The sequence below is a fragment of the Panicum virgatum genome, chromosome 9K (genome assembly GCF_016808335.1).
Source record: "Panicum virgatum strain AP13 chromosome 9K, P.virgatum_v5, whole genome shotgun sequence".
NCBI lineage: Eukaryota > Viridiplantae > Streptophyta > Magnoliopsida > Poales > Poaceae > Panicum > Panicum virgatum.
In genome coordinates this window covers 9544939-9605886 of record NC_053144.1, presented here as the reverse complement: position 1 = coordinate 9605886, position 60948 = coordinate 9544939, and the positions used below count along the sequence as shown (strand labels likewise).

General features: G+C 50.1%; 3 protein-coding genes and 3 long non-coding RNA genes across 7 annotated transcripts; 2 read left to right on the top strand and 4 right to left on the bottom strand.

Annotated features, from left to right (window-relative positions):
- Nucleotides 1-4735: 4735 nt before the first annotated feature.
- On the bottom strand, nt 4736-9853 carry LOC120649969. The gene is made up of 3 exons (XR_005665428.1): nt 9071-9853; nt 5237-5348; nt 4736-5107 (listed from the first exon to the last, which is right to left on the bottom strand). It is a non-coding gene; the product is annotated as an uncharacterized LOC120649969 (long non-coding RNA).
- Nucleotides 9854-11419: 1566 nt separating this feature from the next.
- Nucleotides 11420-15699, bottom strand: LOC120649968 (receptor protein kinase TMK1-like). The gene is made up of 2 exons (XM_039926918.1): nt 13026-15699; nt 11420-12250 (listed from the first exon to the last, which is right to left on the bottom strand). Exons 1-2 carry the CDS (start codon nt 15394-15396, stop codon nt 11721-11723), a joined length of 2901 nt encoding a protein of 966 aa, XP_039782852.1. The 5' UTR covers nt 15397-15699; the 3' UTR covers nt 11420-11720.
- A 3014-nt stretch (nt 15700-18713) lies between these two features.
- LOC120649966 lies at nt 18714-21154 on the bottom strand. 2 transcript variants are annotated; one of them, XM_039926917.1, is made up of 4 exons: nt 21053-21154; nt 20393-20970; nt 19096-20299; nt 18714-19021 (listed from the first exon to the last, which is right to left on the bottom strand). In XM_039926917.1, exons 1-4 carry the CDS (start codon nt 21116-21118, stop codon nt 18926-18928), a joined length of 1944 nt encoding a protein of 647 aa, XP_039782851.1. In that variant the 5' UTR covers nt 21119-21154; the 3' UTR covers nt 18714-18925. The 2 variants fall into 2 exon arrangements, with proteins under 2 accessions (XP_039782851.1, XP_039782850.1); XM_039926916.1 differs by having other exon boundaries at nt 19096-20970.
- Nucleotides 21155-21824: 670 nt separating this feature from the next.
- Nucleotides 21825-22811, bottom strand: LOC120649967. The gene is made up of 2 exons (XR_005665427.1): nt 22293-22811; nt 21825-22019 (listed from the first exon to the last, which is right to left on the bottom strand). It is a non-coding gene; the product is annotated as an uncharacterized LOC120649967 (long non-coding RNA).
- A 1019-nt stretch (nt 22812-23830) lies between these two features.
- LOC120649965 (probable transmembrane ascorbate ferrireductase 3) lies at nt 23831-25945 on the top strand. The gene is made up of 3 exons (XM_039926915.1): nt 23831-24296; nt 24522-24570; nt 25182-25945. Exons 1-3 carry the CDS (start codon nt 23955-23957, stop codon nt 25640-25642), a joined length of 852 nt encoding a protein of 283 aa, XP_039782849.1. The 5' UTR covers nt 23831-23954; the 3' UTR covers nt 25643-25945.
- An 18235-nt stretch (nt 25946-44180) lies between these two features.
- On the top strand, nt 44181-45264 carry LOC120649964. The gene is made up of 2 exons (XR_005665426.1): nt 44181-44292; nt 44913-45264. It is a non-coding gene; the product is annotated as an uncharacterized LOC120649964 (long non-coding RNA).
- Nucleotides 45265-60948: the final 15684 nt, after the last annotated feature.

The following is a 60948-nucleotide window of genomic DNA, read 5'->3' as shown; positions in this document are numbered from 1 at the left end:
CTTCCATGCCCTGCTGGCGCTCTGCCTCAGGGAGGTCTTCTCTTGTCCTGTCAGCTAGGTGCCCGTTGGGGAAACGTAGCTTGCGGCGTGGCCTGTTGAGGTTATTATGTAGGCGTCATAATGGGTGAAGCCGAGCCGTCGTGTCCATCTGTCATGGCAGACTGACAGGCGCGGAGTGGACGGCGCCAGCGGCTCCACTACACGTCTTGGTAATACGCGATCAATAGTGTCCCCTGGTCAAAGACTCGCCTCGGCCTCTGCTATATCAATGCAGACGTTCACCTACCACAATGAATGTAGTGGTAGGTGATCCTTAGTATGGAGACCAAGCGGCCTTACATACGTGTCTTGTGCTTGGAGACACGTGGCAGCTCCGGACCCCCCCCCCCCCCCCGAGGCGGGGTGTCAACCCCTTCCCTTAGTGAGCGGTCCGGGCCTCCACGAGAGGTCCGGAGCCCCCAGCTGTTCGGGCTGAGCGCATGCTTCTTCCGGAACACGTGGTGCTCCCAGACCTTTCCCAGCCGGGGGACGGGCCCGGGGCCGTTGTCGGGTGAACAGGGTTCCAGACCGCAGGGGTCCGGCTGTTTGGTCGTAGTCAAGGATAACCACAAGGCTCTTGCCTAGACACCGTAAGAGGGGGTACCCCAGTTCTGGGGTACTGACAGTGGCCCCCGGGCCCACCTCGGGAGAGGTACGAACCTGCGGGTGGGGCCTACTATCGTGATGTATTTCCACACAAACTTGATTGCGTCGGTGTGCTCATGCAGAGAGCGGGCGCTCCGGACCCCTGAGGCCGGTACACCGGTTGCCAGGTTCAGGTACTAGAGTTCTCTCCACAGGGCGACGAAGGTGTAGGCTTAGAGTGCAGAACCAAGCTAAGCAGCTACACAGACTTCGGATCGCTCAGGGAGCAAGCACCATTTCCCGGACCCCGCTCTTGGCGACCGTGGCGAGCGGTCTCCGCCGGAGCGGGCCACCGGAGTGGACTTGAGACGACCGTGGTGAGCGGTCTCCGCCGGAGCGGGCCACCGGAGTGGACTTGAGACGACCGTGGCGAGCGGTCTCCGCCGGAGCGGGCCACCGGAGTGGACTTGAGACGACCGTGGCGAGCGGTCTCCGCCGGAGCGGGCCACCGGAGTGGACTTTGAGACGACCGTGGCGAGCGGTCTCCGCCGGAGCGGGCCACCGGAGTGGACTTTGAGACGACCGTGGCGAGCGGTCTCCGCCGGAGCGGGCCACCGGAGTGGACTTGAGACGGCCGTGGCGAGCGGTCTCCGCCGGAGCGGGCCACCGGAGTGGACTTGAGACGACTGTGGCGAGCGGTCTCCGCCGGAGCGGGCCACCGGAGTGGACTTTGAGACGACCGTGGCGAGCGGTCTCCGCCGGAGCCGGCCACCGGAGTGGACTTGAGACGACCGTGACGAGCGGTCTCCGCCGGAGCGGGCCACCGGAGTGGACTTGAGACGACCGTGGCGAGCGGTCTCCGCCGGAGCGGGCCATCGGAGTGGACTTGATACGACTGTGGCGAGCGGTCTCCGCCGGAGCGGGCCACCGGAGTGGACTTTGAGACGACCGTGGCGAGCGGTCTCCGCCGGAGCGGGCCACCGGAGTGGACTTGAGACGACCGTGGCGAGCGGTCTCCGCCGGAGCGGGCCACCGGAGTGGACTTTGAGACGACCGTGGCGAGCGGTCTCCGCCAGAGCGGGCCACCGGAGTGGACTTGAGACGACCGTGGCGAGCGGTCTCCGCCGGAGCGGGCCACCGGAGTGGACTTGAGACGTTGCTGACGATCCCATGAATTACGTCACCGGACCACATAGTAAGGTGCGAGAAGCCAAGCCTTATACTAGAAGAGAGCCCGGGACCTCTAAAGACAGCAGTCTCGGATACTAGAGTACTTGTAGCAGGGTAGTGAAGTATGTAAACTTAGGGTATATTACCAGGCTAAGTTACGCGGAGCTTCTCTACCCCAGGATACGAGTACTACTTCTCCGAAGCAGGTCCTTAGGGGTCCGAACTGCCTTCCAGCTAGAAGGGGTGTCCCCACCTGACCACAAGCCAGCAACTCAATTTGGATTGTTAGCAGCTAAAAGAGAAAAACTCCGTGCGGGAGAAGGAATCATGCAGGTTGAGCGAACAAGTGCTATTAGGTTTAAAGTAAAGATAGGACTGAAGAAGCAAATCTCCTTTATTGGTTGACTCGTGGTGTACATCAGAGGCCGGGATTACGAGGGCGGACCTCTACCGCTCTGGACCACTTGCTGGTGTCGCCTGTTTGTGCGATGAAGCCAGAGGTCGGGTTTACAAGGGCGGACCTTTACCGCTCTGGACCACACGTAGGCACCAAATCATTACAAAGGAGAAACACACTCAATCCTATCTTAGTGATAACCTACAGCCGTCGCCCCGTAAGGCGAGCACGTTGCTGGCCGTAGTGGAGCTGCCATCTTGGGGGCTCTTCTGAGTCGTTGGGGCGATGGCACCCTGGACGTGCTTGTACAACATCATCCAGCATCACCTCGGGAGCTCGGGGGACCACTCCTTGCCTAAGAGCTGTCATATGCTTAGGTAGCATGAGACAAACTCTTTGGCTTTGAAGGGGTGAAGCCCCCTGCCGTCGCCAGCTGCCGACGGAAGCCGGCCTGATGGCCGCTCATAGTGAGCTGAAGCCAGTTCGACGCCCTTGCGCAGCAGAAGGACCGGTACGAAGCGCGGAGAGGTGCTGTCGTTCGCCGGCTTGTCCTTGGTGCTAGCGCCAGGGGCCCCTGCGCCTGGTGGCGGGGCCCTGTCTGCAGCAGCACCAAGCACCTCGGGTGGTGCTGGCGACGACGCGACGACACGGCCAACTTCCTCCGGGATGGCCGTTGACTCCAGGCTCCATGTTGAGAGAAAGTCTTGAGCCGACGCCATGCCACCGCAGAGGAAGCGTGGCCGTTGCTTGAGAGAAAACCTTGAGTCGATGGAGGGGCGGCAGTGCCCAGCGGTGCCTCCGCTGTGCGCCGCCGCGCCGGCTCTGGGGTGTCGCAGTGGCGACGCACAGCAGGCGCCGCTGCCGTGCACCACCACACCGAGGGCACTGGTGCCTCAGCATTGTGAAATGCGGCGTAGGTGCCACCATGCCTCTCTTCATCTTCTCGCTGCTGTCGCAGAGGATGAGCACAGCCTCAAAAGCTTGGAGATCTAGCCAACGCTTGCATCATCCCCACGGACGGCGCCAAATGTCGTGGGATTTTTAGGGTACCCACGGCCGGGTGGCGGAGCACACCCGCCTATTCCCGGTGAGGGAGGACTCGGGGAAGTGCCAGGCGGTTAGGCTAATCTAGGACGGAGGCAAGCACACATGAACTCACGATCTAGAGTGGTTCAGGCCGCCGGAGCGTAATACTCTACATCCACTGGGAGAAATATTGTTCTTGGTTGTGTATCAACCTATCCTCTGCCGGGGCTTGGCCTTTGCTCAGCCTGAGCCCCCTTCTAGCGGGCGCCCTCCCTTTTATAGATCAAGGGGTGCGGATACATTGGTCGTTGAAGCCCCGACAAGTGGGCCCAACGTGACTATGTAGCATACTGCGCAGAGTACTTAAATGTCTACAGTAGTTGTGAATCTTTTCTCTGATATCCTTCCATGCCCTGCTGGCGCTCTGCCTCAGGGAGGTCTTCTCTTGTCCTGTCAGCTAGGTGCCCGTTGGGGAAACGTAGCTTGCGGCGTGGCCTGTTGGGGTTATTATGTAGGCGTCATAATGGGTGAAGCCGAGCCGTCGTGTCCATCTGTCATGGCAGACTGACAGGCGCGGCGTGGGCGGCGCCAGCGGCTCCACTACACGTCTTGGTAATACGCGATCAATAGTGTCCCCTGGTCAAAGACTCGCCTCGGCCTCTGCTGTATCAATGCAGACGTTCACCTACCACAATGAATGCAGTGGTAGGTGATCCTTAGTATGGAGACCAAGCGGCCTTACATACGTGTCTTGTGCTTGGAGACACGTGGCAGCTCCGGACCCCCCCCCCCGAGGCGGGGTGTCAACCCCTTCCCTTAGTGAGGGGTCCGGTTACTATACCGGGGGTCCGGGCCTCCACGAGAGGTCCGGAGCCCCCGGCTGTTCGGGCTGAGCGCATGCTTCTTCCGGAACACGTGGTGCTCCCAGACCTTTCCCAGCCGGGGGACGGGCCCGGGGCCGTTGTCGGGTGAACAGGGTTCCGGACCGCAGGGGTCCGACTGTTTGGTCGTAGTCAAAAATAACCACAAGGCTCTTGCCTAGACACCGTAAGAGGGGTACCCCAGTTCTAGGGTACCGACAATATTAATAACATGGCAATTTTTACTTCTCTTTTGTCAAACGTGGACTCTTTAGTGTACCCTAGACAGTTAGAACTTTTTTCTAATTAATTTGGCAATTTCTTACTTCTTTTGTCAGACATGGACTCTCTAGGTTAACCTAGACCGTTAGATCTTCATAAAATCCGACGGTGCAAATCTTTTTCTTTTTTAGATTAATGTGAGAATTTCTAAATTCTTAGGACGAACGTGGTGGCTTCTTCTATCACTTAAATATGTATATAACTAGAAATTTGGCGCGGCCGTTGCCGCGCCTAGTACGATGAGTTGGCCAGTGTACCTTGTTGATATTAGGGCTATGTATATTCTGTATTTTGGCCTGTCTCCTGTAGTGTGTTTTAAATATACAAATATCATGAATTGTTTCCGGATGGCATCAATGGCATCAATCATCGTGAGTTCAGAAGATATATACATTAAGTAATGGTGGAAAAATATGGAAGACAACAAAAAAATGTTATTATTGGCATACAGGTGAATATCATGCAGTCGCTAGTTGCAATTTGTACAGGAAAGCATTGTCCTTATAGCCCTAGTCCTATTTTCTTCAGAAATGCTCCTAGGAATGCTACAGTTGCAATCAGAAATGATGGCATAATTTTCCTTTTCTACAAACATCTAAGAAATTGGTTAACACAGAGGTGAAGGACATCACAAGCAATTTACACAGCAGAAGATTGATAAAAGCCTCCAGTCTATTTTTCGTCGGAAGTCTTCATGCCATCATGGGGATGCTGCAGTCACAATAGAAATCGCTAGCAAGTGACGTGCCTGTTAATGGAGGTGGAATCTTATTATATATATGTGGTTTGGTTTGAGACTTATAATTGTTTTAGAAACAAAAGGTTTTTGTAAAATAATAGCAAAAAGGTTTATGTAAAATAATAGCGAAGATATTACCTTAGTGTTTCACATTGTTTGTTCTGTCGTAGCATCTAAATTTCAGATAGCCATTTATGCATGGATACATGTAGAAAGTTTGGCCTTGATGCTTGTTTGAACACACACATATCTGGGTCAAAACATTAGCATAATTATGTTTATTTAACAGTAAGTAGTCATCGACAATAAAACTGGCAGCTGAGTCACCATGAATGTTGCTATTTGACTCGAATTTAAGCAATACCAAGTATCCAATCAATGTTGTGGTAATTTATGTAGCATTGAAGAATAATTTGCCATATTTCCAATAGCATTTATATATTGATGTTGTGGTAGTTGTGAATCTTTCCTCCGATATGCTTCCATGCCCTGCTGGCGCTCTGACTCAGGGAGGTCTTCTCTTGTCCCGTCAGCAAGGTGCTCGTTGGGGAAACGTAGCTTGCGGCGTGGCCTGTTGAGGCTATTATGTAGGCGTCTGAAAGGCCCTAGTTTGGTTTTGGTAATTGAGTGATAATTTAGGTGGACTAATAAGTGTTTATATTGAGATACACAGGAGATTAGTCCACACAAAGACACTAGTATGAGCGACATATGCCATGGAGGAGAAATGGCTAAGGGTTGATGCTATGCTCATATAGTGTGATCGAGGAGCTCATTGCATATGAGACATGACATGGAGTTATGTGACCAAAGTGGAGAAGATCAAGACAAGGCTTGGCTTGATGGACCGGTTGCAATGGAGAAGGGCAAGTCAAGGCTTTGAAGCGAGGGACCGAGAGGCGGTGAAGCTTGGGCAAGATTTGGCGCCGATGGACCGAGGCAACGGTGAAGAGCGAGCAAGGTCAAGATCGATGGACCAAAGAGGTCATGTGATGATATGGAGTGGATCATATCATTTAAGAAAGATCAAGCCAAGTGTTGACTCATGATGATGATCAAAATGCTTGATGGAGTTTGGTGCTTGTGTGGCATCAACATTTGGGAAGATGAAATGGAATGCGCAAGGCAAATGTATGACTTGTAGGGCATTTCATTTCACCGGTCAAAGGTTGTGTAGAGAAGTGCATGACCGGATTTAGGATAGAAGGCCGTACTATCAAGAGGGGCAAACTTGTTTGCATATCGGTCATCTAGTGCCACTTGAGCGATCTAACATTGCGATGTTGCTAGGATCGAGTGGCGTGGTGAGATCAAGTGAAAATCCTTTGAAAATGTTTGTGAAATGCTAACACACATGCACATGGTGTTGTTCACGTGGTTGTGTTGGCACATTTGCAAAGGAGAAAGAGTTGGAGTTGATGTTGATCAACTTTGGGAAGCAAGAAAGGTCTTTTGTTTTTCTCCGGAAATTAGGTTGTCTCTTGGAGTGGAATACTGCTTTGATCCATTGTGTTTTGGATCAAGAATTCAGTTGGGTTGTGTAGCCCTCTGAATTAGCTTTCCATAGAGTCCAAGATCACCTAATTTGGACATTGGAGCTAAGAGTTATGGCCATGTTACGGAGGTACATTTCTGCTGGAAATAGACCTGCGGACGGTCCGCCCTAGACCTGCGGACGGTCCGCCCTTGAGGGGCGGACGGTCCGCCGTTATCTCGGTTGAGCTCAAACAGAACCGTTTTTGGCTCTGTGGGTGGTCCAAAATGACCTGTGGACCGTCCGGTCCATGGGGGCGGACGGTCCGCCTTTAAAAGCTGAAACGGGCGCAGAAACTTGGTTGTTCTGTCTTGGGTGCCCAAAATGACCTGCGGACCGTCCGGTCCTTGGGGGCGGACGGTCCGCCTCCTACTGAAATTTCTGGGACAGAAACACTGCGGTTTCTGTGTGTGCTCACGTTTTGAACTGCGGACAGTCCGCCCCTGGGGAGCGGACAGTCCGCCGGTAACTTCCAGATTTAGTCAGAGACGTTTGCAAATCGGTTGGTTCGAAGTTTTGAACCGCGGACAGTCCGCCCCAGGGGCGCGGACAGTCCGCCCGGGGCTCTAACGGTCGACTCTGACACATAATCATTGCAGTTCTAGCCGTTGGTTTTAAATGGCGGACGGTCCGGTTTTTGTGAGGCGGACAGTCCGCGAAAACTCAGTTTTCACGGGATTTGAGTGTAACGGCTAGTTTGGGGCCTCCCTCTATAAATAGAGGGTGTGGCCGGCCATTTGAGTAGAGAGAGCACCTTGGGGACTTGATGTCCATGTGTGAGAGTGCTTGAGAGCCCTCTACTCACTCTAACTTGATTGTAATCATCCGATCGAGTGAGAGAGCGATTCTAGTGCGATTGCTTTGAGAGATTGCATCGAGTGGCACTAGGTGATCGTGTTGCAAGCCGGTGTGCTTGTTACTCTTGGAGGTTGCCACCTCCTAGACGGCTTGGTGGCAAGAGACTCCGTTGAAGCCCGCAAGAAGTTTGTGCGGTGCTCCGGAGAAGAGTTTGTGAGGGGTATTGTGCTCACCCCGCAGGAGCCGCGAAGAGCAACTCTAGTTGAGCGAGACGTGAAGAGCAACAAGTGGTCCGGCCGGATCATGTGCTAGAGCTCGGTGTGAGCACTCCACGTGGGAGAGTGTGACTTGAGAGTCACCACTAGCAAGAGGATCGGCGGCAACCTTGGAGCTTGTCTCAACGGGGATTAGCTTGGTGGCAACCAAGTGAACCTCGGGATAAAAATCACCGTGTCAACTTTGTCTACTCTTCTCGGTGGTTTGCATTCTCCAAATCATAAGCATTGTATTTACATTCTTCTATATCTTGTGCTTGTGTAGTTGCTCTCTAGTGATTAGTTAGCTTGTGTAGCTTGCTAATCATCTTCTTACTTGTGTAGCTAGAAGTAGAGATCTTAGTGTATCTAGTTAGCTTGTGTAGCTTAATTAGTTGCTCTTGCTTAGATTGTGTAACTAAGCAAGTTGAGATCTTGGATTTGGATTGTGTATCCTTGTCCTTGAGCATCTAGTGAGCTTAGGTTGGCTTTGTGCTTTTGCTCATTAGAATTGTGTAGGAGCTCCCGCGGTTTGTGAAGTACTAGTGCTTAGTCTTGTGTGACTTGGCATTAGAATTATTAAGAGAGTTCTTACTAGCTTGGCACTCCATTTGCTTTGTGTAGGATCTTTTTGGAGGTGCCTTAGAGTTATAGTTAGAGGGGTGTAGTCTTGGCTAAGCGAATAGTTTCAATTCCGCATAAGTTTCGGTTAGCCGGCGCAATTAGTTTTAGAAAGGACTATTCACCCCCCTCTAGTCCGCCATCTCGACCCTACAGCGTCATAATGGGTGAAGCCGAGCCGTCGTGTCCATCTGTCATGGCAGACTGACAGGCGCGGCGTGGGCGGCGCCAGCGGCTCCACTACACGTCTTGGAAATACGCGATCGATAGTGTCCCCTGGTCAAAGACTTGCCTCGGCTTCTGCTATATCAATGCGGACGTCCTCCTACCGCAATAAATGCAGCAGTAGGTGAACCTTTAGTATGGAGACCAAGTGGCCTTACATACGTGTCTGGGCTTGCAGACACGTGGCGGCTCCGGACCTCCCGGGGCGGGATGTCAATTCCTTCCTTTAGTGAGGGGTCCGGTTACTATACAGGGGTCCGAGACCCCATGGGGGTCCGGGACTCCGCGGGACCTCCACGGGAGGTCCGGAGCCCCCGGCTGTTCGGGCTGAGCGCCTGCTTCTCCCGAAACACGTGGTGCTCCCAGACCTTTCCCAGCCGGGGAACGGGTCCGGGACCGTTGTTGGGTGAACAGGGCTCCGGACCGCAGGGATCCGGCTGTTTGGACGTGGTCAAGAATAACCACAAGACTCTTGCCTAGACACAACAAGAGGGGTACCCAGTCCTGGGGTACCGACACATACTGTGGATAGATTAATACCTGAGCAGGGGCATCGCCGTGTTCAAGTAAGATGAGCTGAGACCACAGGCATACAGAATTACAGGCTCTTGCTTGCGTTGCGTTCTTGTCTTTAGGCATTTCTAGAAACAACTTGTGAGCGATAGTACGTCATAAGGAGCAGCACCGGTATGCACGAACGGAATAACGAAATGCAGACGCTGCTACGGCCGTCCCTCCACGGTGGGCAAGGGGAGCGCTCCCCGTGCAGCCGCGTTGAAGCCGATGGCTTGTCCGCCCCACGCGCCCGACGCAGGGCCTTCCCAGCAGATCCGCCGGTCGCCTGCCACATGCTGATGTCAAGCTGCAAAAGGATCTAATCCAGTTCCGCCGCTCGCCGGCGCCAAGCTAGCTCGTTGGGCGCCACCGCGGATGTCGCCGATGAGCTCGCACCAGAGCAGGGAGCGCGCAGGAAGCAGCGCATCTGAGACCTGACCCCCTCGCGGCCGTGAATCTCTCCTTGCCTCGCTTAGGGATACAAAGGAGGCAGGCAAGTAGGCGGGTGGAGGCGGAGATGTCGATGTGGACGAATGGAGCGCGGGAGCAGGCGTGGAGAACGGGCGGCCTCTGGTGGAGTCGACGACACCGGACGGGAATGGGCCTCGAGCTCGACCAGCGGCGGCACGTTAGCTGGAGCAAGTGGCGGCGGCCGGCGGGCGCCGTGAGGATAGGGAAACAGAGTGGACGAAGCCTCCAGAAACGCTAGCTGCAACGCACGTGCTGGGACGCCCGATCAACATCCGACGGCTGAGGAAATAAAGTGACGTGGACGAATGAAATGCTAATTCGAGGGTCAGGTTTCGTCTTCTAGAGATAGATAGATAGATAGGTTGGCTCAACTCAAACGTTACCGGGAGCCCCGGACGCCGTGGGGACTAGCAGAGGAGGGGCCAAGCCGCGACGTCCCTCGCCGTCACGGACTCACGGGGCCACCCCGCCTCGGGCGCACGCGCGAGTCGACAACCCAGACCCTGCCGGTCGGGCGGGCGCCCTCGGCCCTCGCGGTTCCGCAGTCGCATCGATCGCAAACTTAGCCGCCAACGGTTTTGACACCCCGGAACGCATCTTTTAAATTCCTCTCTGAAAACAGAAATGCCACCATTTGTCCAGAAGCATAAACTGCCATGCCGTTGGCCGTTGCGAACTCGAAATCGACCCGCACGCATCCGGAAACCCAACGACCTGTCCACCGGGAGGACGACGACGCTTCCCGCATCGCCAGCGCAGGCGGCGCTTGCACGATCCCCCGGGCCAGACCGGCGGCGACGAGGCCAGCCGGACCCGTTGCAGCTCTTTCCGACGCGACAGGTTGCCGCTGTCGGATCGGCGACCCCGCGTCGGGTCGCGGACAAACCAGATGACACCAGTCGAGATCACAGATTCGCACCACAGGGCACCAATTAAAATCGTCAAAAGGAGGTCCAGGAACACACCTGCTACGCCCCGTGCGCGCCTACTTTGCTGCTGCAGCTCAGCGCCACCCTGGGCTCGACACGGACGCGATTTGGAGCCTACTGCTCCAGAAGAGAAGGCTCTGTACAGAGTCCAAACGCCAAGCTCGGACGAGCTGTGAATTGCGCGTGGTAGGATACCAGGTGCGAACAAATCTGACGGAACAGGGCCATGCACTGGAGTCGCGTCGCGGTCGGACAACTGGATCGCAAATTCCAGTCTCGTTGTCACCGGATGGCGCACACGGGCCGCGTCGTTTTCCTCCCCCGGTGCCCCGCCTTGAATTCAGGCAGGTGGGCGGGCAGCGGACGCCTCTCCCCCAGCAAATCAGCAGCGCATCGCTGTCCGCCCCGGGCTCCTTCCGCGGGTACCGGTGGACACAGGTCGTTAGCGCGGGGGGTTCAGTTAGTGCTGTGGTTTTGGTTGCCGTCTGCGACGATCTGGGAGCACAGCTGAAGCTAGGGCGTGGGGTTGGAGCTTCAGCTAGTGATGAGGACTCTTTTGTTTAGTTGAGCTGCCCAACATGAATTAGGTACAGCAGCATGACGGATGAGCGGGACCTGTGTCTGGATGCAGCTTCCTGCTCTGGAGATTGAAGCCGCATCTGGCGCCTTCCAGCTACAGGTAGCAAGAGCCAAAACCTCAGTACTTCCAACCTTGTTACGGTCACATGGCAAGGTATCTATCTGCTGGATGATTACGTACAGATCAGAGACCTGATCAAGACCAATAATTGAGTTGCTACATGTAGTGTCATGCACTCATGACACTCGATGGTAATCCCAGAGGAAAAAAATAATAATAGGGCCAGTGAAATGATCATAGCTGAGGCGCGGCTGCACAAGAACATGCATCAACTTCAGGGTGATGCTTTTTGACGAATGGGATCACCTTCATTTGCAAATTGTCAATATTCGATACAATACAACCAACAACCCTAGCATTCTTCTACTTAATCTTAGCAAACGACATATCCAGTTAGCGAAATTTGCAAACTTCCATGCAATCAGTCAAGATCACTGCATACATGATCAAAGGGCAGCTAAATGGCAGTACAGGGCTGAATAAAGAGACATTGAATATTTGGGGTGAAGAGACTAAAAGAATGAACACAAGGATTACTTGAGCCTTCTATTTCAACAAAAGCACAAGATTTAGGCACACCCTAGCAACTAGCTGTCTACCTTCCATCAGCAGAGGTGAACGACTCAGCAAATCCTGGAGGCCTTGTAGGGATGCTTGTCTGAGTGTTGTCCAAGCTTGCAACAAACGAAGAAGTCGCGCCATCAAAATGGCTGCTATCCTCGAAGGCTTGCCATTTCTTCAGCGCCTGAGGCAGCGTCATGTCAAGGTCGATACCATAGCTGTCGTCTGAGTCTGGATCGGTTGGTTTCCACACATCTGAAAGGGTAGAGAGCACATTGACAGCATGGCCCATGTCAGGCCTCTGGTGTGGTTCCCTAGCACAGCAGTGACCAGCAAGCTCTGAAACAGTGCTAACACTAGCAAATGTCTCCTCGTCAAGATCAATAACAGGGTCGATTGCTTTACGGAACGTGTCTTTGTTGAGCTGCATTCTCCGGAACCATGTAACTAAGTGCATGCTATCCTCAGGCTGAGTTTCATCAAGTGCCTTGCGTCCAGTAATCAGTTCCATCAAGATGACGCCAAAGCTGAAGACATCAGCTTTTGTCGTTACTCGTCCAGTAACTGCATAACAAACGTTTTTTTTGCGTTAAACAGATGTTGCAAATAGCACATTTGAATTCATCAATGCACAACTTACAAAATGCTGCCTGGCCCAAATTATCAATTCGGACAAGGCAGTAAAGATGATATGGTTATCAATATAGGTTATCTTGTTTTCTAACAGGAATATGGGGCAATGCTATGTTGGTGGGCTACTTATAAATCGCCCTGTTCTTATACTGTAATGTTTAGAGTCTGCGGAAAAAGAATAAGTAATTCAACCATAGATCAACATCTGGAGTAGAAGATCAATTACGACTTAAATGGACCTACCTAACAAGTAAACTACCCTATTTGATCTCTAAAAAGGTCAACCAAGACATCAAAAACAACTTTCCAGGCATCACATTTGAAATCTTCAAATCTTCTTAATGAGCACCTAAAGTATCTATTATGAAAGAAACAAGTCACTAACAGGGGTAATGCTAGAGTATCCTAGGATAGTGCACATGCACCAGGGAAGAAAAATACAATAGCAACTTAGCTCAATTCCACTATACCACAACTGGCTAATCATTTCAGATGAAAATTATAAAACTCAATGGTATTATTATGAACACGACATAAGTTAAATGTATTATGCTTGTTAATTGAAATGAAAAACCATTTCAGAAGCAAGTATTATTATGTTATTAAATGATATTATTATGGATGCACCGTAATTCAAATATATCACGCTTGTTAATTGAACACAAAGTATCTAGATACTTGAGCAGAAGAAATATAGGATGATCACCTGCATACTCTGGGGCAAGGTACCCAAACGTGCCAGCAAGTCTTGTCTCCACTGAGACACACTTCCCATCAGCTGGTGCAAGCCTGACCAATCCAAAATCAGCCACCTTTGCCTTCATGTCGTCGCCAAGAAGTATATTTGATGGCTTCAAGTCTCTATGGATAAAAGTCTGCTGAGCAAGGCTGTGGAGGTACTCAACACCCCTTGCAACATCAAGTGCAATGCTCAGTCGCTTTTTCCATTCCAATGGCCGCAAATTATTCTCGGACCACTCAAACAGGTGTTGGCTCAGTGTCCCCTGTGGCATGTACTCATACACAAGAATCCTCTCATTGCCATCAAGGCAATAGCCAAGCAGTGACACAAGGTTCCGGTGACGGACCTTGGTCAGCACAGCAATCTCTGATTTGAACTCATTTAGCCCCTTGTTACCCATCACACCAGCCTCCATCCGCTTCACAGCTATCTTTGTGCCATCGTGAAGCTCACCCTTGTAAACAGTGCCAAACCCACCTCGTCCTAAGATGTTATGCTCACTGAAGTTGTTTGTCACATTGCGGAGAACTTGGATTGAAATGACCATATTTCCACTTTCAACAACATGGATGTCCCGTGGATCGCTGCTTGCTTGGCTATATGTCTCGCTTGCTCGAGCACCGCCATTGGCATCTCCCCCTGCAACTGTGATTTTAACCATGTCATCTGAACCGGAGTGGCGTGGATGGATGACCATGGCATGTGGACTCTGCACCCTTCCAAAAGGCTTCTGCTTTCTCTTGTAACAATAGAATCCTAGTGCAGCAACAAGGCCCAGTCCAGCAACTGCACCAATCACTGAGCCTGCAATGACCCCAACAGAAGATGAAGAGGATCCCTCATTGCTTCCACTGCTTCCGCTACTGCCTCGCCCCGATGGACTGTCACTGCCAGTACCGCCTGATCCAGCTGTTGGTGTGGGAGCATCCTTGCCTATGTTTGGGTTGCCAGCAGTTTTCAAGGTTACATTCTTGGAAGCAAAGGTAGGGAGTTTCCCATAAATATTGTTGTTTGTCAAATCAACTTCTCTCAGTGAAGGCAATGAGGCAACCTCCTCTGGTACAGTACCAGTGATGTTGTTATTAGCAAGAATCAGCACCTGAAGTGAGCCAATCTTCGCAATGGCAGGAGGAATACTCCCACTGAGACCCATGTTGGCTAAAGACAGCCTAGTAATGTTCCCTTGTAAATTGCATCCAACACCAACAAAAGTATTACATGGATCATTCCCTTTCCAATTTTCTGCAAGCGAGCTTGGGTACATGAACCCAGCAGCCACCTCAAGCAGCAGGCTCACTCGGGGATCGCACGGCTTTCCAGGTTCCTGCAAGCAGAACCGCTCTGATGTTGCGACCAAATCAGGTTTCAGATCACCAGAAAACTCAGGCATCGGCCCTTGCAGCAAATTATTCGTCAGGGTCAACTTCTTCAGAGATTTCAACTTGACAAGACTGTCTGGTACTGGCCCTGTGAGCTTGTTGTCGCGAAGTTGCAAATCCCACAGATTATCAAACCCTGTGAAGTCCGGCAAGGGCCCAGTGAAGGAGTTAGATTGCAGCCACAGCTGCTGCAGAGACGTTATGTTGCGGACAAAGCTAATCGACCCATTGAAACTGCTCCCGTTCTGGTTATTGAGCCAGAGCTGCACCAACTGCACGCCGGCCAGCGACGCCGGCACGGGCCCTGAGAGATAGTTGTAGGACAGCGACAGCCGCTGTAGGCTCGGTATCGAGCCGAAGAAGTCTGGGAGCGTGCCGGAGATGTTGGCGCCGTTGGCGGAGAAGTTTTGGAGGTTGTTGCAGGCGGCGAGGTCGTTGGGGAGCGTCCACGGCGCGAACGGGTTGTGGTCGATGTCGACAGCCACGAGCTCGGTGAGGCCCTTGAAGAAGTCGGCGGGGATGGCGGTGAAGTTGCAGTCGCGGGCCAGAAGTACCTGGAGCGAGGAGAGCCCCGCGAGCGAGGGCAGCGGGCCGTCGAGGAAGTTCCCGTAGACCTCGAGGCGGGTGAGCGCGGTGAGGTTGCGCACCTCCGGGGCCAGGGTCCCCTTCAGGCCGCGTCCCCCGACCTGGATCGCGGTGACGTGGCCCGAGTCGCAGGCCACCCGATCCCACGGCTTAGGGGAGCAGGGGTCGCCGGCGATGTCCCATCCCAGCGTCTTGTCCGCGCCCATCGCCTTCGCCACCGCCCGCATCGCCGCCACCTCCGACGCCGAGGTGTCCGCTGCCGCGCCGACCGCGAGCGCCATCAGGGCCAGCAGCGCGGGCGCGCACCACAGGCCGGCGGCGCCCGCGCGCCGCCGCCGCCGCCGCGCTGTGGAGGCGGTGGGAGACGGCATTGCTTCAGAGAGAGAGAGAGTTGGGGGCGAAGGGAGAAGAGAGAAACTGGAGTAGAGAGGAGGGGGGTAGTACAGGGCACATGGGAAGAGGGAGAGGGCCGGTGGCACATGCGTGGGGCCCGGCCGCCGTGTGGGCAGGGAAGGAGCGCCGATTCAGCTAGGGTTGCGGCCGCCCCCGGTGTGAAAATGACGGGACTGCCCCCCTCGCGGCCGCGCCGGTTTGAACCGGGTCTCGCGGCGCAGCGGCGAGGAGCCGAGAGGGCACGAGAAGCGGGCAAGGAAGACGACGCCAGCTCACGCCCGCTGACGCGTGGGGACCACGCGGGGTGGCGGGCAGTAAAAAGCGCCGCGATCCCTGCACCAAAAGGCGGGGCGATTTGCGTCCGCCTGTCTCCGCGCTGGAGCAGAGCTGGACGGCGCGCGCCGGGCCCAGCCGGCAGCGTCACGGGTGTTCACTCACGCCGGCGGTGGGGGCTGTGCTCCACTGGCGGCAGCGGAGGAGAGAGCGAGAAAAAGGGCGAGAGGGAATCCAAGACGGCTTCTCTTCTCCTCATAACCAGTCCTCTCTCCCTCGTATGAGGTGGGGCCGGTGTGGATACCGTGTCGAACCACCGCTGGGTCCACGACGGGCCCCACATGTCAGCGCCCGGTACGGACTGGAAGTCACGGCCGCGTTGGCCGGCGTGCCGCGTCCGGCTCCGGCATTCAATGGGGGCGGAGCGGCGAGGGGGAATGGGATCCCTTGCGGTTTGAATTCGTGTGGGCAAAAGGCAAGACCCCGCTTGGCTACAACGCCCTTTCCTTTGCTGTACAACGTCCCATGCGGCATCTCTATGCGCGGCCGGCGAGTTAGGTCGGTCATGTTGGGCGGGGCCGGTGTAGCCACGCCTCCGGTGGAGTGCCGGAGCCGCAAGACCCGAGTTCGCCCCTCGCCACCGGTTGGTCGGGGGATGGACGACGGCTCAGGTTGCAAGCGGAAGTGGGTAGGTTTTGGTTTACCCAAATACTGACCCATCCTATCCAATCATCTATTAATTAGTTCTGAATTGGCCTGATAGATCTCAGATTCTAAAACCAGTGGAACCAATTGACCTAGTGGGTCAGCACATGCATGCGCACTCACTGTCCGCTTGCTTTCAGATTCTCCATGATGTGCTCCGCCTACAAGTTAGATGAACAATGGACTAAAAAAATCGCATTATTTTCTAACAGATAATAGACCTCAGCATTCAGCCATCGCAATATCACACCAATATGTTCCAGTCTCATTCCTCTATGTACTACTGCCCTATATCAGAAGCTAGCAAACAACGACAATCCAACATCCAATTAAGTTTAAAAAAACCCATGCATGCAGATCTAAGAGAGAGAGAGAGCTGCAGCACCTAGATATGATGGTGACTAGGTCCGGCGGCGCTTTGGATGCTTGCGTCTGGCAGCAGCCTGGAGGAGGACCACGGTCTGGTCTGGTCTGGAGGAGGCCATCAAGTGATGCAGTGCAGGGCCGGTGTGCTCGGGCGGCACCAGGCCAGCAACGAGTGCGGCGCCGCCGGCGCCGCCACATCGACCCGGGAGCCGCGGACGATTTCTCATGCTAGGGATTGGGTCAACTGAATGACCCGTAGCACCCGGCTCTATTTGACACCAAAACTAAAATGGGCCGGACGAGTGGGTAGTAACACCACGTTTTAAGTTTTGGGTATCGGGTTGTTGGGCCGACCCACCGAAATCTGCATGGCGAACGACGGCCGGTGAAGTAGTTGCAGACTTGCAGTGGCATTTCGCCCGCGATGGATGGAGGCCAAGAAAGAGGGGATTTGGATTTCCCGCGAATCATATCGAATGTTTGAATATATGTATGAAATATTAAATAAATTTTATTTATAAAACTTTTTGTACGGATAGATTGTAAATTGCGAGGCGATTCTAATGAGTTTACTTAATCCATAATTTACAACAATAATGCTACAGTAACTATCTGCTAATTATGAGTTAATCCTGAATTAATTAAATTTATTAGATTCCTCTCGCGATTTATAATTCATTCGTGTAAAAAATTTTACAAATAGATTTTATTTAATATTTCAAAATAATAATATTTCATTTCAAAAAATTTACACGTAAACATCTAAACACGGCCTACTATTTGGAAATTCTTGATCACCGGTGATAATCTGGATTTCCGTGGCGAGTTCCAGCCATCGTTCTCCCTGAAGATTCCGCGGGCGCACGCCGAGAGGAGCAGGAAGGAAGGGACGGAAAGGAATAGGATCCCCGCGGTATCTCGCGTTTCATTTCACCGGCCCACATGATTCTCTGCATGGGTTGCCGCACTTCGGCCCCCTGCCTAGTCTGCACGCCCACCTGACCAACTACCGCTCGCTCTCCATGCAGGCGCAGCGCATCGGTCTCGGCTCTGTTTTTCTCCGAACTCGTCGAAGCGAGAAGGCCAGAAAGGTTGGAACTTGGATTTGGAAGGAAGAACCCGTATAGCCCGTGGCCCCGAGCCGGCGACGCGTTTGTCTTTGCGCGTGGGAAACTGCTCGTGCGGCAGGCGCCACAGTTGGCTGGCTAGTACTCCATCGACCGGGAGTCGTTTAAGGCTGCCCTTGCCAAGAGGCCAGGCCTCCAGAAGACAACTGGACAAGGAGGTACCGGCCCTAAAAAGCCTGCATTGCTACGGTTGGAAGTTTTACGGAGACTGTTATAACATTAAATTATGACTCATCAGTTTTACTGATATGACGAGAGAGTGAAGGAGATAGTTTTATAGAATGAAAGAGATGTTCATCTCTATAAAACTCAATCGGCACATTTATTCAGTACTTCTTAGTCTTAGTAACTATGTCATGAAAATGTAGTCTGATCGTGATCGTGATCTCGTTCTGCTTTTGCTAAGGCAGGCGGAACCCTGGTAGTCTGGTAGTACGGTTTAACTTTTAAGACATACCTCATTTCTAATTAGTGCCACCCTGGTACTGTAGTACTAGAAGCAGAAGAGTCGAACAGTGTCGAGACCAGGGTTCACCTTACCGACGGTAAAGCGATTTTCGCCAACTAGCGGTATCGGTAAACCGGCGGTAAATCACCGGAAACCGCTAGAAACCGCTCGAAATGACACTTCAAATTCAAAAAACCGGTAACCGTTGTGTACCGACCGGTAATCGATGTTTACCGACCGGTAACCGTCAGTTTTAACCGGTAAACACCGTATGACTTTGGAAAATTAAAAATTTTGGCAGCATTTCACCGTAATTTTGTAAATATCATTACTGATGGTATATACTAAATAATTATATAACATTTACACATACATAGAATAGAAGTTCATATCCATAAAAATAGAAATTCACATCCATAGTCCATATAGATCATCACAACAATAGTCCATGCAAATCATCACAACTACAGTCCATACAAGTCATCACAATCATAGTCCATACAAATCATCACAACCGTAGTCCTTACAAACCATCATCGTCAATATACATAATACATAGTAGTTGACACGATACATACCACATGGAGTTTATTCTTCAGTCTCATCCTGTTGATATGAGCTATTGCCATAGGCTCCATAGGCCCCATATGCGCCATAGGCACCATATGTCGCATATCCTTGAGCATGCGTATTGAACGTGATGAAATTTTGATGAAACAATAAAAATAATACAAACTAGTTGCTAAACCGCCATTTACCTGCACATTGTAAGCATCTTGCATGTTGGTGCTTGTATAGCCAACATAGGGGGGTGGCAAATAGGGTACTCGATGTGATGATGGATATGCATATGGTTGGTCATATGGATAGTGTGGATAAGTATAGTCTGTGTTCACTGAGCTAGAGCTATCATCATCATGGGGAATAGAATGACGTGCACTGCTTCTAGTCTGTCGTTGTGAGCTAGGTGCACCATGATCCGTATCTTGTGTGGCATGAGTGAACTGGCTCTCCCCGGTAAACCTCATACCCTCTCCACCTCCAACTACATCATCACCCCCGCCACCTCCGCCTACATATCCCCCACTGCCAATCCCATCATCACTAGCATCGGTGCTGCTGTCGTCACCCCCATCATCATGATCATCATCATCACCGACACTAGGATCAGGTGTGCTGTCATCTGTTCTAAATTCTTCCTCTTCAATGTCATCCTGTCTTTTTCCTTTCTTCCTTTGCCGATCCGATGGTCCAACACGTGTCTTTCTCTTACCAACATGTGTGTCACCAACAGTCTCTTCTGCCCATTCACGTACATCCAAATTCCGTAGCTCTGGAATATCACGTGCAATATCTGTAACGATGGTGCTAGGAACTGGGGTGTCACTTAAATCAGAATCCTCATCCAAAGCCGGCGCTGCATTGGACCTCCCTAGCTCCATCCACTTGCGAATAGCTGATTGTTGCCTATACAATGAGAGGTCCATCATACCGGCAATAGGATCGAAGTCACTTGGCTCAGGTGTGGCTTTAGCACGCTGGATACGAAGCCGAAGGTTGTAGTTGACAAACACCAATTTGTGGAGCTTCTTGTGACCCATCCTATTGCGTAGCTTTGTATGGATGAAGGCAAACGTACTCCAATTTCTTTCACATCCACTTGAGGACACACATTGTGAGAGTAGACGCATCGCTGCCCTCTGAAGTGTTGGTGTATCTGATCCAAACATAGACCACCAACTAGCTGGTGAGGTGGAGCGATCCCTTGCCATCCTAATAGCTAAGTCGCTCCCAAATTCTCCATACTTCCTCCTGAAGTACTCATACTCCTGAAGTGCTTTGGTCGCTCTGGTTGTGTCAAACATCATTTCCATCCCCCTCTTCATATCTCCCAGTACACCGTCCGTCACTCCACTTACATAATTGACATATGGATGGAGTGTACAAGCAGCTTGCACATATGTGCCCATCATCACAGTAACCAGCATTCGAGCGATGATATCATTTGTGATCTTTCGAAAACGGGCCTCATCATGAGCAAATTTGCTTGCATATGTTTGCCTTGTGTTTTGATATTCCATGAGCACTTCTCCCAAAGTTGGAGTCTTGTCATGATCAGCAAATCTCAAAAAAATGTATAGAGGCTCAACATCATCAATAACACTCTGCATGGCATTCCACCAGTCAAGTGCTGTGAGAGACCGAAATGCATACTGACCTTCAGGTGACTTGAAATGGCGTGAATTTCTGAATTCTGGAGACACCATCCATGCCATGAATTGATCCTTCTTCCTCAAAAAGGTCTCTAGAAACATGTAATTGGTGTCAAATCTAGTTGCATTCCATTTAACCAACTCACCTCCTATGGCTTTACTCATCATGGCATGTAGACTGTTTGAATTGTACATCCAACTGCATATCCTCTGGGCACTTTTGATCATTGCATCGTGCTCAGGCCATTTCCCTATATCCTTCAACATGAGGTTGATGGTGTGTGCAAGACATGGCTGCCACACGATATGGTTGTACTCCTCATGCAACAACGCACATGACTTCTTGAAGTTTGAGCCATTATCTGTGACAATCTGCACAACATTTTCGGGCCCAACATCACGTACAATTTTTTTGATCTCCTGCATGTGATAGCAAAATATAAGATTCAAGCATTATGAAGAAATGTACATCATCCCATGGTCTTGTGAGTTGTGAACATACCGTTAGCAAGAATGCATGGTCTTGAACCACACCAGTTGCATCGACAGACTTCCAAAAGTACATCATCCCATTGCTATAAATTAAAAAGTTGACGACACTGTTACGACTTACACCGGTCCAAGAATCACACATAATTGTCAGACCATGTTGTGGCCACTCTTCCTTTCACTTCTCTATCTCCTTTTCAATCTCAGTTATAGTAGCGTCCAAGTACTTGCCATCTATCTCCTTGCCAGTTGGCAGCTGGACACCAACTCCTGCATTAGAACAACGTATTAGCTCAATATTTTGATTTATGTATACTCCTGCATTACAACAACACATTAGCTCACCTTGGTTTTGTGTCTCTATGATGGCTGCCCTGAAATAGGGGTCATCCACTTTCCTACCAGGTATACCAAGTGCATGCAGTGCCTTTGCCCAAGCTTTTCCCACCCTTTCCTTCGCACTCTTACCCTTGTTGGTCCATGGTCCAGTATCTATCCTTGACTGCCGCGGTCCAGAGACGGTCGCTAGGTGGAAATCTCTAAGTCTTTGAGGGATCTGTGTCTGACTCCTCGTCAATCTTGGGCCACCTCCTGAACCAGAGCCACCACCCCTCTCATACCGTGGACCGGCCTTCTGCTGAAATTGAAACTCCTGACGTGATTGATGTAGGGCCTCTTGCATATCTGGATCATCTTCCTCATCTTCCAAGTGCACATAACTACTTCTAGCTGCCTCATCGGCCCTCATCTTTGACCGCTCCCTTTCCATCCTTTTGCCTCTAATCCTGTCAAGCTCACGGTTAAAAAACGTCTTCACTTCAAGAGGGACCGAAGGACAGTCCTTCGCATCCTTCCCACGTTGCGCCAAATGCTCCTTAAGCCTTGTTGCTCCTCCCCCATTCCTCTGTTGATGGCAATAGTTGCACTTCCATCCATTACCTCTCTTCTCTCCATGCTCCCACACCGGATCCACCATTTGCCTACAACCACGATACAACAAATATTAACACAACTACATATATAAAACTAACATGAAAATATATGTACATATTGCAAACATGAACACACATCTTTTTTATTATAGCTACCATGAACAAATTAACATCTAAATAACATGTATAAAATAACATCTACATATATATGCATAACACAGTTATTAGTCCCCACTAAACCAACACACAAACACATATCTACACAACAAACATCTAAAAATCAATGTTAAATCAATAAATACTCGGCAAACCATTGCTTACCGGTCCAAAAGCGACGAAAACCGCTCGGGAATCTCCAAATACCGCTCGGTATTAGCGGATCCCGCTCCACGACGGCCACACCGGTTTCTCTACCGACACCGTACCGTCGGTAATCGCCGCCTTACCGCCGGAAACCACCGATTTACCGACGTTTACCGACGTCCGCGGCAGGCCGGCGGCCGAGCGAGCGATTCCCGCTCCTACCTCCCGGCTTCCGCCGCCTTACCGGCGATAAATATCGTCTTGAAGCCGAAATCGACGGGGATCGCCTTGATATCGCCGGAGCTCGGGCGAAAGGGGTGGAGGGGGAGGGGAAAGTGACTCACGGGTTAGATGGGGACATGGGGGTGTCGGTGGGGTAGTAAAAAAAGCTAATGGGTTAACGGGTTAATGGGTCTTAACGGGTTCCGAATGTTTTTTTATTTTTTTCGGTGCCCAAATGGTCAAATATTTGAACATGTTCTATATCAGAATGATGTATGTGATCTCTACTTTCTTACCATATTTTTGCGTAATTTATTTCAAATTTTTTTGAAAATTTTAAACTTTGGCGAAATTTTTCATAATTTACCGCCGGTTTGTGTTATCGACTTTCACCGGTATCGGTAAAAATCGGCGGTAACCGCCGGTTACCGATCGGTAAGGAAAACCCTGGTCGAGACTCGAGAGATCTGAGGCACCCCTTTATCCAACGTACTGTTCAGGGCAGTTTTTTGTGAGCCCAGTAAGAAAGCAAAGGCAATTGGGCTTGCTGCTGCGCAGTCGGCCCATTTGCATTGGAATCCGTTTGGAATTCCAGACCGTTTCATAGAGTCTAGACTCTAGGCTCAGCTTATTCGTGAAAATGTTTTATAAATAAATTTCATTTAGTGGCTCATGCATTGAAGATTCTTTTCCTAGCACGTTTTGTGCTACGCATCCAAACGGGGCCTAGGATCAGTCAGCACTGCAACATGCTCGTCATTTTTTTGAATTATGTCAACTTGTGGCCGGTAGTGATCCAGGAAGCGGAGAGCAGCATGTCCTCTGAATTTATTTCCTGCTCCATTAATTTTTGGTAGTCTATCATGTAACGTGGCCTGGCCTACCTGGAATTTGGAGTGATGGAGTCTCCTAGTGCCTGGCTGGCCGCCTGGGATGCGCCACTTCCAGCACACGTCGCTAGCATTGTTACAGACGAACTACGTGCTTTGTTTAAAGCAAAATAAAAGTCCCGGTACTCCATCCAAAGAGAGAGAAGTGTAGAAAAGAAGCATACACGATGCAATCTCGCGGGCATGATCATTACCTTTTCTACGAATAAAAGGGTACACTCTTTACATTTGCTTTAGCAGCCATGGCCAAATTCCAAAAAGAACTGAATAATCTTTTCCAAAAAAACAAAAGGAACTGAATATATCGACACTTCTCCGTCACTTTCCTTGCTCAGCCCGGCCGGGCCGGTCCATGTCCCACTAATGCTCTGCCCAAGTGTAAGACTCTGAACATTCTCCGAGCGAGATTACTTGCTCCCTCGCAAAGCCAGGGTCTGTAGAGGCCGATGCCTTGCTTAACCACCCGGCTCGGTAATATACCAAACCCAAGACCACCTTCCCTGTGTAACCTCAGATTCCTGGGCCTGGCAGGCCGGCCGCGCGGGGTCGTTAAAACCCCGGCGCTCCCATGCAACCACCGGTCAAGCTAGCCCCCCAGGAACCAACTGCTCCTCCTCTCTTACCCGCCGGCCGCCTCCTCGCGCCCCCGCTCGCGAGCCGCGACTCGACCGTGTTTTCTTCTTTGCCGGCGGGCGGAGAGCGAGCTAGCGAGCGAGGTTGCGGCAGGCGGCGGCGGGTAGCCATGGCGCACGGGATCATCGGGAGCCACCACCACCCCATCATGGCCTCGCGGGTGTCCATGCTCGCGCACGTGCTGTTCCTGACCACCGCCGTGCTCATGCTCGTCTGGCTGCTGCACTACCGGGGCGGCATCAACATACAGTCCGAGGACCCCGAGCAGGTCTTCAATGTACGTTTATGATTTCTTCTCTTCGCGAATTCCTTTGTTCAGTTCTTAGTAGTTGATCATCGTCTTCCAATCAATCGGATGCACGATTCACTCAACAAAATTTTCCCTGGTAATCGAAGTGGGTAATATATAGTTGCACTAGATTCTGCAATTCTATGATCATGTAAGGTTGACAAATTGTTACCTATTTTTGCCTTTTAATCTTGTGGCGCACTCTTTGTGCAGGTTCATCCGTTTGTAATGTCCTGGGGGTTCATTCTTCTTATTGGAGAAGGTATGTGTCCAACTCCAACCTGATATAATTGCTCCAAAGCACATGATATGAGTAATTGGTATTGCGCATACGAATTGTCCCAGAATGAAACTTTAGAGAATATATACGTCTGCTTGTTCGATGTGACGGTTCAGCAGAATCACTGCCGAAAGCCCCGCCCCTGAAGTCCGAAGATGATAAGATGCAGTAGTTGTCCTTGTCGAAATGGGCCACCATTTCCCTTTGGTTTTTAGTGTGGAGAGGAAGGCGAACACTGGTTCACTGCACTTTAAACCGTCAGATGATAGGGAGCTTAGTACTAGTCGTAGCCAGTAGGGTGTTTGGTGGCTGCAAAAGCACTGGAGCAGCTCGCCGTTAAGTGACGATCAGTGTGTTTGGTGCGTGTCTTAGCATTAGTCTAGTCAGATTTTTCCGATAATGACCATTCTGATCGCTATGTTTTCCTGCCAAAGTTGGACTGATTAGTGTTGCAACTGCACCATGAATGTTTTGCAACGATGAAGATTGACAGTGACCATGCTTCCTCTAGCTAGCTTGATTTCTTTAATTTTCTGTATTGTTTTGTGTTGAGAAATACAGTAGTATAATGAGAGTTCAAAGTAAAATCGCAGCCATCCTGGCGTACTCGTCGATCCCGATGGTGGACCACCGGACGCAGAAGATGGCGCACATGATGATCCACCTGGTGGGTCTCATCCTGGGCATCTTCGGCGTGTACGCGGCGTTCAAGTTCCACGACGCGGCCGTGGTGCCGGACCTGATGAGCCTCCACTCGTGGCTGGGCATCACCGCCATCGCGCTCTTCGGCCTGCAGTGGCTCTTCGGCTTCGTCACCTTCTGGCTGCCCGCGGCGCACGAGCACACCCGCGACGCGGCGGCCCCCGCGCACGTCATGGCCGGGCTGGCCATCTTCATGCTGGCCGTGTGCGCGGCCCAGACGGGGCTCGTGCAGAAGAGCGCCGGCGCCGCCTCCGCCTCCGAGATGAAGCTCATCAACGTCACGGGCATCTTCATCCTCCTCTACGGGGTCGCCGTCGCCTCCGCCGTCGCGCTGCGCAGGGCCTTCTTGTAGGCGTTTGTTTGTTTGGTCGCTCAGGATCGGCGGTTTCACCATGGATGTGACACGATTGGTGTTCCCTTGTACGCCCATGCGGAGTTGGTTTGGGCGGCGGTTTGCGTGGTGATTGGGTCTGCATAGTACCGTGTGAGTGAGTTTTTCTGCGACATTCGAGTTCGATCGATGCCTTGCCTTCTTCAATGGGAGCTCAAAGAACAATGCACTTGTACCTGTCATTCGTAATTGTTTCTTGGGCCTTCTACTTTATAGGTCCAGGGAAGAACTGGCCCACAGACAACCCAATGGGCTTCCCAATTATCCAGTTTTTTTTTTTTTTTTTGCAGACCTTCTCGCCTCTTCTAGAGTGTTACAGTTGAGAGCGGCGACCGGAGGCGATTTCGTGTTCCCCCGTCGATTCGCCGTCGTCCTCGCCTCCGGCAGCCTCGCCGTTGTCGGAGGAGGAGGGGGGCTGGACGAATCGACGGAGGATGTGTATATACCATCTCTTATTAGGTCTAGTTTGAATATGGTAGGGTCTGATTTGCCAGTTTCTTTGTCGCCGGCATTAGCTCGTCTCGGCTCCGCCTCGTCCATGGCCTCGGCGGCCTTGCCTGTGCTTTGCCGCGCTACGTCCTTGGTGACAACGTTGGCCGCGCACTGTAGTGCGGCTGGGCGTTGGGCCGGTGCGAGGTGGGGAACGACGAGGACGACGGCTTCGAGGAGCTAGATCCCTTCTCCACCTCGCCCAGGTTCGTCCTGGCAACAGCGAGGAGGTGGTGTGTAGCATCCTCACCAGATCTGGTGAGTTCTTTTGTCCCTCCTTTTCCTTCCCCGAGGATGGCACTGCGGTCGATGCCATGTCCGGCAAGGATCCAGGGAGGTTTTCCTTACCACTTTCTTGAGGAATCGGGGGAGTGGTTTTTTTGCAACTGCTTGGGCGGTGTTCCCCTTTCGGTTGCTCAGATGTTTGCTGCTTTGGGGGAGGCCGGCGGTGCTTGTGGCATCAGAACCCAAGTTCCCCGGCGACGAGGTGGCACCTTCTGCTGCTCGCGCGTTCAACGTTTCTATGGCATGTCGATGTGTTCGACATGCTACTCGGTGAGGCAAACAAAAGCTTTGTTTCTTCGTTGGGAAGGGTTTCGACTTCAAGCTGCATCCTGGACGTGCCCTCTTCCAATCTTTGGTGCGGCGGAGGCTCGTCGGGAGGCCACTCTGGGAGCCGGCGATGAAGACGACCGGGAGACCCATGTTTGGGCTGTATTGTAATTTTCTTATTTTCCAAGGGTGCCTTTGCAAAAGTTGCAATGAAAACCATATCTTTTATATGTGAAATGCAATCCCGGTTTCTTAAAAAAAAGGAAGAATAAGCCCAAGACCGTACTCTCTCAGGAAAACCTTTTTTTTAAGGCTCTCTATGAAAAACAAAAACCTGGTGTCCCCAACCTCAAGTTTGCAGCAGATACCAGTAGCATCAGATTCTCCTCCGCGACGACACCTCTCAGGCCCCACCGCACGCAAGCGAAGAGCACCATATGCGGCTTCCACAAACTGCTCTCATGCCCAGTTGACAAAAATCATGCAACTCTCTAAAATATTGCTCCTGAAAAAGGCAATCACGTAACGGGTTCCTCTGAAAGCGACGAGGAGGAGGACGGCACCGCCGACCTTCTCGAAACTCCGGCACTTAACTGCCGCGGCCAACAACCGCTGCCAGCGGGCCGTCCGAACGCATGGTGGTCGGTATCACACCGAGGGAACGCTGACTTGGCAACAGGTTCGGCATTCGCAAACGGCTGACTTCGCAACCGGCTCGACGGACGACCGGCTCGTAGGTCCCGCCCGCCTCAGCATCTTCGCCTTCAGTCCTCAAGGCAGTGGCGGAGTCAGCAAAAATTCCAAAGAGGGCTGGAAGACCAAGATCAATATGTATACATTAGATAATATTGCCATTAAGTATATTTGACATCAAATTTTTATGGTGTTTGCGTAGGCATATAGTCAGGAACCATATCTCATTCACAAAATCTAGCTGCACTTTACAAAAGGGTCAACGAAAACTAACATTTTCATTTAAGTCGAACTTTGCGGTTCTTCTTTGCATAGAGATCATCGATGATTGAATCTGTCGTGAATTTCATGGCAATCTCCCACTCAATATAGATTATCATGCAGTCTCTCAGAAAATCATCTTCCATTTTATTTCGAAATCTTGTCTTGAGAAGTTTCATGGCTGAAAATGCACGTTCCGTCATCACAGTAGAGACCGGTAGTGTCAGAACAAGACGAATCAACTTGTCAATTGACAAGAAAAATTAGAATAGATGAGTGCTTCTATTGTTATTGGAAAGATCATTGAACTTACACAAAATAGTACTAGGATGGATACAACCAGCATCAAGGCATATTTCTTTTCTTAGCTTCTAGTGTTCTACGGACTACATATGCAAATATGCAATACTGAATCGGTGAATCCTCGTTCCCAGCGTTGCTCGTTCCTCACCAAAGAACAGAATATAATTGGGGCAAAAAAAGTTAGGTTTGCAGACCTTAGGCATGGGGGCTGCCTGCTGGTTCCCTTCCGCCTCCGCGCGTCGCTCCTGTCCGGTGTCGTCGAGGCTCATGATTCCGCTCGTCGGCAGGGAAGGCGAGCTGCCGATAGTCATGGCCTGGGCCGGCGCCTGGCCGGCGGCCGCGACGGGCGATGGCGACGGCGAGGGGAATTGCCCTCCGCGGCTGCCCTCCGGGGCTCCACGACCCTCTCCCGGGGGGGCTTCTATTGGGCCTGTGCGACACTGCCTATATGGGCTTTGTTGTGGCTGCCGGATGAAGGATGAGGGGGTCCTAAATTTTTTTGCGAGATTAGGGGGTGCCGTGGCCCCTGCTGCCCCCCGGCTCCGCCGTTGCCCATAGGGTTCTCCGTCCAACTGCTCACCCACAGTAGCGCGCGCCGCCCCCTCGGCCACGCGAGAGGGCTCCGAAGCGGGCACCGGATTTCGCAGCAGCCGCAGCCATCAGGGGGTTTTGCCCGGAGGAGGCCGGTCCATTTTCGCGGGGAATCTGTATATCGCTCGCGAGTATGGTTGCGGGTGTCGCAGAAGAACGCTGTTGTTCATCTTCCACAAACGGCGGCGGCGGCGACCGGAGTTCGGGCCTTCGGGTCGGGTTGCCAGGTCTGGTGGTCACCGCCGACCTTAGAAGAGGGAATCAAAATGGTAGGAAAGATCAGTGGTGGTGGTAGATTGCAGGGCAGCGGCGGGCGGCAGAGGGGACGCCGACTGGTGGACTAGGGACCGGGCAAGCCGGGGCGGGACCGGGCGGTGGATCGGGAGGGGAAAATGGTAGGAGGCAGAGGCGAGCGGCGAGGAGCGCTTCAGCGTTGGATCAGCTTGCACTCGCTCACGTGAGGAATAGAACCCCCCTATTTTCGCCCGTGCTTGCCAGTCGGACCGCGACCGGTGGCTAACTGGGGCAGGCGGCATGCCATGGCATGCATAATGTTGAATTTATACAATACATACTTGTGGAACATTCTAGAATATTTTAGAAAACATAAAAGAGAAGATATTTGTCGTGGAAGAATTTAGAATTATTTCTTCAAGGCAGAGTAAAGAAGAGTCTAGAACCTAGATATTTATGTATGGTAAAAAATATATAGATATTAGGATATGTCGGTACCTCTGGACTAGGGTACCTCACTTGCTGCGTCAAGACTCACGTAGTTATCCGTAACTACGCCCTAAGGAGCTGAGCAGCCGGACCCCTGGGGTCCGCCTCCACCTCACCGAACCAACGGTCCCGGACCCGTTTTTCGCTTTGGGACGGGTCCGGTGTCACCACGTGTCCCAGAGGTGATTGCCGTGTCTAGGCAAGAGACTCGTAGTTATCTGTGACTACGCGCTGACGGCTTGAGCAGCCGGACCCCGCGGGCCGAAGCCCTTCTCACCCGGTCAGCAGCCCCAGACCCATTTCTTGCTAGGGAAGGGTCCGGTGACGCCGCGTGTCCCGGAGAAGGGAGCGCTCAGCCAAAACAGCCGGGGACCCCGGACCTTCCACGGGATCCCGGACCCCCATATACTATCCGGACCCCTCAGCGGGGAGGGAACAGACACCCCGCTTGAGGGGGTCCGGAGCCGCCACGTGCCCGCAGACGCAGGCACGCGCGCAGCAGCGAAGCTTTCCCGGGAAGACTAGCCCACCTACCACATTCAATGCGGGAGATGTTAAGTGCGCTCTGCCACAGCAGAGCCCGAGGTGACTTTTGCCAGGCTGTACTGTTGATCGCTCGTTACCAAGGCGCACAGTGCAGCCGCTGGCGCCACCCACGCCACGCGCGTCAGTATGCAACGCCAGTTAGACACGACAGCTCGGCGACGGAATATCATAACGCCTACGCGGTAGACCCAACACTCTACGCCGCAACCTACACCGCCTCAACGGGCGCCTCGCCGATGGGACAGGTGAAGACCCCCCTCGGTCAGAGAGTCTACAGGGCGATGAAGCGTATCCAGAAAGAGATTCACAAGGCACTGTTAATGTCTTTTTGATGGTAAACTATACATCCTTGTTGGGCCCACTTTTCGGGGTCCAACGCCTGTGTACGCGCCCTACTTGCGCCATAAAAAGGGGACGCCCGCTAGAGAAGGACTCAAGTCTAAAAAAAGGGCTTGGAGGCAGATGATAGACTCATCCACGAACTCTAGAGCAATAGAACTCTCAGTGGACATAGGGTATTACGCTCCGGCGGCCCGAACCACTCTAAATCCTCGTGTGTTTTTTTGTTCTTGCTTCTTGAGTAGATCTGAGGAATAGCTTGCACTTCCCCGAATAACCACCCTCTGGGATTAGGTGGGTGCACTACGCCACCCGGCTGTGGCCCTCCTCTTAGAGCCACGACAAGATAAGTATGAGAATATTCTAGAGTTAGATATTTTTATTAGAATAGTGTAGAATGTTGCCACGTGGCAACATCCTAGAAGTCATGTACTAGTATAAATAGGGGTGCCACCTCTCTCCCAATTGCTATGACTTGGAGTGCCATTTGAGTCTTAGGTAGCATGGCAAGGTTGCCATGGTCTGAGTGTGTAGGTGTGCCATGCTGAGTCATTGGATAGCCACATAAAGAGGAAGTGTTATCTTGTGTTGTATCATGTTGAGTTATGAATTAAGGTTTGAGTTTCCTTGTAAGTGTTAGTCTCCCAGTGTAACATCTCAAAAATTCGCTAAGATAAATCGTACGCTAAATCGAGTCTTTGTCGTTGAGCCCAAGTTTTTCCCTAAAGCCTTAACCCTAATTTTTTTCGGGAGCTTTCCTAGTTTCGCCCGATTTCCCGATCCCCAAAAGACCCGACCCCAACACCCGAATCCACCGCCCTGTTTCTCCCTCGACCCGCGCGTCGCGCTCACGCGCGCCCAAGCACCGCGCGTGGCCGACCGGGCGCCGGTTCCGGCGCGATTCCCTCTCCCTCCCTCTTTTTCTCTCTCTCCTCCCTCTTTTTCTTTTTTCTCTCTCTCCCATTTTCCTTTTTCTTCTTTTCTTTTCTTTTCTTCTCTCCTCCCTCTCCTCTTTCCTTCCCCGCGCGCTCGGCACCCCCCTCCCTCTCTCCTCCCCGAGCACGCCGTGCCCGGCTCCTCCTCTCTAGCGCCACCACGACCGCTCCCCTCTGCCGCTCCTGCTCCGCACACCAGCCCGGCCCGACTCCTCTTCGCCTTCCCCGAGCAGGCCGCTCGCTGCCCGCCTGCCCCGCACGCAGCGCTCCCCTCCACGCGCACATGCGCACACGCGCACGCGGTGCGCTGGGCCGCGCCACCCCTCCCCGCTCCCGGCCCGCTCTGCTCCGCACGCTTGCTCGCCTCCCGCACGCGCGCTCGCTCCGCTCGGCCGCCTGCTGCTCCCTTGTCCCCGCGCGCGCACGCACGGCACGCTGCGACGCGACGTCGCTCGACCGCGCACGCCACGACACTGGCCGACCACCGTTGACGTCGCACAGCGCCGGCGACCTCGGCACAGCGCCGCCTGCAACGGTCGCCGCCTGCCCGAGGTGTCACGTCGCCTCGCCACCGCCCAGCTGCCGCCGTCCCCGCTACGCGCAGAGCCGGCCCCACCGCCATTAAAGCCGGTCGCGGAGTCCGCCGGCCCGCCACCGCCGCACCCTCACCTGTACCGCCTTAGCCGCCTATAAAAAGGGCCGAGTGGCGCCTCCGAGCTCCGCACCCACCACCCCGACCTCGCTGACCCTCACGGCCCTCCTCTCCTCAGCTGCAGCGCCGCCCCGCCAGACTCCGGTGGCCGCCGCCGCCCGCTCTCGAAGACCCGCCGCCTCGCTCCACCTCAAGTCAAGCCAGTTGGGGGAATCAAGCCACCGTACCCCATGCTCCTTTTTCCCCCTTACCCCGGCCGCCGCCGTGGCCCAGAGCAGCCGAATCGGCCGCCGCCGACGAGCGCCTCCCCTCCCCTGTTTCCCAGTACGGGGAAAGAAAGAGGACAGGGCAATATGCCCAAAACCCCCTTGCCTTTCCCCTATTCAGTGAAGAAACCCCCCACCTTTTGACCTTTTTGCAAAAGAAACCCTTTCTTTTGTTATATTTCAAAACAGACCCTCCCACCTTATGAAAACATTTATAATCAAGCCGCTGACCCTTTTAGAATAACCCAAGAAGTTTCTAAAATACAAACCAAGCCCTTGCTTTCCCAAATATAATTACAAACAGATCCCTGGACCATTATTTAACCCTAAACCATTGTTTAACCTATCATTTCATGGACCAAACGAACCCTGATCGACCCAAAACTCTACCACGCCTTTCTTAACCTAGTTTCGGCCATGCCATTAAAAATCCATCCAAAAATATTACTCCGTACTCCATATCTTAATTATTCCCGACTCGAGCTCAACGATAGATCTTTATTTTTTCTGTGTATTGATTGTGTGCTTGTTCCTGTGCGCTGTAGACCACGGAGTGAACAAAGGAGAGCCCGTCAACGAGCAGTACTGTGAGCCCGTGAACGAAGACCAGATCCACGACCCCGAGCCCGAAGGACTGAACCTCCCCGAAGGCTACGAAGACGGCAAGTTCAATCTCATCCTTTGATGCATGTTTCTGTCCTAGTTTTTATAAACACAACCCAATGACCTGCTTTATAAAATTGCATATGTTTTGCTTGCATAAAAACACGGTTGGATAGCCACCCCTTGATTTGTGATGATCATTCCTTGACCACCTAGATTAATGTCTGATTTTGCTTAGACGTTAATCGATAATTAGAACGCTTAGGACTTTACTCGTAATACGATTTATTCTATAAAGAAAATGTGTGCGTTTGTGGGATGGGATAAATGTGGTGTTTTTGTAAAAGAAAGTTTAGACGGGATGGATGGCATTTCTACGAATTTGCCATTTGGTGTGCTCGTGCCAATGTGGCAGGGCAAAGAAGGGAGATATCCATCTTGTCGTGGCTAAGGACCGAGTTGGTGTGTCATCTCACCTAAATCCACTCTCGTGCAAACCACTCGACCGTTGAATGGGCAACGGCTTAGCATAAACCCCACTAGTTGATGTGATACCCATCAGGAGGGCTGAGAGCAACGGGTGCCCAAGGAAAAGGGATAGGCCCAGCGTGAATTATACCCCGGTTATACCTCAGAGTTCGGTCAATGACCCCTTGGTAAATCCCGTGATGGCGAATCAGGTCTAGCTAAGGTGGATAATGGCTATGTCGGGATCTACACCGACACTTCGGTGCTCGTGATGTGGTACCCGCTTGTGGGTAAAGTTGCACACCTCTGCAGAGTTAAAAGCTATTCGAATAGCCGTGCCCACGGTACTGGGCGAGTTACGGTGTGGTCACATAACTAGTGTTTTATTGGGATGGGCTGGTGTGAGTTGTTTTGGAATTGTGTCCGGCAGTTGTGCCGTGTGCTACGACGGACGGGGAGTCCGGTAGCAGTTTAAAAGCTTGAACTCCGTGTTACTCAATGTAAAAACTGGTTTCTGAAATATTTTTAGCTAAACAAACCCCTGCATAAAATTTAGCTTTCTGCAAACTAAATCGTAACCTTACCCTTGATTTACCTGTGCATATTATTCTGATATAACCCCCTCCGTGGGTGTGGTTGGACTTGCTGAGTACGTTGTACTCACCCCATTTTTACTTTTTACAGAGGAAGACCCAGACTTCGTACCAGACGACGCCGAGTAGGGTTATTGTTCTACACCCAACCTTGCCTGTGGAACCGGCCCTGTCGAGATGATTTCGCTGACGCAGTACTCTGAGCCTGAGCTAGATCCCATGTGGGTCGCGCTCTGGTGTTATGTCGTAGCTTGGTTATTTTTTATTATCATCTGTATCGAGTGTCCTCCTCGGAGGTTTGTATGGTAATGAACCATCTGATGTAATAAATATGACATCAGCCTCATGCGACTGATGTTTGTATCACATTTAAATTCTCTCCTATGAGGGGACGCTTCACCTAATTTCTAAATACTTAGTGTATAAATTGTGATCAATCGAAGGTCCTCGTCTCCGCGGCGGCATGCCCCGCGGCCGCGCAGCCGGCCACCGTTGAGGCCGCTCCCGAGAGCAGCGCCGGCATCACGGTTTCGTTCTGGTCCAGCGTCGCAATAGTGGTCGGCACGTTCACCATGATCTTGTCCATCGTTTTCCTCCTCATATACTATTGCCACCCGTCCTCCACGCCTGCAATCCCGACCGCCCCCGCGCCGTAGCAGGGCAGCGTCCCCGAGACGGTGGTTGAGTCGCTGCCTTTCTTCCGCTTCGCCACGCTGCGAGGGGCGCGCCAAGGGATGGAGTGCTCCGTGTGTCTCGCCTGCTTCGACGACGCCGACCACCTCCGCCTCCTCCCGCGTTGCCGCCACGCCTTCCACCTGGCCTGCATCGACCGCTGGCTCGAGTCCAACGCCACTGCCCGCTTTGCCGAGCACGCGTCGACGCCGACGACACCTCGCTACCCTCCAGTGCCCGCATCTTCTTTGGCGGCGACGACCTGTCCTCCGGCCGCTTCGACAACGACGCGGCGAGCGGGGGCAACCTCCTCGACATAACCCTGTGATCGAGTCTATTAGTGTTAGTCCTTGTACATAGCTAGTTTGTTAGCAGTAGCTAGTCAGAGTCGTGTCCGACGTGTGCTGTGTTCACGCGGGGCACCCGTCTTCCGATCTTCACGCGTCGTAGGGGATATGCGTGGCTGTGTGTGATCGTGGGATGGCACGGTGCAGTAGTGGCGTGCGTGCCGCTTATGAAGGCAGAATTAGCTGCCATGTTTAGTCTAACTGGGGCAGGCGGCATGCCATGACATGCATATTATATTCTTGGGCGAAACGAGCCACTGTTTGCGAAAACAAAATTCGCTCGTTAGTCATGCATGCTCTGCACAGTTTATCGAAGTTTGAGGGGTACTATGACAGAACCGTCAAATTAAAACTTTAAATTAAATTTAATGACCATCATTTGAACACATCGGGCGCATTAGCTTAATAATTTAATTTGACGGTCCTTTCTCAACCCACGTCCCGATCGAAACAACACCAGTAGTCCCACGCGAGGGCGGACACAGATGGTACAAGTACGACAATTACTTGAAAAAAAACAACATGATACAAGTTTTATACAAACTTTTGCACAAACCGGTTTCAAATACGTTATTTTACAAACCGAGTTCAACATACACTAGATTACATAAATTACAGGTTTTACAACCCTTGAGACCAGAGCTTGAATGAAAGGGGGAAAAGACTACCCTTCACTACTTCTACACCTCTGCCTAAGCATAACTGGTCAGACCGGCCTGCAAGAAGCCCCTGCGCGAATACCGGTCAGACCGATCCCAACAAAACTGACCGGGGGCACACCCTGGCCACAGGTGTGCAACCTGACAACCTCTAACCTAGGGGTCTCGATCCACCACTTTCCACCCCTCTACATCTCTGCGGATGAATTTGACGCAGCAGGGACAGAAGTCAACGTCCGGGTGTACTGTAACAAAAGTTGGTGGCAACAAACCCTGAGCAACTAATACCCAGCAAGACTTACCCGACCAGTGGGTATAATTTAGCCCACATATCTAGACATGCAAAATATTTGGCTGGTGATTTATTTTACAAAAAAGCATCTAAAAGTGATGCTTATTTTCAATATTTTAGCTCCAGGTTCTATATAGATTAACCTCAATCTAATATTTGCACAATTCAACTATTGCACACAAGGTGAAGCAATCATAATAATTCAAGGTGTTCAACATTATATACATATAATTCACCATCTAATATTTTGCTACGATGCAGCAAAGAGATCAAGATCCTCATATCCGCGAGACATGGCGAATCGATTCGATTTAACCTTGCAAGGTAGACCAAACCAACACGGCACGCGTATGCCCCGTCGGACCACGCGCACCAACCCTTCCCCTCCCCGCCTCGAACTACAGAACCAGCCCACCTTCATATAGTCAGCCGAGCTCAACGTGAGACCACCAAAAGTAAACATATACATCCCGTTTCTCCGCGACTACTCGACTCACCCTAAGGGTATGGTGATGCAGTTCTGTACTTTCGAAGTGAGACAGTACTAGTCTTACCGATTTCGCCTACCTCCTACTCCCGGCATGCGGTTAGTACAGTTCAATCCCCGATCAGCACTGCCAACAACGACCGGTCCTTAATCGACACAGACGGGGCTAAGGCACCCAGAAACCCTGTCCTGCTGCCATCCCTAAACATCCTCATCATTTCCCCGTCCGGTCTCAATTTCCGTATCAAATTCAATAACTCATGTACTGGAATATAAATATATATTAAGTCTCGCGAGTAACTGGAAATTACTCAACTTCTAAATATCCTATATCTCGCGAGTGACCGAAAATCACTCGACTTCTATCGATCTCTATTAAGCATAGCAATGCTACCGGCCTATCCATACTAGTATAAGGCCTAGGATGACCTAGGGATCATACAACTAGGATTTCAAACAATTCCTAAACATAATGAACAAGTAATAGATACATATATAGGTGTCATAAAGTTAAAATAGTAGGTTGTGCACCGGGGCTTGCCTTGCGTCTGCTGCTCAGTGCTAGGGTGAATTGGGCCTTGGGCCGGCTGCTCACGATCCTCCTGCTGCAGGGCTTGCCCCTGTGGCTCCGCAACCACCTCGTACACAATTTCCTCCGCCGCGGCTGCTACACGTATGTATATGCATATGACATGAGAGAATGCATGCGTGATTTATAAAAATTACAAGTAACTAATAACCAAATCAATTTCTATCTATTTTTACTAACAAACCCTGATTTAACCCTCTCAGCCCTGCTAGCACCGGTCAGATCGGTATACCAAACCGGTCAGACCGGTCTGGCCTGTGTGTGACTCGAGACCAAAAATCCGGAGTATCCGGACGTATTCTCGGAGTATCCGGATTCCCAAGTCCGGAGAATCCGGACCTAAACCCGAAATGTCCAGACTACCACAAACCCGGAGTATCCGAACCAATGGCCGGACTGTCCGGACCCCTACCGGTCAGACCGATCCTGCCTAGATAAAAAACCTAGGATTCCTTGGCGCGGTGAAAATCGCCCACAAATTCTTAAACCCTTATAGGCACTAGTCCAGGGATACATTTGAATGTTTTTTACCAGAGGGAACCACCTAAAATCATGTAGAACTAGAGATCGACCATCACAAGCTAAAATACCTTGGGTGAGTGTTTCCTCCGCGAAGAACTTGGATCCCCCGCTCCCCAAGGAGGGAATCGTGGAGAAGAAGCTCCCCCACGCCGGTTTGATCCTTTCTTAGCCTTGGAATCAAGTGGAAAGGGAGGATTTGGGACTTAGGGTTTGGGTGAGAGGGGAGGGAGAGGGAGCTCGGACTCGAGCTAGCTCTGGTAAGGGTGAGGGAGTTGGCGGGAGGAAAAATGAGAGTGATCTAAATATTATGGGCCCAACCAGTTGAACCCAATTCAACCGGTCAGACCGGTTGCTCCGACCGGTCAGACCTGTTTGGCCCAAACTGACAGCAAAAAGTTTGGGTTGGTGATTTGTCATGTGAGTTGAACTAATAACCAGAGTTAATTTAATTACCGAGAATTAACACCTGCGTGTTACAGGTACCCATCAGGCCATCACGCGTCAGGAGCCCGGACAGGGCGATTGTTGGCGACGGCCACCGCGGTCGTCGTCGAGGCGTGCAGCTGAGACCGGCGCCGCCGAGCTCTCGCCTTTGCGTTTCAGCCGCAGCGGAGCGGGTCGCGGCGCCTTCAATTCGCGATCCCAGGCAGCTAATCAGAGGCGCACCGCGCTTAATCGTCGTCCCAGCGTTCGTACGTCGGTGTCACCACTCACCAGCGAGGCAGGGAGGGCGTCGACTTCTCCTCCCGCACGCTCTCCTCTACCCGATGAGAACATGTCCATCGACGACGACGACGAGTACCGCTACCGAGTAGACTCGCAAGTACACGTGCCCATGACCATGACCATGTTTTGCATCGTCGCGTCGATCTGATGAGGGTGCAATGGACCAATAATTGTACGCATGCCTGCCAAAGCCGGTCTGCCCGGCTTAGGAGGCCTCGTAGGATAGGCCTCTCTTCACATGCCCGGAATCCTAAAAACATCCTTGTACTGACATGACCCTCGACAGATCGCCACTGAGGTCTTGTTTAGTTGCCCATATAAACCCGCAAACATAAAAAAACATGACGTCGAATATTTCGACACATGCATGGAGTATTAAATGAAGTATATTTACAAAATTTTTTATATGAATTGGCTGTAAATCGCGAGACGAATCTAATGAGCCTACTTAATCTATGATTTGCAACAGTGATGCTACAGTGCCATCCATTTATTATGGATTAATTAGCATCATTAAATTCGTCTCGCGATTTACAACCCATTTGTGCAAAAAGTTTTATAAATAGACTTCATTTAGTACTTCAAATTAGCAAGGTTCTTTCGAATTTTTTTTTGCGTTTCAACGGGCCTGAACTTCGCCCCGCGCTCTGCACGGGGTGGTGTGGTGTGGTGCCACTTGATTGATACAGCAATATAGTACTACCCCAAACATCTCTATTGTCTAATGTTTTTTTTCTGCCTTTGGAGATGTCATCTCTCGCGTTTGACTCTCGTCTTGCCGTTCCCCAACCGCAGGCTGCAGCCTGCAGGAACGCTCTCCTGTCTCCTTCAGGCGGGTGAGCTGAACAGAAAGAATACGTAACAGCCAACACGATCCACTGCAACGGGAGCTTACACGATGGCCGTCCATCCGCCGCTGGTCGGACGGCCCCGGAGATCCTCTGCGGCGTCCCAAGTGCGGAAAGCTTTCCCAGGCCACAGGCGAGGAGGCGACGCTCCGCCCGCGAACGAAGTTCCGGCCAATTCTGATGGTGGCAGGCGGGGCCGCACGATTCGCTGCCGTGCACTGCGGCTGCTCCCTCCACCCCCACTCCACAGGACTGGCAACGATCCAAGGCCCCTTTTGGCCGGTTGCAGTTGGTGGTGGGCCCGCCATGTGTGCGATCCCTGATCTCTTCCTCCCCTCCATCTCGCAAACCAAAGGGGACATCTGAATCTCATCATGGGGTGGCACGGCAGCGGCAGCCGGCAGGGCATTGAACCGGCCACGGGAGCTGCCGCCTACTTTCACCGGCTCGTGAATGTGCCCGCCTGGCCGGGCTGTCGTCCTCCGCTTGCTTGCCCGCGGAGGGCGCTCGGTTGCAACGGCAAGCGAAAGGCTTCTCCCGAGGGGCAGGCAATCGGCGACGGGGTGTTTACTGCGCGGCCGCCCGTGCCCGATCTGCGGCGACATGGCAGGCTGCCTTTGCTCGCAGGTGGAAGGAGACGCAGTATTGGTGGTGGGCATCAGCCATCAGGAGGAGGAGGCCGTCAGGCAGAGGTGAGTGACATCCCTGCAACAGAAACGAAAGGCAGCCGCGATGTTTCTGTGCTCGGGCAGTCAGGCCGCCCATGCCATGCCACCAGTTGGGTATCGAAAGTTGGTTACTGATCGGGAAGGGGAAGCTTACCAAAAGCTAGCCTGGTCCCGACGCGCACCGCACTGGACGACGCTGGCTCTGGGCGGGTTCAGGTTTAAGTCAGGGCACGCGAGGGACTGTCCATGGCAGGAGGTGAAGCACTGACTGCACTGTGGACTGTGCCTGGTGACGCAAGCCAGGCTGCCCTGCCTCACCTTCTCCTATACTTGTCTCGCTTGGTTTCCTGCAACTGGTTTTATAATTACCTGTGTGCTCAGCTAAACTGCTGAAACAAACGGATTCCAAGCAGTCGACGTCGCAACGTTCAGTTTCTTTTTTTCTAATGGAGAAAACGATCGGCATCAGCGAGTTTGGTCTGGATTACTGATCAAGCTATCCACTAAGAAAAAGGCTTTCCCCGTCCTTTTGCATCGCAGGGCCACCTGGAGAAAGAAAGAAAAAATTCCCACGAGACGTTTCGTGCTGTAAAAGGGAGTGGAGCGATTCACCGTCGCCATGATGCCCGGGTGACTCGGATCGACTTCGCCGACAGCCATCACGAGCAAGCTTCCCGGCGTTTATTCTCGTGCGTGCGTGCGTGCGTGCGTGGTCTGAGGCACCAAACCATCATGGATGGGGAGCCATAGCTGCTGCGTCGGCTTATCCATCAGCTGTTCGACATGATGTGGTGGACGGAGGGAACGGACGGCTCTCCAAGTGGATTTCGTGGATGGCACTATGGCGGCGAAGACTTTCTGCACTTGTTTGCACGGGCTCCTGAATCGTGAAACAGAGCTTTGTCTTCAGTTTTTGAGGTTTCCAGACGCAGTGATTCTGTGAAGGCTCTTCTGAATGCTCGCTTTTTAATCAGGATTCGTGAACACGTTTTGCGATGCATCGAGCTATACTTTTCAGCCTGATTCTTCCATAATATTTTTTCCTTTTAGGTCTGAATCACCAATCATGCATACCCTGTTTCCTATCCTCCGGTCATTCTTTGTCCAGAAGGAAAAAAAAATTCTTTTTTTTTGATCAAGTAGCTTTCTGAATCACTAGAGCAAATGCAAACCAAGATGCAGTACGTAGTACGTAGTAGTTTCGACGTGGATTAGGCTCTCCACAAATGGACGACATGGATGGAGAAGTTCCGCTCTCACGAGCAGAAACTTGTATGTCACACACAGATCAGATGACACATCCCTTAAAAAGAAAAATCACAGCTCATGGTGGTCTCCTGCGTAACACTGCGGTGCGCCCGATGTTACCAACTTACGATACCGTGTGATGAATCGCGGAGCACGAAGCTCGTAGCCAATGCCACGACGACAGGTCCAGCCAGCGGGCCAAGGTTGGGAGCCAGGGATCTTCTCATCAACGATCGATCATGGGTGGAAAACTTGGACCACAGCACGACGCTAAAGGGTGACCCAAGTACCAGCGTACCACGCATCTCCCGTACGCGAACGCGAGGCAGCGAGAAGAAGGCGCATCGCATCCGGCGCTGCCGGGCGCAGGGACGGCACGGGGGCACGTACAGTAGGCCTGCTAATGGGTTGGATAATATTTGGAGTTTTTGGGTTGGGTTGTTACGTGGAATTGTTTGGATGGGAGTTAATGGGTTTACATGATAACTGGGTTGGGATGGAATGGGTTTGCTAGCAAATGGGTTGGGTTGGGTTGGAACGGGTTCATTTTCCCCGGGTTCTCACCCACTCCCTCAGTCTCACCCAACCCCAGTCTTCCCCCAGATCGCGCCGCCGCTCCTCCGCCCCCAACCGCAGTACTTGTGGCGGCTCTTAATTGTGGTGTATTCTAATCCAATTATAGATTCAGTACATGTATGACCATTGATATGCTAGCTGAACTTTTTGCTTTTCTGATGGATGCAGGGCAAGGGCGTGTACCAGTTCGTGGACAAGTATGGCGCCAACGTCGACGGATACAGGTGAGCTATCGAGACACACACCAGTCAATTCATCATGTAGATAGCAGCAGGCACATGAGGGTCTATCCATGTGTTTCTATTGCTGTTTGGGAGCTAGGATCATAGACCTGCATGTGTGCGTGAATGTCCAGCTAGATGTGCACTTCTTTTGATTACTCTGCTTAGCTTCTTTTGATTCACATTGATGAATATCCAGCTAGTAATCAATATCAAATATCAAATAACAACTACTTCTTTGGATTACCTGCATGTGTGCGTGAATATCCAGCTAGATGTGCACTTCTTTTGATGAATATCGTAGTGCAGTAGATGTGCGTGAATCGCAGCGCAGTAGATGTGCACTTCTTTTGATTACTCTGCTTAGCTGGATTTAGCTAAACTATCTTCTGATTATCTTAGTGTGTAAACTTTTTGCTCAGAATTTTGCATGTGGAGGCAAGTATAGCTGACTGAATTTAACTCGACCTGATTGCATGCTAACTTAGACCAACTGATTGATAAAATAAGGATAGCATTGGGATGCAGTTCAAATTGGCTTGCCAAGCAGAGTGTTTGATTCTTTATGCTAAACTAATTTCATTTACATTCTCCCAGACTACTTCAATGCGTCTTTGACTGATCTCTTGAGCTCACTATCTGGTTAGCTACCTTGGCACATACGGTTGTTACCTATCAGCAGTAGTTGATTTGATGGAAACGGTAATTCCCTCAAGCAAATATTTTTATTATTATTGAAAGTTCAATGTATTATTGAAAGTTCAATGGATTATTGGTTAACATATACGGTGATTATTATGCTCAGATGTCAACTTCTCATCCGGCTGAGGCCTCAGACACCAATACAAGCAGCAATGATGACCATTCATCAGGAACACCAAATAGGAGGTCTAAAGTGTGGGAACACTTTGAGCCAGAGTTGGTCGAGGTGGATGGTGCTCTGAAGGCTGTTTGCAGATACTGCGGCATGAAGATGGCTAGCGGAAAATCAGGTACAAATAGTTTGAGAAATCACATAAAAGATTCTTGTCGAAAAATTAGTGCAGATGATAGACAGAGGTTTATTGCCACAATTCAGAAACAACCAGCGGGTCCATTTACCTTCAATCCTCAAATAAGTCGTGAGTTAATGATAACTTGGTGCATTCGGGCAGAGGTTGCATTTAATAAATTTGAGGACCCAAGTTTTTCACCATGGATGGCATCCTTGCAGCCCACATTTGATTGCATTGGGCGCCAAACAATCCGCAATGATTGTGTTCGTATGTATGGGAGAGTGAAGCAAACATTAGCAAGTGAACTGCAAGGTCTTGATTCTCGCATATGCTTTACTTCTGATCTGTGGACATCTAACCAAAAGCTGGGATATATGTGTCTAACAGCCCATTATGTGGATGCTAACTTTGCCTTGCATAAGAAGATAATTTCTTTCAAAGCATTGAAGTATCCACATAGTGGTCTAGCCATTGAGGAGGCAATCACAAGATGTATGACAGAGTATGGAATAAAAGAAAAGATGTTCACTATCACCCTTGACAATGCATCAAACAACAACACAGCTTGTGACCTTTTGCAAGAAAGTGCCAAATCAGACTTGCTGTTTGGTGGTCAACATCTTCGAGTTAGATGCTGCGCTCATATTCTGAATCTTCTTGTCCAAGATGGTATGACTATTGCTGATGCAACACTTGAGATGATCCGGGATCTGATTAGGCACATTAACTCCTCACCGAGAAGAATCCAAAGTTTCAACGAGATAGCTGAAAGAGAGAGTCTTTCACCAAAGGCTGGTTTGGTTCTTGATATTCCGAACCGTTGGAACTCAACTTTTGATATGATTGTTGAGGCTGTGAAGTACAGGAGCATGCTGAAGAGGTATGCTGCATCAAATCAAGAACCTTTTCCATCAAATGATGACTGGATAAAAGTTGAGGCTATAGATGATTTTCTTGAGGCTTTCGAAGAAGCTACCAGGGCGTTCTCAGCTGATAGATATCCTACAGCACACACTTTTTTGGATAATGTTCTTTGCATTCATGAAGCTTTAAAAAATTCAGAAATGCAAGCTAATGAAGCCATACAAAATTTGGGTAGAGCAATGGAAAGCAAATTCAGCAAGTATTGGGATGGGAACTATAATATGACCCTTGTTATTGCAACGGTACTTGATCCAAGAAAGAAGATGGACTTCTTGGAATTCTTTTATCAGAGGGTGTGCAACTACTTTGTTGATATTGGGACAAGCATGACTTCAGCTAGAGAATGGATGACTAAGTATTTTAGAAAATATGAAGAGATTGTTAGGACAAATGGTGTAGATCTAGTATATACTACTGTATCTAGAGGCATTATGGGTTCACCTGTGCTAGCTAAAAGAAGAATGCACCAAGAGTTTGCCCACTTTAGAAATCAAAAGAGAGCTAGCAATACTCAAAAATCGGAACTTGATGCATATCTGGAAGATGAACATGTGAGAGATGATGAAAACTTTGAGATCTTGAGTTGGTGGAAGACAAATAAAGACAAGTATCCTATCCTATCAACCATGGCACGAGACTTCCTTGCAATTCCATTGAGCATTGTGTCTTCTGAGTCAGCATTTAGTTTGAGTGGTCGGATTCTTAGTGATAATCGGAGTTCAATGACACATGAAACCCTTGAAGCCCTTGTTTGTGTTAAGGATTGGTTGTATAAGCTCCCAGGCAATGAAGACTGCTCTCAGATTGTGGTTGACTAGCACAGGTTAGTACAATCGTTTACCAGCTTATTCTAAGTTTCTACTTGTGTTTTGTAAACAAAGCCATCAAAGACTGGAGCCAAATTTAGTTGTTGTAAGGAAATTTCTTGGCATATGGATGGTTATGATTATTCTTTGTTGGGAATTAGGACATCTGTAGGAGAGGTTCTTCCTGTTTTGTAAAATTATATTACCTCTTGAACGAATTCTTGGCTAGGAGGAGAATGCCGTCTTTTAACAGCTATAATTGTGTCATCCTGGAGCAAACCCTTGTATACCTGGTAGAGCTTGACCTGATGAACTACTTTCAGAAGAGTCTGAAGTTCTTCTGTGATGCCACAGGCAAAGTACAATTGCAACTATGACAATACCTAGTACTATCAAGCCTCCTACAGCACCTCCTAGAGCTGCTGCAAGAAGTCTTGACATCTAGTATGGGATATCCTCTCTCAGGATATTGAATGCATCCATGCATGCTTTCTCTCTGTTTATTTTATTTTGATTCTTCTCCTTGCTCTGCCTGATCTTAGTAGTTTGGCTCTGTTGTCCTGGGTAACTTCTTTTTCACATGTTCATAGCCTGGCTATTTGTTGCTTAATTACCACTTTCTATACATTTTCGCCAGGATATGGAGTACACCCCTTACGCAGCAAGTTCCTCTGTATCCCACATCTCGCTGCTCAAGGAAGTTCTTGGCTGGAGGTTTTGTCTTAATCATGTTTTGCCGTGTCGATAGCAGTATGTTGGAAGGTTATTGCGGATTAGGATGTAATGTTCAGCTCCAAGTCCGTTTGATTGACGATGCTCTGAATTCAGTACATCTAGATCCTGAATAATTTGATTCAAGACATGGTGGGACTCATGGACTCATGGTCATGGCACAATCTAAGATGTAAACGATGGCCAACGATGTAAACTGGACGATGACATGGATGGTCAGTATGCTTGCGTGGTAGACTGCCAAGAGAGGCTAGGAACTTTCTTTTTTTTTGCATTACCATTACTCACTACTTTGAAGGATCTACTGACAACGAAAGATGTTTTGCACAGCGTGGCCCCAAACTCTGCCTTCTCGCTTTATATGAACATAAATTTGTAACTGTTTTTTTTCTAATAAGTAGAACATTGTGGATGCAATCTGTTCCTGGCGACTAACCAAGTGGATCTAGCAAATAAAAAAAACACCATTTTTTTATTTTGATAATTATTTTATAATTATCCATGGCAATTCCACGGGAGTAGCTCCATGGCAACCCAAGACATGGTGGGTTGGGTTGGGTTGGGTTGGGAATAACTTAATTTGAAATGGGGTGGGGTGGAGTAAAAAAAACATATTTATTTTGGATTGGGGTGGGAATGGGTTGGATTCTTGCCCGTTAGCAGGGCTAACGTACAGGGACCACGCCGTTGTGGCCACCGGGGCGGCCGCCCGGCCGGGCCACCGGCCTCGGTCGTGCGACACCGCGGCGCGGCGTGGTAGGCCGTATGGGTGGATGGACATGGGTGGGGGGGGGGGGTGGTCTCGCGATTCGTCGTGCGCCTCTGCGGGCGCCCACGCAGCCGCCGAGAGGCGCCCGCCGGCAACAACGGCCATGCCATCCGCAACGGTTAGACGGTCAGTGGTGGTGGTGTCCCTGCGATGGCAGCGCGCAACGCTCGGTTGGGTGACTTTGGTCGGCCTGGGCACTTTGGCCGGCCGTCCGGCGTCTTCTGCGCAGGCACGTGCCGTCGGGTGCCGACGACCGGGTTGGTCGCTGTCGATTTCGACAGAGATATCGGTGCGTTTCTGTTTGTGACTGTGTGTGTGTGGCGAGGGGATAACATGGGCTACCGCTTACCAGCGCCGACGACCCAACGTTTCTGGCTTATTAGCACAAGTCGCCGCCACGTACCGGGAAAAAATCAAAGATTTCAATCGCGGGTAGCTTCAACCGTATACCGTTTGGTTTCACTCGCGCTACTCACGCTACAAAAGAATCTTACATGCATAAATTGCTAAATAATTTTTTTTTGCAAATTTTTTTCACGAATAAGTGTAATTTTTCGCGACGAATCTAATAATAGTAATTAATTGATGATTTGCTACAATAACCAACTTCTGATCGTACAGCCAAATGCTTCATTAAATTCGTCTCGCGAGTGCAGGAGTTGTGAAGTTAATTTTATAAACTACATTTATTCAATACTATTAATTATTGATTAAAATTTATGTTGCGTGTGCTACTGTACAAACCAAATAGGGCTGTTGCACTGGTTCAGAATCTGTCGCCGCTAGCAGCCTTTGGCGGTTTGGCCTGTAGCCTGTACTATACGTACACGTCGGCACGTCGCGCTCCCCGGAAGGCAGCCAGCAGCGTCGTCGCGAGTCGCGCGCGCGGAGCACGCGACGCCTGTGAGGCGGCCGGCGGTGTTCGCTAGCTGCTAGTCGATGATGGACGGGTGTCAGCCCCCGGCAGTGAGACCGGCGGCGCAGCGTGGCGCAACGGCGACCGGCCGGCAGAGACGCACCGGCCCCAAAACTAAAGTTGCTCCAGCCACTCTCAACGTTGGGAGCCATTCATCACATGCTAGTGGCGTGTCGTTATAGCTGAAGCCTCTCGATCCAAAGCACTGTGCGCTGCCCAGTGCCCGCGCTGATCGACTAGACCGGAGGATAAAAAAGGAGGGAATAGGGGTTCCCGGCTAGCTACCTTTGTCGCCTTATCCGGAAGTGGGAAGCTGCATGCTAGCGTAAAGCTGCAGAGTGACTGTTACCATCCTCCTTGCAAGGAAAACTACCCGTTCAAGCATCATCACGCCGCAATTTTTTTTGCTCCGGCTCCCGGCACGGCAGAACGACTCAAGTCTGAAAAGGGCGCTGCACGCACGCCGAACATTCCTATACGGATCAGGGTTTTATTTCCCAACCGGAAACCGGTTACCGCCGCCCTCCGGTACCGGTTTACCGGACCGGTTAGGCCGGTAACCGGTGGACACCGGTTGAATTCAAATCCAAATTCAAATAAATTCAAATTTTCCCGTGCAACCGGTTTCCGACCGGTTTACCAGCCGGTTTGACCGGTTTACCGGCCGGTTTTACCGGTTTACCGGTCGGTTTGACCGGTTTGAAATTCAAACGCTCCCGTGCAACCGGTTTACCGGCCGGTTTTACCGGTTTACCGACCGGTTTGACCGGTTTACCGGCCGGTTTGACCGGTTTGATCGGTGGGCCTTCATGGGCCGGCCCATTTTTTTTCTTTTTCTTTTTTGATTTAACTTTAAATTCCCACAAACTATACTAAATGAATGAATTTTTGAGAAAATTTGACACCATTAGATTCATCACACCTCAAAGTATTTTTAGGAATTTTTTGGGAATTTTTCATTTTTTGAATTCAAATTTAAAATTTGAATTTTGGCCGGTTGGGTACCGGCCGGAACCGGAACCGGACCGGACCGGATCGGTTCCCACCGGTTAGGTTAACCTTGATACGGATACGAACAGAGCGTTGTAGACGACGGTATGGTATACTTCTATTCTTTAGGCCTTACCCTGCTAATGGGTTGGAACCCGCACCATACCCAACCCCACCCAAAATTAACATATTTAGATACCCAACCCCACCCAACCCAATTAGTTAATTTCTCAACTCTAACCAACCCGCCCAATTATAAATGGGTAATCCATAAAAATCCATGGGTTCTACTATGCAGAGGAATTTAGTGGTTCTACACTTAATGTGGGGACCACATATGTCTAGCCACACTATTTTGCACATAGTATCTGTCAGTCATATTGATTCATCTCTAAAAATTTCAGTCAATTTCGATAAAATTTTATAGTGTGAACGCGAGATTTTAATTCTAGGGTCCGGCTCTTGATGTGGAGCCCACGTGTAGTTCTAGCCATGCTGCTTTGCACAGAGTAGCTGCCAGTCGTACTGAGTCATCTCCAACAAATTTCAGTCAATTTCGATAAAATTTTATAGTGTGAACGCGAGGTTTTAATTCCAGGGTCCGGCTCTTCATGTGGGGCCCACAGGTAGTTCTAGCCACACTGCTTTGCACAAAATAGCTGCCAGTCGTACTGAATCATCTCCAACAAAATTCAGTCAATTTCGATAAAATTTTCTGATATAAACACGTGGTTTTAATTTCAGAGTCCAGCTCTCACGTGGGACCCACATTTATATATAGTTATACTATTTTGTAAAAAAGTATCCATTTCAACCCACCCCAACCCGCCTCAACCCGCATTTATATAGAACCCGCCCCGACCCACCCCATTAACTAATACAACCCATTTAAACTCATCCAAACACACTCCATTTCAAAACCCACTCCATAAAACTCATTTCAACCCAACCCATTAACAGGCCTATTTAGACCTCGTATCGTACAGGCGTACGGTGCCTGTTCTGCCCTTGTTCTTGCGTGTGCGCGACATGCACTGTAGCGCAACCTGCCTGTCGAGTCGAGTCAATGCGCATAAAAGAATTGGAGGTCTGACCAAGCCGATGCGGCGATGCCAGAGCACAGCAGTTGCAGGTAGCAAATGGAAATGGTTCATTTTTTTTTATGTGGCCGTATAGGCATGTGGCCTAGAAATAGGTAAACAACACGTCCTCATCAAATCAAAACGTACTACACACTGCTATAAAAACTATCATTTGCACGGGTAAGAAAGCTCTAGTTAGTACCGGTTTATCAATCGGTACTGCTTCATCGGTGCTAAAGTGCACGCAGTTTAGTACCGGTCACTACAACCGATACTAAACGTGACAGTATAGTACCGGTCAGAAATCCAAACCGGTACTAAATAATTTTTTTGCGCAAAAAAAAAACAGGCTGCTTTTCCACTCCTCATCCTATCTTTCTGCTCTCTCGTTTCTCCGTTTCTCTTTCCACGACCTTCATCTTTCTCCTCTATGTTCTTCATCTGCTCTTCAAAGAACAGAGAAGAACAAAGGAAGAGAACTAAGAGCAGAAAAAGAAAAGCGAGGAGCCGGAAAAGCTTCGGTTGGATTACACCATTCTAAGCCAAAATTACAAAGTTCCAAGATTACAAAAAATTATACAATAGCAAACACTCAACAGAGAAAGATTATTCAACATTCTACTAGGAGCCCTGTTGACACAGAATCGCGCCAACACACTCGAATGCGCTAGAACGCGCGGACGATCGTCAAAACGATCAACACCCGCAAAATCCTGGGCAGACCGGTCTGATCGGTACCGCCGACCGGTCTGACCGGTACAAGCAGGAGCTCGCTGGAAACCTAGAACAGCGAGCTCGGGAGGGACCCCGTCGGAGCTCGTGATCGTAGGGTTGTTCTGAGGTCGGCAGGCCACTCAGAACGTCTTCAAACGTCGCCGGGACGAAGGAAGAAAGCAATCTATGGTTGGAAAAGGCTAGGGTTTGAGAGATAAAAGTAATGCGATTTTTGTATTGATTCGTTTGGGAATAACCTGAATCGGCCTTAGCCTTTATATTTATAGGCCGGGGAAGACGTACCCCTTCACGAGTACGATTACATGAGGACTATTTACAAAAACCCTAATTCTACTCGGACTGTACAGACCAGACCGGTCTGACCGGTCGGCCTGACCGGTCAGACCGGTCGACCTCAGCAGATGCCAAATTTGGCTGTCAACATATGCCCCCCCGCTTTTTGGTGAGTTTCACAAACCAAAAAGCAAGAACTATCTTGATGTACATGTTTTACACAAGGCATACAACTCTAAAAAATAAAACTAAGGGCGATATTCAATACCGGCCGTCTTCGTCTTCACGCACTTTGCCAAATGCTAGGATAGAATTTCTTCAAGTATCTCCCATTGATAGCCCTGGGTAGACGTTCACCTTGCACCGTCTCCATCATATACGAATTTCCGGAGATAACTTTGACAATCTTGTATGGACCCTCCCAACTTGGCGACCATTTGCCAAACTTGTTGCTTTTCATCTCAAGAGGAAAAATTGTCTTCCAAACCAGATCCCCAACCTGAAAAGATTTAAGTTTTACCTTTTTGTTGTAAGCTCTGGCCACCCGAAGCTTATCTTTCTCAATCTCCTTCAAAGCCTTCAAACGCTTATCGGTCACCTCATCAATATTATCCATAATCAAATCATGGTAATCAACAGCGGAGAGGTCATTTTGCTTTGCCAACCTATATGCGTCCAGATTTACCTCAACGGGTAAAACGGCCTCTTGACCATACACAAGCTCAAAAGGAGTAACCTTAGTAGAACCATGTCTAGATATACGATGAGCACATAATGCTTCGGATAACACTTCATGCCACTTCCTAGGATTTTCTTCTATTTCTTCTTAACAAGTTTGATCAAAATCTTATTACTAGACTCGGCCTGCCCATTGGCCTGAGCATAGTATGGAGAGGAATTGAGCAATTTAATTTTGTAAGATTCGGCAAGGGCACACACCTCTTTTGATATAAATGAAGTACCTTGATCCGTTGTCAAAGTTTGTGGAATGCCGAATCTATGAATAATATGCTCAGTAATAAACTCAATTACCTCTTTATGCGTCATATTCTTCAAAGGAACCGCTTCGGTCCATTTAGTGAAATAATCCGTAGCAACCAACACAAAGCGATGCCCCTTTGAAGATGGAGGATTAATTTGCCCAATGAAATCCAACCCCCAACCTCGGAACGGCCATGGTTTAATAATAGGATGCATCAACGCAGCAGGCACCAATTGCAAATCACCAAACCGCTGACATTCTTCACATCCTTTATAGTACTTGAAACAATCGGATAGCATGGTGGGCCAATAAAAACTGGCTCTTCTAAGTAACCACTTCATCTTAGGAGCCGATTGATGAGTACCACAAATACCATCATGAACCTCATCCATAGCAATCCGGGCCTGATCCGAGTCTAAACATTTGAGGAGCAAATCTTCGGTAGTTCGATGGTAAAGTTCATGGTCGATTAAAACATACTTAAAAGTCAAACGCCGAATATTTCTCTCTGCACCACGACCAGGATCTCTCAAATACGATATAAGAGGGACCCTCCAATCCTGAGCTTCGGCCGAAACAACTGAATCAACTTTCTTGGCCGAATCAGAATCAGCAGCCGCATCACCGGTCAGACCGGTCTCTGGACCGGTCAGACCGGTCTGGGCGGTCAGACCGGTTTCGCTGACCGGTCGGACCGGTGCGTCCAGCACCAGACACTCCGCTTTCGTTTGCATCGGCTTGCGAATGTTGAAATATTTTTTCGTAACATTATAACCAGATGCTTGTTGCGCCAGAGCATTTGCCTTTTCATTTTCCTCCCTCGGAATATGCTTGATAATAAATTCATCGAAAGAGAAAACAATATCGAGGCATTTATCAAGATATGCATTTAGAGAACCATTATAACACTGGCATACCTTAGATACTTGCTGCACCACCAAAAGGAAATCTCCAAAGGCTTCAACATGTTTCACGCCCATGGATTGCAAGAATTCCAAGCCAAATAGAAGAGCCTCATATTCAACTTGATTATTTGTACACTCTTCTTCCAATCGGTTTGAAAATTCAAAAATAGCACCATTCGGAGAAATAAGAACAGCACCAATCCCTTGACCATCATCACAAACCGATCCATCAAAGTATAATTTCCACGGTGTGCAAGTAATATAGCCGACTTCTAAATCATGCTTGTCATTAATCCGATGCTCAACAATAAAATCCGCTACAATTTGGCCTCTCATAGATTTTAAAGGATCACAAGCCAAATCATACTCAACCAAAGCATAAGCCCACTTACCGATTCTACCACTCAAAATCGGTTTCTGTAACATATGTTTGATCACATCGGTTTGACATACTACTATGCAAGTACTAGATAATAGATAATGTCTCAACTTGGTACAAGCATAATAAAGAGACAAACACAACTTCTCAATAAATGTATACATTGTCTCCGCATCAATAAGTCGTCGGCTTAAATATGTAACAATATATTCCTTCCCTTCGGTCTCTTGAGTCAAAACAGCTCCAATACCTTTGTCTTCAGCAGCCACATAAAGTCTGAAAGGCACTCCTCTCCTAGGCGCTTTGAGTATGGGTGGTGAAGACAAATAAATCTTGATCTTCTCAAATGCTTCTTGCTGTTTTGCCCCCCAAGTAAATTCGGTTTCATCTTTTAACCGAAGAATAGGAGTAAAAGCATCAATCTTCCCGGACAAGTTAGATATAAATCTTCTCAAGAATCTTTCTTGCATGTAGGGGCTTCAACCTTCTTCATGGCTTCAACTCTCTTAGGATCAATCTCTATTCCCTTCTCATGAATAATGAAGCCAAGAAACTTTCCAGCCGATACACCAAAAGCACATTTGAGTGGATTCATCTTTAAACCATACCGGTGCATCCTTTCAAGTGCAAGTCTCAAATCGGCTAAATGATGATCTAAACCGGCCGATTTAATGACAATATCATCAATGTACACTTCCAAGATGACACCAATCAAATCATGAAAGATTAAATTCATAGCCCTTTGATAAGTAGCACCCGCATTTTTCAAACCGAAAGTCATAACCACCCACTCAAACAAACCGACAAATCCTAGACATCTAAAGGCCGTTTTAGATATATCTTCTTCGACCATAAATATTTGATTGTAACCGGCGTTACCATCAAGAAAACTAATGATACGATGTCCGGAAGCCTCATTAATCAACATATCGGCTATAGGCATAGGATATTCATCCTTGGGAGTAGCTTTATTAAGATCTCTAAAATCAATGCATACTCTGATTTTTCCCGAATCCTTTTTCTCAACGGGCACAATATTAGAGATCCAATCAGCATAACGACAAGACCGAATAAATCCAGCATCAAGTAAATGATTAATTTCAGTTTTAATTCGGTCATAAATAATGGGATTGAAACGCCTAACCGGTTGTTTATAAGGTCTAAAACCGGCTTTAATTGGCAAACGATGCTCAACAAGATCACGACTCAAACCAGGCATTTCATGATACTCCCAAGCAAAACAATCAATATATTCCTTTAATAAATTAACCAAATCGGCTTTATATTCAACCGATAAATTTTTGTTTACAAAAGTCGGCCTAGGAATAGTTCCATCACCAATATCTACCTTCTCTAAAGGATCAGCCGATGTAAACCCTTGGCCCAACTTATCTAGATCACCAGAATCTTCAATGGCTTCACACATATTGTTCGTACGCGCCCGATATTGATCTAGCCTCTGCTGCAGTCATTCTGCGTTAGACCGGTCTGACCGGTCGGGGTGTCCGGTCTGATCGGTAGGCCTTGTGCGCCAAATGGGACAGGACCGGTCTGACCGGTCGGCACTGGCGGTCTAACTGGTCACCTCTGGAATTTCTATTGTACTCATCTGATTTACATTAAATGATTTAGCCGATTATTCATCGGCTTTAGCACAGCAGAACCAAAGCCATCCTTAGTGCAACTGATCAAATCATAACCGGACAGATCCACACCCGATAAACACTTGACGTTGTCGTGTGCACTAATTGAATCCGAATCGGCTAAAGCAACAAAGGATGAAGTGTCCCCATGGACCATCTCAACCTCATCGCCGATCCACTGAACAAGAAACTGATGCAAGGTAGAAGGAACACACTGATTTGCATGAATCCAATCCCTCCCAAGAATCAAACTGTAATTACCTTGCACTTCCGCGACGAAGAAAGCTGTAGCAAGCATCTTACTTCCAATGGTGAGCTCCATGGAAGCAACTCCTTTGGCGCTAAGGGGCTCGTTCCCTCCAACACCACTGACGGTCATGTTCGTCTTGATCAGGTCTTCGTCTTGGCCACCGAGCTTCTTGTATAGCGAGTAGGGCATAAGATTTACAATGGCCCCACCATCTATTAGCATGTGAGTCACTGGCTTCCCGTTGATGTGTCCCCTCATATAAAGAGCCTTCAAATGATTGTCCTTTTCGCTTGGCTTCTGGAACACAGCTTCACGTGGCCCGAATTGAAGATGAGCCAAATCCTCCTCCGGAACCACGAAGTAATCCGAAGATAAGTGCACCACATTGATCTCCATATTGGTGCGCTCTGGAGACACTTCGTAGTCTACAAATTCCTCGTCTTCAGTTGTTAGAGGAACTGTTGGGGCCTCATCAACAAAAGGAACTGAAACGGGCGGCACCGATTCGGCTATTGCCTCTACACTGGGCTCGACCGGTCTGACCGGTTGGTCAGAGCGGTCTGACCGGCCCTCATGACCGGTCTGACCGGTCGGTTGTGGCGGTCCGACCGGTCTGTCTGGCTGGTCAGCTGCCTTAGCTTTCCATACCTTATTTTGAGGAAACATAGGCCTGTATCTGTTGAATTCCTCATCCCTCATCTTCTCCTTCTCCTGTTCCTTCTTTTCTTTGTTGCGGAGGCGCTGCAATTTCCTTTTTTGAGTATGAGTTAATCCCGAAGGGCACCATCTAGGCTGATGGTACTTGTCCGCTATGCTTTTGCTGCTACCAGCCTCATGATCATTGGCCATGACCGGCTTTTGCAAAGGAACGTCAACCGATGCATCTATATGCATCGGTTTCTTGCCCGTATCTCTTATGGGCACTTCGATTTCACCGATTTGAATAACATCGGCTTTGGGCTTTTCTGAATCAACCACGGTCTTCTGCTCCCCTCTCCTTTCTTTGACGCGATACTCAAACCTTGGAACAGGAGCTTGACCCGGCTTCTGATGAGACCGGTCTGACCGGTCAGTGTGTACCGGTCTGACCGGTGCAACCTGCTGCCCTGGACCGGATTGGCGTGGTCCCAATCGGTCATGCACTGGCATCCTGGAGCTTTCCCCTTGATAATGTGGAATATAAGGCATCGGGAAACACTGCATCCATATCCTCCCATGCTCCCATGCCGGACTTGTTGCATTTGAAGCCGGTGGCATCCATGGCATGGTAGCATACATCTTCTGAGGAGGATATAACGTGACAACATCACCTCTGCGCCTGCTGGATTCCCTCCTTGGGGACGCTGGACGATCTTGACGTGGCGGTGAACGCGGTCTCTTTTTTAACGGCCGATCGTTTTGATCGGCCTTTGTATACTTGTTCAACAACTGGTTGAAGGTGGGCTTTTGATTAGCAGTTCTTCCCTGCACCTTCACTTCGTTGGTCTTCCAAGTACCCACTTCCGGACGTTTCGGCTTGAAGGTCTGAGGACGGTCACCAGGGCGGTCTGACGGGTCGGACCGGTTTGACCGGTAGTAGACACCGGGCTGACCGGTCGTGCCTGATCAGCGGACCGATTTTCTGGTGGAGAGCTCCCTTGCCCCCCGAATCTGGGATTCTTGACAATGATCTTCAGAGTACTCTTCCCATCATCAGTTTTTTCTTTGATAACTTCTCGGGCAAGGATCTTGTCACTTGTGTTCATCGGTCTTGGATCACCGATGACAACATGCTTTCCCTTGGCTCCTTCGGCTTGTTCCGGCCGAATGAGCACCTTTTGATTGTTCAATTCCAGTGTATGAACAGGGAAAGGAGCTTTGTCAATCTGCATCTCAGAAAGTACTAATCGTCCTTCATTAATGGCCGATTGCACCTGTCGACGAAAAACATTACAATCATTAGTAGCATGAGATGTAGAATTATGCCACTTACAATATGCATGTCATTTATGCTCGTCGGGAGATGGAATAGCATGCGATAATCAGATATTACCATTCTTAAGCAATTCATCAAAAATCCGATCACACTTAGAAACATCAAAAGTAAACTTCGGCTCCTCCTGCCGATTCTTTTGAATCGGCTTGAGAGACAGAACCGAACCGGGTTTGGCCTTTGATGGCCAAACAAATTCGGCGGCATATACTTCCTTACTATCATCGTCCGAACCATCCGAATCATGATCAAGAATGTGTGTGTTGGACCGATGAGGCTTGAAAGTATCTTTGGTATTTTTAAGTTTAAATTCTAAACCCATGACTTTGACTTGCAAGAAATTAATGGTATGATATTCAAAGCCCTCAAGTTTCCCTTTCAAATAAGAACGTAAACCATTAAATGCCAAATCCGCCAAATCTTTTTCAGAAATTGTCAAACTAAAACACCGATTTTTAATCTCTTTAAATCTTTTGAAATAATCCGAAGAAGATTCATCACGTCCTTGCCTAATCAATGCTAAATCCAATAATTTCGCTTCGGTTTCTCCACTAAAGAAGTGATCATGAAATTTACGCTCCAATTGAGCCCAATTGCGAATAGAGTTAGGAGCAAGTGAAGAAAACCAAGAGAAAGTTGTTCCAGTCAAAGATAAAGAAAATAAACGCACACGTAAAGCATCATTAAAACTAGCTTCCCCTAACTGCAATACATATTGACTAACGTGTTCCCAAGTTGTACGAGAATCATCACCATTAAATTTAGTAAACTCAGGAATACGCCAACTAGCAGGAAAATGAGTAAAATCAAACTCAACGGGATAAGGTTTTTGATATAAACGTGTAGTACCCATATCGACCCCGAGCTTATTCTTAATCGCATTTGCCAGATCCTCTTTGAACTTAAGAAGATCAGCTTGATAGTGCTGGCTGGTATAGAACTCAGAAAACCGATGTGCATTAGGATTTCCATGCGCCATCGTCTGTAACGAAGTTGGGATCGGTCCTTGATTAGGTCCAGATCCCTGTGATCCTCCCGCTACAGTAGTAGTGCGGGGCGGTGTATAAAGTGACAATTCATTAGTTCGGCTAGGGGCAGCCGAACCTGGGATTGTCTCGAGAGACGTCGGGGACGGCACTGAGTAACCGGTCTGACCGGTCTGGTAACCGGTCTGACTGGTCGTACCGGTCTGTGGGACCGGTCCGACCGGTGCTGTGTGCACGGTCGATGGTGGCGGGGTTTGCCCAGAAAACGAGTTCGGTGGCATACCATAAAGTGGTTCAGATGTGAACTCAGGGGTAGCCGAACTCGGATCTGATGAGTTAGGATCTGACATAGGTTGTTTACCTTTAAGCGCATCAACATCACTACTCAATTTAACTAACATGTCACCTGTGGCAGCTTGTGCAGCAATAATCTTCTGATCCATTAAAGATGACATCCTATCAAACATATCAGATGGAGAAAGGCTTACATTGGGAATCTCTTCAATCTTATCCTGGTTAAGCTTGAGAGACGGCAGCACGAACTCCTCCACCCTTTTGATGAGGCCACCACGATCCTTCTTGAAGCCCTTCAAGAATTGTGCCTTGACGTGCTCCTCCACAAGAAGGTAGGCCTTGCGTTCCTCCTCGGTGAGCTCCTCCATAGTAGCCGTGATGATATTGTCTTTGTTGATTTCTGAAGAGCCCATCTTCTTCAGGGAGTAGATCAGATCGGTTTTAAAACCAGATTAATCTTTCCCCAGCGGAGTCGCCAAAAAGTTTGTTGACACAGAATCGCGCCAACACACTCGAATGCGCTAGAACGCGCGGACGATCGTCAAAACGATCAACACCCGCGAAATCCTGGGCAGACTGGTCTGACCGGTACCGCCGACCGGTCTGACCGGTACAAGCAGGGGCTCGCTGGAAACCTAGAACAGCGAGCTCGGGAGGGACCCCGTCGGAGCTCGTGATCGTAGGGTTGTTCTGAGGTCGGCAGGCCACTCAGAACGTCTTCAAACGTCGCCGGGACGAAGGAAGAAAGCAATCTAGGGTTGGAAAAGGCTAGGGTTTGAGAGATAAAAGTAATGCGATTTTTGTATTGATTCGATTAGGAATAACCTCAATCGGCCTTAGCCTTTATATTTATAGGCCGGGGAAGACATACCCCTTCACGAGTAGGATTACATGAGGACTCTTTACAAAAACTCTAATTCTACTCGGACTGTACAGTCCAGACCGGTCTGATCGGTCGACCTCAACAGATGCCAAATTTGGCTGTCAACAAGCCCGTTTAGTTCCCAAAAATTTTCACGCGCTACAGTAGCTTGCAATGTTTAACCACTAATTTGGAGTATTAATGGTGGATAAGTGACAAAACCATTCCATAACCCCCGGGTGAAATTACGAGACGAATCTAATGAATCTAATTATGCAATGATTAGACAATATTGTGCTACAGTAACCAACCTCTAATGATAGATTAATTAGCCTTAATAGATTCGCCTCGCGATTTTCCGTCCATCCGTGTAATTAGTTTTATAATTAATCTATATTTAATACTCCCAATTAGTGGTTAAATGGCCTCAAAAATTTTTGCCCCAAAAATTTTTAGGAACTAAACGGCCCCTAGATTCAACATTCTATTGAAAATGAAAAAAAATAGACACGACACAGCTTGACAACTCGCCTACACGAAACCTGCTGGCCGCCGCTTGTGCACGCCTGAAGCCACGGCTGCCGCCCGCCAGCGCCGCTGCTGGGGCTGGGCCGTGTTTGCACGTGGGGAGCAGGCCACCGGGGGGCCGCGCCCGCTGGAGCCGCCGCCGTGGCAGGGCCGCGCCCATGCGCGCGAAGCTCGCCGCCGGCACTGCGCGCGCCCGCCCGCGCAAGGCTCTACCGCCGCCAGCGCGTGCCGCCACGACCGCCGGGGCATGCCTGCTGCTCGGGGCGAGCTTGCTACTCGGGGGGCTCGCTGCTCGCCGGGGGGCCGCGCCCGCTGGATCCGCCGCCGCGGCTGGGCTGCGCCCACGCGCGCAGGTCGCCGCCGGCACCGTGCGCACCCGCCCGCGTGAGGCGCCGCCGCCGCCAGCGCGTGCCGCCACGACTGCTGGGGCATGCCTGCTGCTCGGGGGGCTCGCCGGTGCCGCCAGGAGCTTGCCGCCCGCCTGGTCAAAGAGAGGAGAGAGAGTTAGAGATAAGAGAAGCCGAAAGAAAGAAGAGAGGACGAGAGAGAGAAAAAGATAAGATTGAGAAGGAAGGGAAGAGTCCATGGACATAAAGACGAGACGTGAGCGTAGCCGTTTACTACCGGGTGCCGACCCTAGCCGGTACTAAATGTTGCATTGCCTGCCCGGTACTAAAATGTAACATTTAGTACTGGTTATTTTCTTGGCCCGGTACTAAAATGTCTCTAGGAGTTTTCAAATTTGTAGCCGGTACTAAGATGGCTACGCAGCAACTTTAGTACCGAACTACAGGTTAACCGGTACTAACATGTAGGGATGAATGTAAAGTTTTCTAGTACTCCACTACTACTGCTATGGCTGTGTTTAGTTCCAAAATTTCTCTCTCCAAACTTCACTATTCACCTATCAGATCAAATATTTTGCTTCATGCATGGAGCATTAAATATAGATAAATAAAAAAACTAATTGCATAGTTTTGATGTACACGACGAGACGAATTTTTTGAGCCTAGTTAGGTCATGGTAGGACAACAATTACCACAAATAAACGAAAAGTGCTACAGTATGCTACAGTGTCCGATGTGACTCTCTTTACCACCATTTTACGTATCTAAACACAGCCTATATTCGGGATGCCCCGTTGTTTATAATAGAGTACCCTTTATAATAGTATATGAAGCTGCAACAACGCTCCCGTAACCGTAACACGGCACTGTGCTACCAGTATATATATGAGTATATAAATATAATAAATGTTTGGTCTCTCAACTCTTCGGCGCTTCTGGACTCCCTCCAACAGCTGATGGGTCACGGCGTTCCAACCGATGGCTTCGTGTTCGCAGCTAGTGCGTGAACGGGTTGGCCGGCCGTCGTCAAGGACATTTCGTCGTTTCACTTGCTGGTTGCTGGGGTTTTGCTCGCATGAGGAACGCAAGAACATTATCCCGGGAACAATGGATCTCTGATTAGCGTAGCGGTTTTTGCTTTTTCCATCTCGCCAGGAAACTTGGGGCATGGCAATATTGTCGGGTACACTAATCGGGGTACTAAGATCACTCTAAAAAAATGCAAAACACATGTTAAGCGACTGAGCCCACGAAGGCCCACGGTCTGCTTCCCATCCGGAAGAAAGTAAAGGACTCAAAGAAGCCCAGCGTACGGCCCATTCGTATCCCCCTCGAACCCGCGGAACGATCTCCGCCTTACTCGAGGGTCCCCGTCGAGACCCCTCAACTGCGCTCTGCATCTCCGCCTCGCTCGATGCCACCCCTCGGCACAAGGGACAAACGGCCCCGCCGTCCAACCGCCCGTCGTACGAAGGCATTGAAGACCAGCCACTCCACCACGGCACCCAGGACAGGCGGTGTCCGGCTGCCATTCCCACAGTGGATGTGACCGGGGTCCCATCCGCTGACTCCGGTCACCGCTCCGTCATCCCGGATGCTGTAGCAGCACTATGGGACATGCGACGCGGGACAAGACAGGCTCGGCACTGCTCCCGTTACTGTTCTGCCGACACCGACCAACCGGACCGGCCTCCCGCTGGGGAAGGGGTCCGGCGACGTCACGTATCCTTCAAGAGAGGGGCGCTCAGCACACACGGACGGAGTCCCGGACCTCCCCCCGTGAGGGGTCCAGGACCTCCACGTGTCCCCCGGACCTCCTAGTGTGCACGCCAGCACTCCGACCAGGGGGTCCGGGGCCGCCGCGCGCTCCGCTGCCGATGGTGCATGCAGGACCCAAGTTCGCGGGGCCCACTAAATGCCACTGCGCCGTATATAGGAGACCATACACCAACGACGACCACGCCACTTGCAGGGGCTGGCAGGACGACCGGCGCGATCTTCGCAGGATCAAGGACGATATCCAGGACA

What these genes read in the sequence shown, in the direction of transcription:
- LOC120649965 (XM_039926915.1), top strand. Translation starts at nt 23,955, where the DNA reads ATGCAACCACCGGTCAAGCTAGCCCCCCAGGAACCAACTGCTCCTCCT. An exon ending in ACCCCGAGCAGGTCTTCAAT is followed by an intron (nt 24,297 to 24,521) that starts GTACGTTTATGA and finishes CTCTTTGTGCAG; the next exon opens with GTTCATCCGTTTGTAATGTC. An exon ending in CATTCTTCTTATTGGAGAAG is followed by an intron (nt 24,571 to 25,181) that starts GTATGTGTCCAA and finishes GTAAAATCGCAG; the next exon opens with CCATCCTGGCGTACTCGTCG.
- LOC120649966 (XM_039926916.1), bottom strand. Translation starts at nt 21,118, where the DNA reads ATGATGTACTTTTGGAAGTCTGTCGATGCAACTGGTGTGGTTCAAGAC. An exon ending in ACCATGCATTCTTGCTAACG is followed by an intron (nt 20,971 to 21,052) that starts GTATGTTCACAA and finishes TATCACATGCAG; the next exon opens with GAGATCAAAAAAATTGTACG. An exon ending in AAGATGCTTACAATGTGCAG is followed by an intron (nt 19,022 to 19,095) that starts GTAAATGGCGGT and finishes TTCAATACGCAT; the next exon opens with GCTCAAGGATATGCGACATA.
- LOC120649968 (XM_039926918.1), bottom strand. Translation starts at nt 15,396, where the DNA reads ATGCCGTCTCCCACCGCCTCCACAGCGCGGCGGCGGCGGCGGCGCGCG. An exon ending in CCTTGCCCCAGAGTATGCAG is followed by an intron (nt 12,251 to 13,025) that starts GTGATCATCCTA and finishes TTTGTTATGCAG; the next exon opens with TTACTGGACGAGTAACGACA.